Raw genomic sequence first — 72089 nt, 5'->3', positions numbered from 1 at the left:
TCAGTTAAAAACAGAGTAGGGGAGTTAGTAGATGGGGAGATGGAAATTTTGGGTAGACGGCGAGAATATTTTGAGGAACTTTTAAATGTCGATGAAGAAAGGGAGGCAGTAATTTCATGCACTGGCCAGGGAGGTATACCATCTTTTAGGAGTGAAGAAGAGCAGGATGTGAGTGTGGGGGAGGTGCGTGAGGCATTACGTAGAATGAAAGGGGGTAAAGCAGCTGGAACTGATGGGATCATGACAGAAATGTTAAAAGCAGGAGGGGACATAGTGTTGGAGTGGTTGGTATTTTTGTTTAATAAATGTATGAAAGAGAGGGAAGGTACCTAGGGATTGGCAGATAGCATGTATAGTCCCTTTATATAAAGGGAAGGGGGACAAAAGAGATTGTAAAAACTGAGTGTACCAGGAAAAGTGTACGGTAGGGTTATAATTGAAAGAATTAGAGGTAAGAGAGAATGGAGGATTGTGGATAAGCAAGGAAGTTTTAGAGTGGGTAGGGGATGTGTAGATCAAGTGTTTACATTGAACCATATATGTGAACAGTATTTACATAAAGGTAGGGACGTTTTTATTGCATTTATGAATTTAGAAAAGGCATATGATAGTGGATAGGGGAGCAATGTGGCAGATGTTGCAAGTATATGGAATAGGTGGTAAGTTACTAAATGCTGTAAAGAGTTTTTATGAGGATAGTGAGGCTCAGGTTAGGGTGTGTAGAAGAGAGGGAGACTACTTCCCGGTAAAAGTAGGTCTTAGACAGGGATGTGTAATGTCACCATGGTTGTTTAATATATTTATAGATGGGTTGTAAAAGAAGTAAATGCTAGGGTGTTTGGGAGAGGGGTGGGATTAAATTATGGGAAATTAAATGCAAAATGGGAAGTGACACAGTTACTTTTTGCTGATGATACTGTGCTTATGGGAGATTCTAAAGAAAAATTGCGAAGGTTAGTGGAGGAATTTGGGAGTGTGTATAAAGGTAGAAAGTTGAAAGTGAACATAGAAAAGAGTAAGGTGATGAGAGTATCAAATGATTTAGATAAATAAAAACTGGATATCAAATTGGGGAGGAGTATGGAAGAAGGGAATGTTTTCAGATACGTATTTGGGAGTTGACGTGTCAGCGGATGGATTTATGAAGGATGAGGTTAATCATAGAATTGATGAAGGAAAAAAGGTGAGTGGTGCGTTGAAGTACATGTGGAGGCAAAAAATGTTATCTATGGAGGCAAAGAAGGGAATGTATGAAAGTACATGTATAGTAGTACCAACACTCTTATATGGGTGCGAAGCTCGGGTTGTAAATGCTGCAGCGAGGAGGCGGTTGGAGGCAGTGGAGATGTCCTGTCTAAGGGCAGTGTGTGGTGTAAATATTATGCAGAAAATTTGGAGTGTGGAAATTAGGAGAAGGTGTGGAGTAAATAAAAGTATTAGTCAGAGGGCTGAAGAGGGTTTGTTGAGGTGGTTTGGTCATTTAGAGAGAATGGATCAAAGTAGAATGACACGGAGAGCGTATAAATCTGTAGTGAAAGGAAGGCGGGGTAGGGGTCATCCTCGAAAAGGTTGGAGGGAGGGGGTAAAGGAGGTGTTGTGGGCGAGGGGTTTGGACTTCCTGAAAGCGTGCATGAGCGTGTTAGATAGGAGTGAATGGAAACAAATGGTATTTGGGACCTGGCGAGCTGTTGGAGTGTGAGCAGGGTAATATTTAGTGAAGGGATTCAGGGAAACCGGTTATTTTATATAACCGGACTTGAATCCTGGAAATGGGAAGTACAATGCCTGCAATTTAAAGGAGGGGTTTGGGATATTGGCAGTTTGGAAGGATATATTGTTTATTTTTATACGTATATACTTCTAAACTGTTGTATTCTGGCACCTCTGCAAAAGCAGTGATTATGTGTGAGTGAGGTAAAAGTGTTGTATGATGATGAAAGTATTTTCTTTTTGGGGATTTTCTTTCTTTTTTGGGTCACCCTGCCTCGGTGGGAGATGGCCGACTTGTTGAAAAAAAAAAAAAATTCTACTGGAAGCTGCTACTAGGGAATAATGTCTTTGGATATTCTACTTGTAGTTGCTACTAAGGAGCAATGTCAGGAAATATTCAGCTAGCAGCTATGACTAGGAAACAGTGGGGATATTCTACTGGAAGCATGTATTGGGAAATAATGTCTGGCGATATTCTTCTAGAAGCTATTACTGGGTAACAATTCCTTATAATATCCATCTAGATGCTGTTACTAGGGAACAGTGTTTGGCTATATTCTACTTGAAATTGCTATTAGGTTACATGATTTTAAATATTTTTATCTGTAGAGCTGAAGTATGTTACAAAATTTAATTTCAGATTCATTTCCTGCAAAAATTATGCAAGTGCAATTAAGGAAGGGTAGTGGCTACACACTGATGGGTGGGAATGTTAGTCAGAGAGTAATGTGAATTGTGATGTCAGCACACTTCTGGCAAGACAGCTATTGAATGATTGACAGTGATTGTGCTTCTTTCTTTGGGTCATCCTGCCTTGTCAGGAGACATCCATGAAAGCCAAAAAATAAAGTTGAAGATTTTTTTGGATGGATGGAATTTCTTATATATTAGCTGAGATACTGTCTGTAGATTGTAGTTAAGAGCTTTAGTTTTAGATCATTTGAGGTATTCTGAAACTCATACATTAGCTGGGATACTTTCTTTAGATTTTAGCTAAAAACTGAAATTTCAGATCAGTAAGGTGTCTTTTGAATGTATGATCCTTCTGTCTAACCTACTGAAAATCTGTAGAAAATTTTTAAGGAATAATTTCCAAGGCAAAATATTACAGTATAACTCAAAGAAAACTATATCAGTGAATAACAAAAAAAAAAAAAAAAAAAAAACATTTATATGTAGTGAAGTGTCAGATTCTAGATTTTTACTGCTTGACTGTAAGAACATATTCAGAGAGTGAAAATCTGTGTTCAGATTATTTGATATGAAAAGTAAGATATGGAAAAAGCAAGATATTCAAGTGCAAGTGGGTTGTTTAAAAAAAAATACTTATTTTTTTATTTAACCCTTGGGACCTCTCCCACCGAGGCAGGGTAACCCCCCCCCCCCAAAAAAAAAAAAACTTTCACCATCATTCATACATAATCACTGTTTTTGCAGAGGCACACATATAAGACAATTTAGATGTCACTCCAAACAGTAAATATCCCAAATTCCTCCTTTAAAATGCAGGCATTGTACTTCCTACCTCCAGGACTCAAGTCCATCTAACTGGTTTCCCTGAATCCCTTCACAAAATATTACCCTGCTAACACTCCAAGTCCCCAAAAACCATTCATCTCCATTCACTCGTAACACACTCGCATGTGCCTGCTATATGTTCAAGTCCCTTGCACACAAAACCTTTTTCTACTCTATCCTTTCCTAGGATGATCTTTGCAACCTCTCTTTAGAATTTCCCAAAAGCACAGTATTATCAGCAAATAGTAACTTTGTCAACTCCCATTTTGTATTTGATTCCACATAATTTAATCCCACCCCTCTCCCCAACACCCTATCATGTACTTTTTTTACAACCCCATCTATAAATATGTTAAACAACCATGGTGACATCACACATCCCAGTCTAAGGCCTAAATTTACTGGAAAATAATCTCCCTCTCCTACACACCCTAACCTGAGCCTCACTATCCTCATTTAGTAATTTGCTACCTATTCTATACACTTGCAACATCTGCCACATTGCTCCCCTATCCACCCTATCATATTCCTTTTCTAAATCCATAAAAGCAACAGAAACTTCCCAACATTTATCTAAATATTGTTCACTTATCTGTTTCAATGTAAACACTTGGTTTTCACATCCCCTACCTATTTTAAAACCATCTTGTTCATCTACAGTCCTGCTCTCTATCTTACCTCTAATTCTTTTAATAACCCTACCATACACTTTACTTGGTATGCTCAGTAAACTTTTTTTTATTCATTATTTTTTATTAACACCGGCCATTTTCCACCAAGGCAGGGTGACCCAAAAAAGAAGCAGCAGCACTTTCATTATCATTCCATCACTGTTTTGCCAAAAGCTCACCTACACTACAGTTAAAAAATGGCAACATATCAACTCGCCTCCTTCAGAGTGCAGGCACTGTACTTCCCACCTCCAGGACTCAAGTCCAGCTTGCTGGTTTCCCTGAATCCCTTCATTAATGTTACTTTGCTTATACTCCAACAGCATTTCAAGTCATAAAAACCATCTGTCTCCTCTCGTTCCTATCAAACACGCTCAGGCATGCTTGTTGGAAGTCCAGGCCCTTGCACAAAACTTCCTTTATCCCCTCCCTCCAACCTTTTCTAAGCCAACCCTTACCCCACCTTCCTTTCACTACAGATCTGTACACTTTCCAGGTCATTCTATTTGGTTCCATCCTCTCTTAAATGTTTAAACCATTTCAATAACCCTTCCTCAGCCGTCTGGATAATATTTTTAGCAACCCCACACCACCTCCTAATTTCTAAACCATAGACTCTCTGCATTATATTTATACCACAACATTGCCCTCAAACACATCTCCACTACCTCCAGCCTTCTTCTTGTTGCAACATTCACCACCCATGTTTCACACCCATATAAGAATGTTGGCATAACTGTATTCTCATACATTCCCCTCTTTACTTTTATGGATAATGTTCTTTGTCTCCACAGACTCCTCAGTGCACCACACACCTTTTTCCCCCTAATCAGTTCTATGATTTACCTCGTCTTCCATAAACCCATCTGCTGACAAGTTCGCTCTCAGATATCTGAATACATTCACTTCCTCCATACTCTTTCCCTCCAATCTGATATCCAGTTTTTCATTACCTAATTTCTTTGTTATCCTCATCACCTTACTCTTTCCTATGTTCACTTTTAATTTTCTTTTTACATACCCTACCTAACTCATCCACCAACCTATGCAACTTCTCTTCAGAATCTCCCAGAAGCACAGTGTCATCACCAAAAAGCATCTGTGACAACTCCCACTTTGTGTTAGATTCTTTATCTTTTAATCCTACACCTCTTGCCAATACCTGAGCATTCACTTCTCTTACAACTCCATCTATAAATATATTGAACAACTATGGTGACATCACACATTTCTGTCTAAGGCCTACTTTACTGGGAAATAATCTCCCTCTCTCTCCTATATACTCTAACCTGAGCCTCACTTTCCTCATAAAAGTTCTACATTGCTTTCAGTAACCTACCACATATTCCATATATTTGCATCTGCCACATTGTCCTCCAGTCATCTTATTCCCCTATAATTTTTACATTCTCTTTTGTCCCCCTTCCCTTTATATAATGGAATTATACATGCTGTCTGCCAATCCCTATGTACCTTTCCCTCTTTTATGCATTTATTGAACACAAGTATCAACCACTCCTAAACTATATCCCCACCTGCTTTTAACGTTTCTGTTATGATTCCATCAGTTCCGGCTGCTGTACCCCTTTCATTTTACCCAGTGCCTCATGCACCTCCCCCACACTCGCATCTGCCTCCTCATCACTCCTATAAGATGTTATACCTCCATGGCCAGTGCAAGAAATTACCACCTCCATCTCAAAATATTCCAGCCATCTTTCCAATACCTCCAATTCCCCTATTCTGTTTTTAACTGTCAAATCCATGTGTTCTCTAGGCTTTCTTAATTTATTTATCTCCAAATTTTTTTTTTATTTTCTGCAAAATTTGTTGATAGTACCTTACTCTTATCATTTTCTCTCCTTTTGCACTCCCTTGCCACACTCTTCACCTCTCTTTTACTCTCTATATATTCCACCCTTTACCTTATTCCACCAATCACTCCTCTTTCCTCCTGCACCCACCCTCCTATATTATTGTTCCTAAACTCATGTTTCTTATCTTCTGTGAGATGATCTGCTTGCATTTTGTATTCTGTGCTCATTTTAGGTTCTTCATTCTTCCCATATTTTAGCAAATTAAACCAACTCTTAAAAGCATTGTTTAAGCTCTATGCAAATTTGTTCCTAACTTTCACTGTGTTCATTTCATCAAAACTTATCAGAGGGAGTTTACTATTCTGTATTCTCTTATTTGATTAATGTTTCTGTATTGTTTTTCACTCTTATTAACTAAATTTATATTTTCTACATGTTTACATACTGCACTTTTGATGTAGTTGTCACATATATGATGATTTTTCCAATTATTACAGTATTTGTCCTTATTATGTTCAAGTGCATTTTACTAACATCTAGATATATTGGCCTTCATATTACTAAGTAAAGCATTTTTTTTTATATTTAGTGTACGCTTTGTGTGTTAAACTCATCATTGTAAATATCTGAAATTTATATACAGTATTCAAATTCAGTATACATTTTTATTATTAATTTTACTCCTAGTTAAAATCTTCCTAAGATGTTTTGCATAATTATTATCTGGAACATAGACAGTACTCTCTTAACATTTCTTTTAAATTGATGAATATTGTGAATTTTGTTGTTTTTCCATATTTTGGGTACTGTTGTTTGCATTGAGTTTCCATACAGACTGGCGTTAGTGTTGGTGTACAGTAGAGCCCTGCTTTACGGCATTCCACTAATACTTCGATTTCAAATTACTGTATGACCAAAATTGCTATACGGCGAGCAGTCTTTCTAATATGGCGTGCCCTACCCGGTTTGTTTACATTCTCCTTGAGCACATCTCTCAATTATGTCTGGAAATTTTCCCAAATTTCAAGTGTTTTAAAGTTATTGCATATTTTATATGTACTCTGATAATTATACTTATGTTTACCTATACCTAAATATACTTACACACTGTGCTGGCATGCAGGTGCACATTAAAATCACTAAGTCTCTCTCTACTCTTGGGCACATTAAATGTTGTATATTACATTAATATAGACATTTCCATTAATGCATCTATGATATTTTTTTCAAAATTATGCAATAAACATGCTACATAACATATAAACATGATACATACACCCACAGTATAAAAATTGACATAAATATGAGATTCGTTTACCAAGCGGTTTGTAGGAGTGTCAGAAGAATTATGTTTTCTTTAGTCAAACACCAGTTACTTAGCTGTAGAAAAAATATTCCTTTCGTATGCCTTCACTCTATAGCCATTCTTGACCCTTGTGGGTTTAGCACTTCTTTTTATTATGATTCTAATAATGATAATAATAATAATATCATCATTCACTCTAAAAATGGTGTGTTGCAGGAGAATGGGAGTGTTGCTGTTTATTTATTCTGCACTAACTTGTCAGAGCTTCATTCCTTCTGAAAATGATGTTACATGAGAATGGAAGTGTTGGTCTTTATTTATTCTACTGTACCACTGTGGAGACAACTTGTATATAATGTAAGGTGTTTGTATGAATGTGTATGAACCATAACCAGACAATTCGTCTGTTTGTTTACATAGTACTCTGTGTGGGTGGGGTGGCAAGGCGGGCTACCCTACCTCCCACACCTGACTTTATACAAATAAATACTTTTCACCTCTCACCCTACATTAAGACCATTAAGACTACAAATATTTTAAGGTAAGTAATGAGTGTACTGTATATGCATTTTATCGTCTAGGATGCTTTAACCCTTTGACTGTTGCAGGCCCCTTTCTGAAACTGTCATTCTATGTCGCAAAATATTCGAAAAAAAAAATGATTTTTTTTTTATGAAAATGTTAGGAATATTTTTCTGAGTGTTTTAAGCCTAAAAAAAAAATCTTGCCATCAGTACTTACCGAGATATAGAGCCGCAAAGTTTGCAGAAAGTGACGTGCGTACGGCAACAGCAGCGACTGCCGCCCACCCGGTATTCTTTTATTTACTCTAATTCAAAAGTTTCTTGCATTTTTCAATATTTTTCTTTTCCAAGTAACTTATGTGGCCTGTGAGACCAATGTAAGGTGCATTGTTCAAATACACACTCATTGTTTACAACACAATAACAGAACAAACTTTATCACTATTAGTTTGTGTATACACTTTGTTTACACAAACGAACAATACAAAACAATGTTTATTACTATTGTTCCATAATATATATACATATGTACAGTCACTGAACACATTCCTAGAACTGCTGCAGCTTGTGGAACTCTTAGAAACATGGGTATATGCAGAGGGGCACTTGAACATTAAAATGGTATAAAATACCGACAAGTTGTTAGGTAAGACACACATGCAACAGTTAGGTATCTTTATTTCGAAACGTTTCGCCTATACAGTAGGCTTCTTCAGTCGAGTACAGAAAAGTTGATAGCAGAAGAGACTTGAAGACGATGTAATCAGTCCATCACCCTTGAAGTTTTGAAGTGGTCAGTCCTTCAGTCTTCAGAAGAGTATTGTTCCATAGTCTGAAACACTATGGAGTTGAAGTGATAGGATGGAGCCTTATATAGCGCCAGGAGGTGAGACGTAGGTCACTAGTAGAGATAAGAACGTAGACGTTGGGAGGTTAGGTCCCTCTCAAATCCAGCCGTTGTCACTAGTAGAGGTTGTCGAAGTTGATTTCAGGTCTGTACCAAGATACTCTTGTGTTGCAGTGTCTGACAGATTGAACATTAAAATGGTATAAAATACCGACAGGTTGTTAGGTAAGACACATGTGCAACAGTTAGGTATCTTTATTTCGAAATGTTTCACCTATACAGTAGGCTTCTTCAGTCGAGTACAGAAAAGTTGATAGAAGCAGAAGAGACTTGAAGACGATGTAATCAGTCCATCACCCTTGAAGTTTTGAGGTGGTCAGTCCCTCAGTCTTGAGAAGAGTATTGTTCCATAGTCTGAAACACTATGGAGTTGAAGTGATAGGATGGAGCCTTATATAGCACCAGGAGGTGAGACGTAGGTCACTAGTAGAGATAAGAACGAGATAAGAACGTAGACGTTGGGAGGTCAGGTCCCTCTCAAATCCAGCCGTTGTCACTAGTAGAGGTTGTCGAAGTTGATTTCAGGTCTGTAATCGACTGAAGAAGCCTACTGTATAGGCAAAACGTTTCGAAAAAAAGATACCTAACTGTTACACATGTGTCTTACCTAACAGAGGGGCACTTGACACTCCTCACACATAAAACAAGTGTCTCTGCGTGTTTGTGGGCATTTTGTGGTATGTGTACATACATAACACCTCTTCTGAGCATTTTTCTTGGCAGTAGTAGGAGGCAGTTGTATGGGGTAGTGATCACCAGGCCTGAAACGAGATGGCGTGTGTTGGTAATTTCGTGGGCGCTGGTCTATTGCAGGTGTTGCTCCTTGGTACTTTGCGATTATTTGTCTGATTACTGATAAACAAAATTCACCATATTTTGGTGTTTTGTTGGTCTTCAACTTGTATAGTGGAACCTCAAATATGGAACTTTCTTCGATCCAGAAGACTGTTCGAGTGCCTTTACCGAATGAATTTATTCCCATCAGGAATAATGTAAATTAGATTAGTCCATTTCAGAATCTCAAAAATACACTTATAAAAGCACTTACAAAAATACACTTACATAATTGGTCGTGTTGGGAGCAGTTCGATTTTTGAGGTTGCACTGTATATGTTATAAGCATTTAGCATAGAGATATCAACAAGATGGAAAAAAAGTTTTATATACCACTTATAATTCTTGCGTACACAATCTGCAAACCCAATCTGCATGTCACATTTGTCCACTAAGTGCATATTGAGGTTGTAGTCCATGACAGCTGCAGGCTTTAGAATGGGTTCATTGGTCTCTCTGTTGTGCCTGCCACTGTGTGCTATTTCGTTTGGGTGAACTGATGTCAACAATGTGACATCACGTTTGTCATGCCACCAAAATGCCATGATGTCATTGGCAGCAAAGGCTTGCACCTCACCTCTGCGAGTGCCAGCGTCGAACCTTGGCATATGTTTACGATTACTACTACGCACTGTGCCACACACGTCTGTCAAGTTCACTCGCAAGAAATCACTGAGTAAGGGGCTTGTGTACCAGTTATCAGTAAATAACATATGCCCCTTACCAAGATATGGTTCCATCATTGTTCGAACCACATCACCAGAGATACCCAATAACTTCATGGTGTCTCTCAAAGTATTACTGCCAGTGTACACAATGATATCCAAAACTAGACCACTTCTGCAATCACACAGTACAAATAACTTTATACCATAGCATTTCCTCTTGCTTGGTATATATTGCTTGAATGAGAGTCTTCCTTTGAATAAAATCAAGGACTCATCAATAACAAGCTTCCTGAAGGGATAAAAATACATGCAGCACTTTTGTTTCATGTACATACACATTTCTGATCTTATATAACCTGTTGGTTCTGTCAGGCCTGGTTTTGTCTGAAAAGTGTAACATACGTAACAGTATCAGGAAACGATTGACACCTATAATGTCACTAAAACCTGGAGTTGAAATCAGGCGTTATGTTGCCCAGTACGTATGTGGTGACAGTGTGCTTATACACATGTGGCATAAGCATTATTGTGGTAAAAAACAGGTACATCTCTGCCACAGTTGTCTCCTTTCACTGGTGTAGCCGTGATTTTGGTGAGAGAATTGTATTTGCCATGGTGTAATCATAGTATGTGTTTGTTTCCCTGACAATGATGTCCATCAGGGGTTCATCGAAGAATAACTCAAAGCAGTTCAGTTCACTAGCATTGTTCCCAAGTGGACATGATAGCTTTGTTCCACTTTGTGTTTCATCAAAGTCATGGGGACTGGGAACAAATTCGTCACCGTCCTGCCAATCCCAGATGCGGTCTGCTGGTGGGTTCTGGATATTGTACCGTGGTTGTGGTTGTGCAGGTTGTGGGAGTGTGGGGTCGGGTGAGGCTGGTTGTTGTGCAGAGTAAGCAGCGTGGGTAGTAGTGTGGCCCGCTGCTGGTGCCACATGGGCCGTGCCACCATCACTATCACCACCACTCCCTGCTCCCTCACTCACATCATTCATACCCATCGTAACAATATCGTCATCTTCACTATCAGGTCATGGTGTAGGGCCACGGGATGTGCTCCCGGAGTTTCTCCTTCCCGTTGGAACAGCATATGAAACACTACCAGACCGCATGCTACGTCGTACATACTGCCGCTTCACTGGGGAATATTCACCCTCACTGTCACTAGAACTGCTTTCAATGACCTTGAAATCACTATCACTATCACATTCACTGCTAACATCTGGGTGTTGTACATGACCAAATAGTTTCCTCTTTCGTCCTGGTACAGGCAAACGTGAACGTGAACAAGCCGGCCCAGCACCAGAGGTGGAAGGTTGTGGGTCATCTGGGTTTTCATCACTAATTACGTTATCCTGGGCACTTTTTCCGGTCACACTCACTTCAAAACCCTGGAATTCACTGTCACTGACATTTTCATCGCTGTTAGAGCTATCACTTGGGAACAAAAGACATCCAATCCGCCGAGGAGTGAGGAACTTCTTACCGAGAGGCATGGTGAAAATGGACTAAAAAGATGGAGTTCCCACAATGCACCGCTGGGTCCCCGATTTTTTTCACAGGGTGCACACCGACCACTGAGACCCATTCTCTCTCATGTAGGCCTACCAGGCCTTTCCTGCTTGATTTGAAGCTGCTAGAATTTGTGCATATAAAAACGTCAGAAACAGTGGCGAGTAAGACGTATTTATACGGCGTAAACAGTCAAAGGGTTAAATGTCATAGTAGGTAGGGTGGCTAGGCGGGCTACCATACCTCCCACACCAGACTTTCTACAAATAAATACTTTTCACCTCTCACCTTACATTAAGACTACATACATTTTAAGGTAAGTAATGAGTGTACTGTATAAGCATTTTATCAGTCTAGGGCACTTTAAGCGTCGTAGTATATTATGTGTGGGTGGGGTGGCCAGGAGGGCTACCATACCTGACTTCTTACAATAAATACTACTCACCTTTTGCCCTATATTAAGACTACAAATTTAAAAAAAAAAAAAAAATCAACAAGTCAGCCGTCTCCCACCGAGGCAGGGTGACCCAAAAAAGAAAGAAAATCCCCAAAAAGAAAATGCTTTCATCATCATTCAACACTTTCACCACACTCACACATAATCACTGTTTTTGCAGAGGTGCTCAGAATACAACAGTTTAGAAGCATATATGTATAAAGATACACAACATATCCCTCCAAACTGCCAATATCCCAAACTCCTCCTTTAAAGTGCAGGCATTGTACTTCCCATTTCCAGGACTCAAGTCCGACTATATGAAAACAACCGGTTTCCCTGAATCCCTTCACTAAATATTACCCTGCTCACACTCCAACAGATCGTCAGGTCCTAAGTACCATTCGTCTCCATTCACTCCTGTCTAACACGCTCATGCACGCTTGCTGGAAGTCCAAGCCCCTTGCCCACAAAACCTCCTTTACCCCCTCTCTCCAACCCTTTCGAGGATGACCCCTACCTCGCCTTCCTTCCCCTATAGATTTATATGCTTTCCATGTCATTCTACTTTGATCCATTCTCTCTAAATGACCAAACCACCTCAACAACCCCTCTTCTGCCCTCTGACTAATACTTTTATTAACTCCACACCTTTTCCTAATTTCCACACTCCGAATTTTCTGCATAATATTTACACCACACATTGCCCTTAGACAGGACATCTCCACTGCCTCCAACCGTCTCCTCGCTGCTGCATTTACCACCCAAGCTTCACACCCATATAAGAGTGTTGGTACTACTATAGTTTCATACATTCCCTTCTTTGCCTCCATAGATAACGTTTTTTGACTCCACATATACCTCAATGCACCACTCGCCTTTTTTCCCTCATCAATTCTATGATTAACCTCATCCTTCATAAATCCATCCACCGACACGTCAACTCCCAAGTATCTGAAAACATTCACTTCTTATATACTCCTCCTCCCCAATTTGATATCCAATTTTTCTTTATCTAAATCATTTGATACCCTCATCACCTTACTCTTTTCTATGTTCACTTTCAACTTTCTAACTTTACACACATTCCCAAACTCATCCACTAACCTTTGCAATTTTTCTTTAGAATCTCCCATAAGCACAGTTTCATCAGCAAAAAGTAACTGTGTTAATTCCCATTTTGAATTTGATTCCCCATAATTTAATCCCACCCCTCTCCCGAACACCCTAGCATTTACTTCTTTTACAACCCCATCTATAAATATATTAAACAACCATGGTGACATTACACATCCCTGTCTAAGACCTACTTTTACCGGGAAGTAGTCTCCCTCTCTTCTACACACCCTAACCTGAGCCTCACTATCCTCATAAAAACTCTTTACAGCATTTAGTAACTTACCACCTATTCTATATACTTGCAACATCTGCCACATTGCTCCCCTATCCACTCTATCATATGCCTTTTCTAAATCCATAAATGCAATAAAACCTTCCCTACCTTTATCTAAATACTGTTCACATATATACTTCAATGTAAACACTTGATCTACACATCCCCTACCCACTCTGAAACCTCCTTGCTCATCCGCAATCCTACATTCTGTCTTACCTCTAATTCTTTCAATTATAACCTTACCATACACTTTTCCTGGTATACTCAATAAACTTATTCCTCTATAATTTTTACAATCTCTTTTGTCCCCTTTCCCTTTATATAAAGGGACTATACATGCTCTCTGCCAATCCCTAGTTACCTTCCCCTCTTTCATACATTTATTAAACAAAAGTACCAACCACTCCAACACTATATCCCCCCCTGCTTTTAACATTTCTGTCATGATCCCATCAGTTCCAGGTGCTTTACCCCCTTTCATTCTACGTAATGCCTCACGTACCTCCCCCACACTTACATTCTGCTCTTCTTCACTCCTAAAAGATGGTATACCTCCCTGACCAGTGCATGAAATTACCGCCTCCCTTTCTTCCTCAACATTTAAAAGTTCCTCAAAATATTCTCGCCATCTACCTAATACCTCCCTCTCCCCATCTACTAACTCCCCTACTCTGTTTTTAACTGACAAATCCATACTTTCCCTAGGGTTTCTTAACTTGTTTAACTCACTCCAAAATTTTTTCTTATTTTCATTAAAATTTCTTCACAGTGCCTCTCCCACTCTATCATCTGCTCTCCTTTTGCACTCTTTCACCACTCTCTTCACCTTTCTTTTACTCTCCATATACTCTGCTTTTCTTATAACACTTCTGCTTTATAAAAACTTCTCATAAGCTAACTTTTTCTCTTTTATCACACCCTTTACTTCATCATTCCACCAATCACTCCTCTTTCCACCTGCCCCCACCCTCCTATAACCACAGACTTCTGCCCCACATTCTAATATTGCATTTTTAAAACTATTCCAACCCTCTTCAACCCCCCCACTACTCATCTTTGCACTAGCCCACCTTTCTGCCAACAGTCGTTTATATCTCGCCCGAACTTCCTCCTCCCTTAGTTTATACACTTTCACCTCCCTCTTACTTGTTGTTGCCACCTTCCTCTTTTCCCATCTACCTCTTACTCTAAGTGTAGCTACAACTAAATAATGATCCGATATATCAGTTGTCCCTCTATAAACATGTACATCCTGGAGCCTACCCATCAACCTTTTATCCACCAATACATAATCTAACAAACTACTTTCAATACGTGCTACATCATACCTTGTACAGTGGACCCCCGGTTAACAATATTTTTTCACTCCAGAAGTATGTTCAGGTGCCAGTACTGACCGAATTTGTTCCCATAAGAAATATTGTGAAATAGATTAGTCCATTTCAGACCCCCAAACATACATGTACAAATGCACTTACATAAATACACTTACATAATTGGTCGCATTCGGAGGTAATCGTTATGCGGGGGTCCACTGTATATTTATTTATCCTTTTTTTCATAAAATATGTATTATTACCAAATCTCTTTCTACACATAGCTCAATTAAAGGCTCCCCATTTACATTTACCTCTGGTGCCCCAAATTTACCTACTACTCCCTCCATAACATTTTTACCCACTTTAGCATTGAAATCCCCAACCACCATTACTCTCACACTTGATTCAAAGCTTCCCACACATTCACTCAACATTTCCCAAAATCTCTCTCTCTCCTCTACACTTCTTTCTTCTCCAGGTGCATACACGCTTACTATAACCCACTTTTCACATCCAATCTTTATTTTACTCCACATAATCCTTGAATTAATACATTTATAGTCCCTTTTTTCCTGCCATAGCTTATCCTTCAACATTATTGCTACTACTCCTTTAGCTCTAACTCTATTTGAAACCCCTGACCTAATCCCATTTATTCCTCTCCATTGAAACTCTCCCACCCCTTTCAGCTTTGTTTCACTTAAAACCAGGACATCCAGCTTCTTCTCATTCATAACATCCACAATCATCTCTCTCTTATCATTTGCACAACATCCACACACACATTCAGACTTCCCACTTTGACAATTTTCTTATTATTATTCTTTTTAGTAATTATTACAGGAAAAGGGGTTACTAGCCCATTGTTCCCGGCATTTTAGTTGACTTTTACAACACACATGGCTTTCGGAGGAAAGATTCTTATTCCACTTCCCCATGGATATAAAAGGAAAATTAATAAGACCAAGAACTATTAAGATAAAATCAAAGAAAACTCAGATGAGTGTGTATAAATAAACGTGTACATGTATGTGTAGTGTGACCTAAGTGTAAGTAGAAGTAGCAAGACATGCCTGTAATCTTGCATATTTATGAGACAGACAAAAGACACCAGCAATCCTACCATCATGTAAAACAATTACAGGCTTTTATTTTACATTCACTTGGCAGGACGGTAGTACCTCCCTGGGTGGTTGCTGTTTACCAACCTACTTTTACGTTTACTTTTACTGTTACGTTATTTTACGTTTTATTGTTTTTAATGCCTAGTTCTATTCCTAACCTAATATACGTTAGTGTAAACTTGTTATCTGGCATTTATATGCATTTATAAGTGGAAAAATGGTGTTCTGCTTTCCGGCGATGCCTGCTTTGCAGTGGTAGCCTAGAACCTAACCTGCCGTATAAGTGGGGCCTTACTGTATTCTGATTGCTGATTCTTATAATTTTTTTTTTGAGCTTGACAAGAAATAAACTTCAAAGTTCAATGTTAGCGCTTTCACTGTCCAGACCCCTTAAGTTAATATTGCTCCCAGTGTCCACCTTAAAAAAAAAAAAAAAATTTCTTTTGAAACAGAGAATAGACTGAATAAACTTATTTACTAGAAACTTTTTCTGAAGGTAATGACACCAAAAGTACAAAATTTTATGGAAAACTTGTGGAATTATGCAGGCACAAATTTAGCAGTTGCTCCTTTCAGTCAAATTCTTAGCTGTTTTGCTGGTATGCCTTCTGTTCTATCTGTTGAGCATACAAAACTGCTAATTCTGCTATTACAATTACCCTGTAAAATTCACAGAAGGTAGTAAATTGGCCAGTTTCACACAAATTTTAAAAAAATACCAATTTAAAAATAGTGCAAAATAAACACTGTAGAGATTCTTGGCACTAAAACAAATGAACTCTGTTCATTTATCATGTTCCCAGGCCTCTCCTATATTATACTTGTTTTCCATTTTTAATTCATAATTACAGAAAAATAGAAGATTTACTCTATTTCCTGGATGATAAAATATAACCAAGAATGATTGATAATGGTTTATGGCATTCCAGAAATTAAATTAGATCTGTTAAAAATCCATAAAACAGGCTGGAGGTTTAAAGGGGGAGTGACATTCCTGTCTTCAAGAAAATTGGCTAAAATCTAATATTTTCACTTCTTTTGAGCCTGATTTCAAGCTAAGTCTCGTCTTGAAACCAAGTAAAATCATCTGTATTTCAGTAGTATTTCTTCCATTGTATCGAAGGATACCCAGAAGCAGCTAATAAAACCTTAAAAAAAACGTCCTAGAAAACACCTCAAAGTTACTATTTTAAACTAAACTCATGTTGAGAGTTTTGCTTTTCTCATCATGCAACGTGTGGGGCAGAATTTTTTTTTTATACTGTGCACACTCACTGTGTAGTGCTCACAACTCATATGAGTGAGCTGAGGTCATCACAGAACTACATGTGGGACCATGGCCTCAGTGAAGTAGTGCTGTGTGATGGCTGATGAAAGGGTTAAGCATACAGCTTGAGCAGTAGGGTGCTGGAAGAAGGAAGTATTGCTTTGGTTTGTTGGGTAGCATTTCTAGGTCATTGTTATAAGTGAGGAATGAGACAGCCTCGAGTGCTGCCTTGGGGTACATGATACAGAAAATGGGAGGGATGTATGAATTGCATTAAATATGAATACTATACTAAGATAAGATATATTTTAATTGTGAAATAGTATCTAAATGTAAATAGTATAGATAGCAAAAAGTTATCTGGGAATGCCTTGAAACTCTGTTAATAATGGTGTAGAAGTCCAGACATAAGTTGAACAGTAGGTGATGGCTGGTGGGTCTCTAAATAGCCTTGCTTAAATTTTCTCCCTTTAATGGGAATTAACTTAAGAGTTAAATTTATCAGTTGTATTATTGAACTCTTGTGTTAATACTTGAAGTAAGGTTATCTTCTGTTAGACTGCCCTTCAAGGGGGGTGCCTTAATGGTGGTGAAGGACTCTTAATTCAAGGAATTGGAGTTAACCTTCCCTGCCTCTGATCATATCTAACTACCCCCTCCCCCATTCTCCATATGCTGTATGACCTTAATGGGTTTAGCACTTCCCCATGAATATAATAATAATTTGGTACAAGTCTCATTATGAAATTAATATTTCATAATTGTCCAGTTGTCTTCTGAAGTAGTGGACTTGGTCTGCTATTGCAGAAGACAACCGGACACTAAGAATATGGGTATTGTAGCTCTACTGTATAGTAATTTTGTAATACTTTATCGAATTTACAGTAATTTTACTTGCCTTTTTGTGGTGGAAAGATGAGATGTAAACTTCTGTGATTGATAGTGATGACTCAGAATAACTTTCATTATGAGTCAGAAGAGTTGTAGATGGCTGAGAAGGTGTAGATGACCGAGAAGGTGCATATGGCCGAGAAAGTGTAGATTTCTGAGAACCACACATTTTCTCTTGGCACCATCTCTTGCCTTAGATACCATTGTTAATTGCTCTGTACTTATTATATTAATAAGGTCACACAAGATGCTCTAAATCCAGGGAAAATTGGAAACTAAATGATGAGTGTATGATTGAGCGTACACAAACAGGAAATAGGCACAGGTGGCCTACTGCTCAGGGAGCTTAGTAAAAAGACAGGTTTGGACATGGCTGCTCTGGCTCTTACCAGACAAATGTCAGAGTTAGCGGATTTAGCCCAGTACTTCGGAAGACAACTGGACAAAATGTGAAATTACAGACGTTTCTCTATTTTGTCCAATAATTAGCACAGTTGTCCAGCTAATTTTTTGTCCAAAATTGCTGAAATCTATTAATGAGAGGTTCTACTGTAATGAAGATGCTGAAGGTAGAGAGATTATGGTGGGACTCAAGAATTTTCATTGTACTGTACCTGGGTAAGATTTACAGCACAGCTTGTGTATTTATGAATATTCTAGTATGAAACTATTTACTATATCCATCTATAAAGGAAAATACATTAATATGCAGGTTAATAACTGTTCATAGATGTGGAGACCCCTTAGTTATAAGTTTGATCGTGAAGAATCACGTATCATATCAAGTTCATCAGATGTTTGAGGTTTATTGGAAGGAACTCTTATTACTCTTTAACTCGTTACTGCCTAATGTATTGCAGACTGATCAAAAAATAATTGTGGAATTTATTGAGTGGAGAGAACATATGATAATGGTCATAGTTAAGGGTTAAGTGTTATCAAAGTTAAATATGTCCATAAAATATCAGCTAAAGAATGAGATACTATGGACATACAAAGAAGATAGTTGGGAAGAGAGCACTAAGGTGAGCATTAATAATTAGAGATGCTAAACATAAAGTGGAAGGAAAGAGTGAAGAAATGACTGTTACATCAAATAGTACTAACTGTATGTAATCACAATATACCGTGATGGTCATTACGAGGTTATATTGCAGGAATTTTGTCATTTTATGCTTTAATCTTCAATTATTATTTAAAAATATTTGGATTTATAATAGTTTTTGTTATACAGTTGTTCTTCTTGTAGTTATGGGTATATATAGTGAGCTTTGTTGAAGGATAAATTGACAGGATTTTATGGAAGAGTTTTGCTTGAGCCACCATTATGTCTTGTGGGAGAGGACTTGTAGGAATAACCAATACAGGTACTGTAAGTTTTTTGTTTTGGATTATATTATTGAATTTCTCAAGTGTTTACATTTATTCTTTAAATTACTTTTTTAACTTCTATACTATCCAAAAATTATCGCTTAACCTTTCTTGTCAATTTTCTAAATAATCTCTTAGATTCCCACAAGAAAAAAAGCAGAAGAAACCGATCTAGAAGCAGAAGTAGAAGGTCCAGAAATGGAAGTAGGAGCATAAGCTACAGCAGCAGTAGTAGCACTAGCAGCAGTAGCAGTAGCACCAGCAGCAGCAGCAGCAGCAGCACTAGTCTCAGCAGCAGCAGTACGAGTGGAACCTCGGATAGTAGCAGCAGAAAAAAGTATAAAAAGAAAAAATACAAGAAAAGGGAGAAGAAGGAAAAACAAAGCAAAACAGGAAAATTACACAAAGAGAAACTAGAAGAAAAGTCTAAATATCCATCAAACTACTCAAAAGTGTAAGTTTATTATTTTCTTAACAAACTCTTGAATTTATTGAGTTTCCTTTATTCTTAAAGCAAGTTGAGTGTTTTTTTCTAAACTTAGGTCAATTATTTTTTACACGTTAAAAAGTTCAACATTTTTATCGTTTCAGCATTTGAGTATGGAATTGTTCATCTTACCATTGTATGGGCGAGCAGCATCTTAGCCTGAGGCAAATTTATGATGCAAGTACTGTAAAACATATAAAATGCTATCTCTTGGTACAATTTCACCTATGTACCTCTGGTGTTAGCTAACTTCGTCTGCTGAGAATACATTTTTGTTTATTTATATACAATACATTGGATGTGTTTATATAACTATGTAAATCGTAATTTTTTTTTTATTAAGGTGACAAGACACATTATAAATGGAAAAATTGTCTGTCTTGTAAAATGCCCTTTACACTGAAGATGTAAATAAAACATGATTTATACTTAAATTATGTAACTATGTTTGTGAAACTATTAAAGATATTGTTTTAAGAAAAATTAGTATAATTTTGCATCTGATATCATTCTACTGAAACTTCATTTCTCCAAATAATCAAGAAACTATAATGGGTTCTGTGTTGTTGAGGTAAGTTTTGTGCATTGTTTTATGTAATGAATTTGCTACAGATTCTTGGTAGTTGTACAACTATGTTTTTATAATGAAATAACTGGTTTTAATTGTTACAGGGAAGAGGATCCTATACCAGAATTAGAAAGCTTGAATGAAAAGCTATCTGCTTATTATAAGAAAGTAGAAGCTAGTCGAGAGTCGCTCCAAAAGTAAGTATATACAAAATTACGAAACTTTTGATATTTGGATAATATCTAAGTTCCAGCATAGCTGTTAATGTTTAGGTGATATCTAATTGTCGTTTGTGTCTTCAGTTCACACTTCCCCAATACACTGTCATGCTCATAGGTGTTATTTAAATTTGTTTTTATGATGGATAGTATAGTGTACAGATTATATTCCTGAAACCCTGCACTTTAAATGAAATAGTGTTAACTGAACTGAAGAACATACAAGAAAAAATAGGGTTACATTTCAGTCACCTAAAAAATCAATCAGAATATTTTTTATAAATTTTTAATTCATCAAAAAATAAGAAATTCACACCTTAACATGAAACATTATGCCAGTGAAAGTTCTGCTACATATGTCTGTCTTTGGTGATAGTTGAATACTTTGCTTTTAAATTAAGTATGATAGAGTTGGAAATGGAGGGTGTGTAAAGGTAGAAAGTTGAGAGTGAACATAGATAATAGTAAGGTGATGAGGGTATCAAATGATCTAAATAAAGAAAAATTGGATATCACATTGGAGAGAGGGAGTATGGAAGAAGTGAATGTTTTCAGATACGTATTTGGGAGTTGACTTGTTGGCGAACGGGTTTATGAAGGATGAGGTTAACCACAGAAGTGATGAAGGAAAAAAAGGCAAGTGGTGCATTGAGGTATCTGTGGAGACAAAAAATGTTATCTATGGAGGCAAAGAAGGGAATGTATGAAAGTATAGTGGTACCAACACTCTTATATGGGTGTGAAGCTTGGGTTGTAAATGCTGCAGCAAGGAGGTGGTTGGAGGCAGTGGAGATGTCCTGTCTAAGGGCAATGTGTGAATTCTCTGCATAATGCAGAGAATTCAGGGTGTGGAAATTAGGTGGAGGTGTGAAGTTACTAAAAGTAGTAGAGGGCTGAAGAGGGGTTGTTGAGGTGGTTTGGTCATTTAGAGAGAATGGATCAAAGTAGAATGACTTGGAGAGCATATAAATTTGTAGGGGAAGGAAGGAGGGGTAAGGGTCGTTTTCAAAAAGGTTGGAGGGAGGGGGTAAAGGAGATTTTGTGAGCGGTTATTATAGATTTAGCCAGACCTGAGTCCTGGAAATGGAAAGTACAATGCCTGCACTTTAACCCTTAAACGGTCCAAAGAGATTGACGTTCAAATTCGTAGTGCTACAAAAGTAGATCTACTTTTTTTTACATATTTTCAAATATAACAAAAAAAATGTAGATCAAATTTTTTTTTGCACGTTTTCAAATGTAAAACAAAAAAGAAGATCTACATTTTTTTACATTCAGATGTTGAAAAAACGTATATATATGTTTGGACCATTTAAGGGTTAAAGGAGGGGATATGGGATATTGACAGTTTGGAGGGACTTCTAAACGGTCATATCTGAGAGCCTCTGCAAAAACAGTGATTATGTATGAGTGAGGTGAAAGTGTTGAATGATGAGAGTATTTCTTTTTGGGGATTTTCTTTCTTTTTGGGTCACCCTGCCTTGGTGGGAGAAAGCCAAATTGTTGAAAAAAAAAAATGATGGAGTTGGGTGTAAGTATAATGGAGGGAGGTGTGATGGAGCTGGGTATCACCATAGAGCATACTGATGGAAGAAGTAGTGTGATGAAGCTGGGTGTGTATGTAGAACATTGCAATGGACAGAGGTGTGATGAATCTGGGTGTGGATGTAGTAGAGCATAGCCATGGAGGGAGTATGTTTGGCTAAACAGAAATGAGAAAGAGAAGAAATAATCTGATAGGGAGTTTGGTTTTATCCATGTTGTAATCAAATTCATTAATTCTTTATATATGTAGCCATTTGATCCATACAGGTTTAGCTCTTGTTTTTAATTTTTTTTTTTTTCAACAAGTCGGTTGTCTCCCACCGAGGCAGGGTGACCCAAAAAAAGAAAGAAAATCCCCAAAAAGAAAATACTTTCATCATCATTCAACACTTTCACCACACTCACACATTATCACTGCTTTTGCAGAGGTGCTCAGAATACAACAGTTTAGAAGCATATACGTATAGAGATACACAACATATCCCTCCAAACTGCCAATATCCCAAACCCCTCCTTTAAAGTGCAGGCATTGTACTTCCCATTTCCAGGACTCAAGTCCGACTATATGAAAATAACCGGTTTCCCTGAATCCCTTCACTAAATATTACCCTGCTCACACTCCAACAGATCGTCAGGTCCCAAGTATCATTCGTCTCCATTCACTCCTATCTAACACGCTCATGCACACTTGCTGGAAGTCCAAGCCCCTCACCCACAAAACCTCTTTTACCCCCTCTTTCCAACCCTTTCGAGGACGACCCCTACCCCTCTTTCCTTCCCCTATAGATTTATATGCTTTCCATGTCATTCTACTTTGATCCATTCTCTCTAAATGACCAAACCACCTCAACAACCCCTCTTCTGCCCTCTGACTAATGCTTTTATTAACTCCACACCTTCTCCTAATTTCCACACTCCGAATTTTCTGCATAATATTTACACCACACATTGCCCTTAGACAGGACATCTCCACTGCCTCCAACCGTCTCCTCGCTGCTGCATTTACCACCCAAGCTTCACATCCATATAAGAGTGTTGGTACTACTATACTTTCATACATTCCCTTCTTTGCCTCCATAGATAACGTTTTTTGACTCCACATATACCTCAACGCACCACTCACCTTTTTTCCCTCATCAATTCTATGATTAACCTCATCCTTCATAAATCCATCCGCCGACACGTCAACTCCCAAGTATCTGAAAACATTCACTTCTTCCATACTCCTCCTCCCCAATTTGATATCCAATTTTTCTTTATCTAAATCATTTGATACCCTCATCACCTTACTCTTTTCTATGTTCACTTTCAACTTTCTACCTTTACACACATTCTCAAACTCATCCACTAACCTTTGCAATTTTTCTTTAGAATCTCCCATAAGCACAGTATCATCAGCAAAAAGTAACTGTGTCAATTCCCATTTTGAATTTGATTCCCCATAATTTAATCCCACCCCTCTCCCGAACACCCTAGCATTTACTTCTTTTACAACCCCATCTATAAATATATTAAACAACCATGGTGACATTACACATCCCTGTCTAAGACCTACTTTTACCGGGAAGTATTCTCCCTCTCTTCTACACACCCTAACCTGAGCCTCACTATCCTCATAAAAGCTCTTTACAGCATTTAGTAACTTACCACCTATTCCATATACTTGCAACATCTGCCACATTGCTCCTCTATCCACTCTATCATATGCCTTTTCTAAATCCATAAATGCAATAAAAACTTCCCTACCTTTATCTAAATACTGTTCACATATATGCTTCAATGTAAGCACTTGATCTACACATCCCCTACCCACTCTGAAGCCTCCTTGCTCGTCCACAATTCTACATTCTGTCTTACCTCTAATTCTTTCAATTATAACCCTACCGTATACTTTTCCTGGTATACTCAGTAAACTTATTCCTCTATAATTTTTACAATCTCTTTTGTCCCCTTTCCCTTTATATAAAGGGACTATACATGCTCTCTGCCAATCCCTAGGTACCTTCCCTTCTTTCATACATTTATTAAACAAAAGTACCAACCACTCCAACACTATATCCCCCCCTGCTTTTAACATTTCTGTCATGATCCCATCAGTTCCAGGTGCTTTACCCCCTTTCATTCTACGTAATGCCTCACGTACCTCCACCACACTTACATTCTGCTCTTCTTCACTCCTAAAAGATGGTATACCTCCCTGGCCAGTGCATGAAATTACCGCCTCCCTTTCTTCCTTAACATTTAAAAGTTCCTCAAAGTATTCTCGCCATCTACCTAATACCTCCCTCTCCCCATCTACTAACTCCCCTACTCTGTTTTTAACTGACAAATCCATACTTTCCCTAGGCTTTCTTAACTTGTTTAACTCACTCCAAAATTTTTTCTTATTTTCATTAAAATTTCTTGACAGTGCCTCTCCCACTCTATCATCTGCTCTCCTTTTGCACTATCTCACCACTCTCTTCACCTTTCTTTTACTCTCCATATACAGTGGACCCCCGCATAACGATTACCTCCGAATGCGACCAATTATGTAAGTGTATTTATGTAAGTGCGTTTGTACGTGTATGTTTGGGGGTCTGAAATGGACTAATCTACTTCACAATATTTCTTATGGGAACAAATTCGGTCAGTACTGGCACCTGAACATACTTCTGGAGTGAAAAAATATCGTTAACCGGGGGTCCACTGTACTCTGCTCTTCTTATAACACTTCTGCTTTGTAAAAACCTCTCGTAAGCTACCTTTTTCTCTTTTATCACACCCTTTACTTCATCATTCCACCAATCACTCCTCTTTCCTCCTGCCCCCACCCTCCTATAACCACAAACTTCTGCCCCACATTCTAATACTGCATTTTTAAAACTATTCCAACCCTCTTCAACCCCCCCACTACTCATCTTTGCACTAGCCCACCTTTCTGGCAATAGTCGCTTATATCTCGCCCGAACTTCCTCCTCCCTTAGTTTATACACTTTCACCTCCCTCTTACTTGTTGTTGCCACCTTCCTCTTTTCCTATCTACCTCTTACTCTAACTGTAGCTACAACTAAATAATGATCCAGTATATCAGTTGCCCCTCTATAAACATGTACATCCTGGAGCCTACCCATCAACCTTTTATCCACCAATACATAATCTAACAAACTACTTTCATTACGTGCTACATCATACCTTGTATATTTATTTATCCTCTCTTTCATAAAATATGTATTACTTATTACCAAATTTCTTTCTACACATAGCTCAATTAAAGGCTCCCCATTTACATTTACCCCTGGCACCCCAAATTTACCTACTACTCCCTCCATAACATTTTTACCCACTTTAGCATTGAAATCCCCAACCACCATTACTCTCACACTTGATTCAAAACTCCCCACGCTTGATGAGCTGTTGAAGTGTGAGCAGGGTAATGTTTTGTGAAGGGATTCAGGGAAACCAGTTAGGCAGACACGAGTCCTGGAGGTGGGAAGTACAGTGCCTCCACTCTAAAGGAGAGATTTGGGATGTTTGTTGTTTGGAGGGACATCTAAACTTTCATATCTGTTAACCTCTGGCAAGACAATGATAGTGTGAATGATGGTGAAGGTGTTTCTTTACTTTGGGTCACCCTGCCTCTGTGGGAGATGGCAAGCATATTAAAAAAAAAAAAAAGGTGTAGGTATATTGGTCTCATATTTTTGTGGGCATTGTGGGCAGATTTTTTTCAAGTTTACCATGATTGATTCTTTTTGTTAAGCCATAATAGGAATGACAAGAATGGGGAGAGGAAGGACTAGGGTAGTTCAGAAAAAAAAAAGGTTGTGGATAAAAAAGAAAGAAAAAAAGAGGTGACAAAGGAAAATAATCTGACCACTATGATTAGGTTTTAAGCGAGTGCTTTTTGTCAGTGATAAATGCAGTTTCACTCTTTTTTACTTTGGATTTTCACTTATTGAAAGCATTGATTTTTTGCATATTGTCATTTTGCATATGTATGTATGATTGGCTCATATTTTCATGTAAAACACTGGCCAGGAAAGGTTTAATTTTTGCTACAGGAGAAGCCACTATGAGAGATTGCTGAGCTGGGGATAGCTGCTTACTAGGCAAAGTTTTGTTTAACTTATTCTTCGCTGATTAACAAAATTATACAGAGTAGGCTTTCAGTAATCAGGGATTACTGTAATATACTAATGAATCTTGAGTAGGTTCTGTTTGTTGGAAAAAAATAATAATGGAAACAGGTAATCAAATGAAGTTTTAATTTACATTCTTAAATTGACTAAAGAAATTTATATTTGATATAATGATCTTTGTTTTTGGCTTACAGCATTGTAAGTTTAAAAATTGCTTGTTTTTGCAGAGATAAGAAAACTAAAGAAAATTACTCATCAGAGAAAGAAGGGTAAGTGAGATAATGTCCATTTTGGGATTATGTTTATTTTTCAACATAATCTGAAGGAATGGTACATCATTGGACACTTTTTACCTTTATCAAAGTTTGTTCCTGTGTATATATAAATGCATTTTTGAATGAACTATTGTAATAGAATTTTATTTGTAATTTCATTAATGGTCAAAAATATTTACAATAGCAATAATAATACAAACTTTTTAATCTGGGGTAGGACAGCATTCATTACTACATCTGTTTCAGAGCATCAGAGAAACCTGATAGTATTACTCTGATGATGAATGTGATGAAGAGCTATGAGCAAGGGTTTCGTCTATCAAAGACTAAAATCGGGGCAAATTCTACACCTAATGTACAAGAAGTTCATCCAGTATTTAGAGAAAGTGAAGAAGAGTATGAAATTCTTGATCAGGCAGTCAAAAGCAATGTCAGTAAAGACAAATCATCAGTGAAAAAGGGTAAGGATATTGAAAGTCCCAAGATACAAGAGTCCAAGTCAAAATCTAGTAATCACTCGAGATCACGCTCTAAAAGCCGCTCTCGATCACACTCAAGATCACAGTATAGGAAAAATTCTCATTCCCCATTGCATCATAGGCAAGATATTCGCTCTCGTTCCCGTTCCAGATCGCGTTGTCGTAGAGAGAGCCGTTCTCGATCCAGGTCGAGATTACATTTATACCGAAGCCCAAGAAGTAGAGAACGAGAAATTATGCATGGCCGTGGCTATGGCCAGGGTCGTGGCTATGGCCAGGGCCATGGATTTGGCCATGAATATGGCCAGGAAGGCTATACACATGGCCGCTACTATGTCTATAACAGGGGCCGTAGATATAATAAGTGCGAGGTCAGATATCTTAGGGATTTGACGAGGAGGTCACCTACTCATGGCTCCTCTCGCTACCGAGGACACAGGGAGCATGAACGTTCGAGAGACGACCATAATATAGAAAATCCCAAAGATAGACAAAGAGAAAGAGAGAGCCCACATCGCAGAGGCAACAATTACCCAGAACCATTAAACAAACTTGAGCGTGCAATGATAATTGAAGCTGCAAAAACAAAAATTGAAAGTCAGATTAAGTATGGGATAATTGGTGTGGACATTCCTGAGACCCAAAGGGAAATATTGTGTCCCAAAACTCCAAGTCATTTGGAATCCTCAAGAAATAAATCACCTGGTAGATCAAAATCTTATTCCAAAACTCCAAGTAGGTGGGAATCTCCTCCTCCCAGAACTCCAGGTAGGTGTGAGCCCAGAACTCCAGGTAGGTGTGAACCCAAAACCCCAGGTAGATGGGAATCTCGTCCTAAAACTCCAAGTAGATGGGAATCTCGTCCTAAAAGTCGGTGGGAGCCACTTCACAAAACTCCAGGTAGGTGGGAATCATCTCATCCCAAAACACCTAATAGACAGGATTCATCCCACCCAAAAGCCTCAAATAGATGGGAATCGTCCCGTCCAAAAACCCCAAGTAGACAAGAATCGTCTCATGCCAAAACTCCAAGAAGACAGGAATTGTCTCATCCCAAAACCCCAAGTCGACAGGAATTGTCACATCCCAAAACTCCAAATAGGCAGGAGTCATCTGGTAAAGGTTTTACCAACAAGGATGGTGACAAGATATCTTCACCTTCAAGGAAATTCTCTCCAGAGAACTCTTCTAGATTCAACAAGTGGAACAAAGAAGAAAATGGCAAATCTGGGGAGCCCAAAATAGGAAATTCTCTGACAGAAATGGAAAATTTTGTTGAAATTGAAAAACAAAAAATATTGGAAAAGATGAAAGAAAGAAATAAAGAATTCTTAAAACCTGTTCTTAATTAATGCAAAATGTAAGAAAGTTGCTATATATATATCTAAGCTGAAAATACATTGTATAATCTTTTAAATACTGTACTTTCATTATGCATTTACCTGCTTAGCCAAAACAAGTAAACTTTAAAAGGTTAAATAATACTTTATCCTAGGGGTGGCCCCTTTCAGGAAGGTTCCTAGGTGCCGGTGAGGGGCTCTTGATCCAAGGAATTGGACCTGACTTCCCCTCTCTTTGCTTGAACCGGATGCCTCCCATTCCCCAGGTGTTGTGACCCATAAGGATTTAGCACTTCCCCATGAATGTAATAATTTTCTTAGATGTGAATGAATCGCATCACATCCTATGAAAATGAGCATGGTAACTTTGTAACAGTCTGGCTACTGTTACATGTTTTATTATGCTACATATTGTACTAGTTTTAACTTGATTTTTGTGCATTTACTTTTATTCTTATGAAAGCAATTTGAATAAATTGTTTATTAATGATTATCTCACCATAGCAATCATAATAATTGGTACTTATTAAAGATTTGTATTGTCTGAATATTCATTGGAAAGATGATCCTTTTAAAAACAGCATGGATTGTGCTTGCTGTAAATATTTATCTTGAGAATACATTGTCTATACACATGGGATTTACTTCCATAAAAAAAAAATTGTTAGATATGGATATTGTATAATTTTTGTCTTAGTTACTCCTGTATCTCTTCGTATGCTTGTGTTAATAAAGTATAGAACTATGTGTCATCTCATTCAACTTGTATATAAATATTTCATTCCACATTTTCAATATTCAACATCATATTTTATTACTGGTTTTAGTTCATTTCCATTCAGACCTAGTTACCAAATGGCTGTTATATTTCCATATTAAATAGTCTGTATTTATCTATATCACTAAAACTTAACCCACTGTAATTAATTTGTGAATATTTTGATTGTGCTAATTACATCGTATTTAAACCAAATAAATTTTTAAGAATATTAATTTATTTTAATTATATGCATAACTCTTTTTGTAAACAGGATGCCTTTTTTTTTTTTTTTTAATTCTCAAGTTCATTCCTTGGCCTTAAAGGCAGTTTGGTACTTTTCTTTTAAAGATTTCTTATCAGAGTGACACTTCTGTGTCTGGGTAAATAACAGCTCTTCTTCTGACTTTGTCCAGGTTGAAGGTGTACCTCAAGGCTGTGTTATAAGCACTATCTACACCCTGCTCCCCATTAATGACCTTGGCTTTGTTCTGCCTTCCACTGTTTGATTATGTCTCTGTGTTGATGATTTTGCAATAGTTTATGTGGGTCCTGACCGTCCCCTTGTTTGCACTTTCAATTGGGCCACTAATCATGGGTTTAAATTTTGCTGCTAACACACCAGATAACTTTCATGAGATGCTCTATTGTCTCTTGTATTGCTCAACACCTGTATGGCTCCCATATCCCTGAACAGGATACAGTCAGATTTCTTGACCCTCTGCTTGATCACTGAATGCCCTAAAAATCTTGATAACCTCTCTGAAAGCTGCTTGTCATAGCTGCCTAAACCTTCTTAAAATATAGCCCATCTTTCTTGGGGGGGGGGGCTGATAGAATAACCCTTCTTCACATTTTTTCAACCCTAAACTTATCTAAACTCTACTATAGTGACCAAATATATTCTTCAGGCTCCTCCACCACTCTTTCTATACTTGATCCCGTTCATCATCAAGGGGTATGTTTGTCTTGGGGCTTTTCGATCTTTCCCAGAGGTGAATGTCCCGTCTTTACAAGATCAACGTGATTCCCATTGCCTCCATTAATTTATTCACTTTTTCTATGACCTACATGACCTTTTCTCATATAGAATGATAACTGAATATTAGTAGGGCTAATTTGTTTAATCATTGCCCCTATTTATTACACCTCTTTCTTCATACTCGCTCTCTCATATCTTCCTTAAATTTACCTACCCTTTACATTCGCCCTACATCTTACGTTTTCCTTCCTCTGTGGAAAGTTCTGACAATTCTTATTTGCTCTTCCCCACTTCCATGTGCAAAAGCTCACTTGCCTTCTACAAATTTATCTTCACTCGTACCTGAGCACTTTAACCCATAAATGGTCCAAACATTTACATACGTTTTTTCAACATTTGAAAGTATGTAAAAAAAGTAGATCTTTTTTTTTTTGTACATTTGAAAATGTGTAAAAAAACTTTGATCTACTTTTTTTTTTTTTTGTTATATTTGAAAATATGTAAAAAAAAAGTAGATCTACTTTTGGAGCACTACGCATGTGAACGTAGATCTGCTTGGACCGTTTACGGGTTAAATCTCACTTTCTTGCCTTTGCATTGTACACTGATGGTTCTAAATCCTCCATTGGTGTCAGGTATGTAACTGTTTTTTGTTCAATGAGGCAGCATACAGCTTTGGCTTTGTCGCATTTCTAAAAAGCATGATTGGATTTAGAAAAGGCATGCGATAAGAGTAGATGAGGAACAATTGTGTAAATGTGTTGCTAGAGAGGTTCCTTGATGCAAGGAGTTGGATGTGTCCTGCCCTTCCATGGATCATATCTAATTTCCTCATATTTTTACAAGTGCCAATTATATGCTCCCCATCCTTCAACCCTACAGACATAGCATTTCCCCATTAGATATAATAATAATATATATGGAGAGAATATATAGAGAGAGAATGGATCAAAGTAGAATGACTTGGAGAGTGTACAAATCTGTAGGGAAAGGAAGGCGGGGTAGGGGTCGTCCTTGAGAAGGTTGGAGGGTGGGGGTAAAGGAGGTTTTGTGGGCGAGGGGCTTGGGCTTCCAGCAAGCGTGTATGAGCGTGTTAGATAGGAATGAATGGAAATGAATGGTTTTTGGGACCTGATGAGCTGTTGGAGTGTGAGCAGGGTAATATTTAGTGAAGGGATTCAGTGAAACTGGTTATTTTTATATAGCCAGACTTGGATATTGGAAATGGGAAGTACAATGACTGCACTTACCCCTTTCAGGGTCCGTGCCGTAGATCTACGGCGCTACGTTCAGGGTCCAAACCGTAGATCTACGACATGAACTCAGCTCACTCTGATAAGCTGTGAGTGGTAAATTTGGGCCTAGATATGAGAGAATACATCTATGTGGTATGTGTGCACCACATAAAATAAATCCTGCAGTACACAGTGTATAATGAGAAAACAACTGAGACCATGATTTTCGATTAAAACAGCGACTTTGCAGTGTTTTTACGTATGTTTTTTATAGTTGTATTTGCGATTTCTTGGTCTGATTTGATAAATGGAAGATATATTACAGAAATAGAGATGATTTTGATTGGTTTTAGTACTGGAAATGGCTTGAAACTGAGCTCAAAGTAGCGGAAATGTTGAATTTTTGTCGGTGTTCAAGAGTAAACAAATGCCCTCACACATCTAATATACGCCAGCTGATGGATCTAATATACATTCACAAATGTGGTGATGATATTTATACAATTATTACAATATTGCATAACAGTAAATCTTCTATTTTATGGTTTGAATAAAAATTCATTATGTGAATAAAAAATCAAAATGGAATTCATTTGTAAAGCCTGAAAACATAACTAATGAACAGAGGAAATGTTAGTTTAGTGCCAGGAATGTCTGCATTGTTTATTCTGGACCCTATTTTGAAATTGGAATATTTTTAACTTTGTGTTAAATTGGCCAAATTACCAATTTCCAATCACTTTATTTTGTAGTTGCAACAGTTGACTGGGCGATTTCTTGTGCTCAGTCGATAGAATAGAAGTAATACTAGTGAAATAGCTAAGAATCTGGTCGACTGGAATAATGTAATTGGCCTAAAATGGGAGTTAAAGTTGGCAAAATCGCCGATTCATAAATATTGCTGACACATCAAAATTCGCGAGAGCATAATTTCATAAATTTTCCATCAAATTTCGTACTTTTTGTTTTATTACCTTCAGAAAAAGATTCTCTACCATTTCATAAGAAAAAATAACAAATTTTTTTTTGAAAATTCTTGGACCCTGGTGCACACTTTGAAATTTGGCCTCTGGACCCTGAAAGGGTTAACCCTTTCAGGGTCCATCCCGTAGATCTACAGCTTTACGTTCAGGGTCCAAACCGTAGATCTACGCCATGAGCTCAGCTCACTCTGATAAACTGTGAGTGGTACATTTGGGCCTAGATATGAGAGAATACATCTATGTGGTATGTGTGCACCACATAAAACAGATCCTGCAGTACACTGTGTATAATGAGAGAAAAAAAATGAAATCATGATTTTTCGATTAAAACAGCAACTTTGCAGTGTTTTTTCGTATGTTTTTTATAGTTGTATTTGCGATTTCTTGGTCTCATTTGATAGAATGGAAGACATATTACAGAAATAGAGATGATTTTGATTGGTTTTAGCACTGGAAATGGCTTGAAACTGAGCTCAAAGTAGCAGAAATGTTAAATTTTTGCCGATATTCAAGAGTAAACAAACGACCTCACACGTCTAATACACACCAGCTGGTGGGTCTAATATACACCAGCTGGTGGGTCTAATATACATTCACAAATATGGTGATGATATTTATACAATTATTACAGTATTGCATAACAGTAAATCTTCTATTTTTTGGTGTGAATAAAAATTCATTATGTGAATAAAAAATCAAAATGGAATTTATTTGTAAAGCCTCAAAACATAACTAATGAACAGAGGAAATGTTAGTTTAGTGCCAGGAATGCCTACATTGTTCATTCTGGACCCTATTTTGAAATTGGAATATTTTGAACTTTGTGTTAAATTGGCCAAATTAACAATTTCCGATCACTTTATTTTGTAGTTGAAACAGTTGACTTGGCGATTTCTTGTGCTCAATCGATAGAATAGAAGTAATACTAGTGAAATAGCTAAGAATTTGGTTGATTGGAATAATGTAATTGGCCTAAAATGGGAGTCAAAGTCGGCAAAATCGCCGATTCGTAAATATCGCTGACACATCAAAATTCGCGAGAGCATAATTTCGTCAATTTTCCACCAAATTTCGTACTTTTTGTTTTATTACCTTCACAAAAAGATTCTCTACGATTTCATAAGAAAAAATAACAAATTTTTTTTTTTTAAATTCTTGGACATTGGTGCGTGACTCCAGATTTGGGCCTTGGACCCTGAAAGGGTTAAAGTAAGGGTTTGGGATATTGGCAGTTTGGAGGGATATGTTATAGTATATCTTTGTATATGCTTCAACACTGTTGTATCTGGGTGCCTTTGCAAAGACAGTGATCATGTATGAGTGAAGTGAAAGTGTTGAATGATGATTAAAGTATTTTTTTTGGGGGGGGGGGGGATTTTCTGTCTTTTTGGGTCACTATGCCTCGGTGGGAGATGGCCGACTTGTTGAAAAAAAAAATAATAAAAATAGTGAAGAGTTTATGATTAAGTTAAGGCTCAGGTTAGGGTATGTAGAAGAGAGGGGAGGACCATTTTCCAGTAAGAGTAAGCCTTAGACAGGTATGTGTGATATCCCCAGAGTTGTTCAATATATTTATGGATGAGGCTACTGTCATTCTTTTTTGCCTAACAATATTTTATTACATAACTATTTTATTTGTACATTGCAGAAAAGAAATAAATTACTGTATTTGTAAGTTGTCAAGGATGGTGGATGACTTTGGGAAGATGTGTAAAAGAAGAAAACTAAAAGTGAACACGGAGAGCAAAACAAGTCAATTTTTTTTTTTTAACACATCGGCCATCTCCCAAAAAAGAAAGAAACACTTTCACCATCATTCACACAATCACTGTTTTTGCAGAGGTACCCAAATACGACAGTTCAGATGTCACTCCAAACAGCCAGTATCCCAAACTCCTCCTTTAAAGTGCAGGTACTGTACTTTTCACCTCTAGGACTCAAGTCTGGCTAACCCTGTTCACACACAGCTCATCAAGTCCCAGAAACCATTTGTCTCTACTCCTATCTAACATGCTCACATATGCCTACTGTATGTCCAAACCCCTTACACACAAAACCTCTTTTAGCCCCTTCATCCTTTTTTAGGGGGTCCTTACCCCTCCTTCCCTCCACTACAGATTTATACACTCTCCAAGTCATCCTATTTTGCTTCATCCTCTCTAAATGACCAAATCACCTCAACAAGTCCTCCTCAGCCCTCTTGACTAATACTTTTAGTAACTCCACACCTCCTCCTAATTTCCACACTACAAATGCTCTGCATAATTTAAGAACATAAGAACATTGCCCTTAGACATGACATCTCCACTGCCTCCTGCCTTCTTGCTGCAGCATTCACACCCATATAAGTGTTGGTATCACTATACTCTCATACATTTCTTTTCCCTCATTATTTCTGTTTCACCTCATCCCTTATAAACCCATCTGCTGACAAGTCTACTCCCAAATGTCTGAACACACTTCTTCCACACTCCCTTCAATGTGATATCCAGTTTTTCTTAACTCTTTTTGATACCCTCATCACCTTACTTTTATCTATGTTGACTTTCAATTTTCTTCCTTTACACACCCTCCCAAACTCATTCACTAAACTTTGCAGCTTCTCTTTAGAATCTCCCAGAAGCACCATATTATCAGCGAAAAGTAACTGTGTCAACTCCCATTTTGTGTTCAATTCCCCATAATTTAATCCCACCCCTCTCTGCAACACCCTTTCTTTTACAACCCCTTCTATAAATATGTTAAATAACTATGGTGACAGTACACATCCCTGTACAAGGCCTACTTTTAATAGAAAGTAATCTCCTTCTCTCTCCTGCACACCCTAACCTGAGCCCCTCTATCCTCATAAAGAATGACTCAAGAAATCGTAATGACACAATTGCAAACAAACCATACCACAGGTGAGGTTAGAACCCGTGATCAGAGTCTCTCAAAACTCCAGACCGTCGTGTTAGCCACTGGGCCAGCTAGCTTCAATAAGATTCATCCAAATAGGTATATTTCTACACCATAGGAAGGTTAGCATAGGCACCACTGTAACCACAAATGCAAGCAACGGTCTGGAGTTTTGAGAGACTGATCATGGGTTCTAACCCCACAGGTGGTAGGAATTTGTTAAAAAGTAATGAAATAGCATGTTAAAGGACATGGGCCGCTCGCTTGTATAATACTGGTGGGACTCGAGACAGATTCCCTTATTTATTTTTAAGTGACTCGATTATCATGGTGACTTTAGCGGGCTCAGTAGGTGCAAGATAGGAGGAGGTTGGGAAATTCCCATCTAAGTAATCACTCGTTCGGATGTTGGTACCTGGGATTTTACTGGCAAGATTTGCTCCTATGGTTGAGAAGAAGTTTACTGTATCAATAGGCTGTAATGGCATTTTGTTCGGTTTAGTTAGACAATATCCCTAGTGTTTTTCAGTTTGTGGGTGCCCAGAATGTGTGAGTGTTTCCTCAGGTCTTTTTTATATCTCCCCTTGTTTCAGCGAATCTGCTGGAGTAGTACAATTGTTTGGCTTTTTTTATTAGTTTGGTGAGAACTGATGAATAGTTTTTAATAATATGTATATTTGTGTATTAAGCCCTGTCTATATTGTTTTTCATATTGATGTTTCTTGTTAATGGATCTTAGTAAGCTGTTAGTTAGCCATGGGCAACCTAGCCGTTTATTCGTTTTACTTGTAATCTGTTTAGTTTTTGTAGGACAATGTTTGTTATATAGTCTAAGTAACTTATTGAAAAATGTGTCTGTCCAATCATCGATACCATTGGCATTGGAGAATTTTGTAGCCCAGTCAACCGTCTCTAGCTCTGCTGTGAAGTTACTTATTGAAGCCTTGTCATGGAGTCGAAATGAAACTTTGCTGTATTCCAGTGGTGGTTTACTAATGTTTGTTAAGAGGAAGGTGGGGTAGTGGTCAGTAGTGCTATCTGTGATTATCCTTAATTTAACCCGTAAACAGTCCGAATGTATATATACGTTCACTACCCCAGTGCCGCGAATATTTTGAAAAATAAAAAAACAATTTTTTTTTATTGAAAAAAAAAGAGCACATTTTTCTAAGTGTTATAGGATAAAACAAAAATTTAGAGTCAGTACTTACCGAGATATGAGGCCGCAAAGTTGGCACTTGGGGATCACCTGACGGCAACATGGAGCCAAAGGTGTTGCCGATATACGTTTTTTTTTCTATTTTTCATATTTTATATAATTTTTATGTTCTGATAATTACAATTTATAGTAGTTCTTGTGATTTCATAGCCAATCTTTGTTCTGACACTAGTATTAGGTGCTGAAAGGAGGAGGAGGAGGAGGAGGAGGAGGAGAAGGAGGAGGAGGAGAAGGAGAAGGAGGAGGAGAAGGAGAAGGAGGAGGAGGAGGAGAAGGAGAAGAAGGAGGAGGAGGAGAAGAAGGAGGAGAAGAAGAAGGAGGAGGAGGAGGAGAAGGAGAAGAAGAAGGAGAAGAAGGAGGAGGAGAAGAAGGAGAAGGAGGAGGAGAAGGAGAAGGAGAAGAAGAAGAAGAAGGAGAAGGAGAAGAAGAAGAAGAAGAAGAAGAAGGAGGAGAAGAAGAAGGAGAAGGAGGAGGAGGAGGAGGAGAAGGAGGAGGAAGAGAAGAAGGAGAAGAAGAAGAAGAAGGAGAAGAAGAAGGAGAAGAAGGAGGAGGAGAAGGAGAAGAAGGAGAAGGAGGAGAAGAAGAAGAAGAAGGAGGAGGAGGAAGAGAAGAAGAAGAAGAAGAAGAAGAAGGAGGAGAAGAAGAAGGAGGAGAAGAAGAAGGAGGAGAAGGAGGAGGAGGAGAAGAAGGAGGAGGAGAAGAAGAAGGAGGAGAAGCAGAAGGAGGAGGAGGAGAAGAAGAAGGAGGAGAAGAAGAAGAAGGAGAAGGAGAAGAAGTAGGAGGAGGAGGAGGAAGAGAAGAAGAAGGAGAAGGAGAAGAAGAAGGAGAAGAAGAAGAAGAAGAAGGAGAAGGAGAAGAAGGAGAAGAAGGAGAAGGAGGAGGAGGAGGAGGAGGAGGAGGAGGAGAAGGAGGAGAAGGAGGAGAAGAAGGAGGAGAAGAAGAAGGAGAAGGAGGAGGAGGAGAAGAAGAAGGAGAAGAAGAAGGAGAAGGAGAAGAAGAAGAAGGAGAAGAAGGAGAAGGAGGAGGAGGAGAAGAAGAAGGAGGAGAAGAAGAAGAAGGAGAAGAAGAAGAAGAAGAAGGAGAAGGAGAAGAAGTAGGAGGAGGAGGAGGAAGAGAAGGAGAAGAAGAAGAAGAAGAAGAAGAAGGAGAAGAAGGAGAAGAAGAAGAAGGAGAAGAAGGAGGAGAAGAAGAAGGAGAAGAAGAAGGAGAAGAAGAAAGGAGAAGAAAGAAGAAGAAGAAAGAAGAAGAAAGGAGGAGGATGAGGATGAGGATGAGGATGAGGATGAGGATGAAGATGAGGATGAGGATGATGATGATTATTTCCCTTGAAGCATGAAAAACACAGTCCACCCCTTACAGTGACATGATAAGATGAGATAACATCTGATAAGAGCTGACGTTTGATGAGCATACATGAGGGTGGGAGAGGGTGCAGCAGATAAGAAAAGATTAGAGGTGACATTTGATGGGCATCGCCCTCCTTTGTTTTCGCTGGTACACAAACATGTCTGTCTATTTGTCTGTTTGTCAAGCTCCCAGTCTATCTGTCTATCCGTCTAGCTCTGTCTCAGAGAGAGCCACAAGACTGCGTCATCACCTTTATTCACATCTTCAAGCAGAGTATAGTTCTTTGTCTGGATTTTTTGGGTTATCCTAGGTAATTTACACTATGTATACGTGTATTTATGTGTACCTGTGAGACAGAGATAGACAGAAAGAGATAGGCAGATAGAGACAGAAACAGATAGAGACAAAGGTAGACAAAGACAGACAGAGATAGACATAGATACAGACAGACAAACGGAGATAGAGCCAGGCCGCCAGCAGCCGGCCAGCCACACAGCTGGCCACCATGCAGCTGGTCAGCCAGCTAGCCAGCCAATCAGTCAGCCAGTAAGCCAGCCAGCCAGAATTGTTTCTCTTGACTTAGGACATAGATTATAAGATTCTGAATATTGCACATGGGTTATTATCGATGTTTTTTTTATATTTCCTCGACCACTTGTGGCCACATCCACCTCAAAGCCACTAAACTCAGGGTCAAAATCACTTTCCTCTTAAAATGGGAGTGTTAATACTACATGACATCAGTGAATCCTTGATGTTTGCTGCGCTGTTTGCTCTAGCTGGCACTTATTTGAACTGGTGCTCCCACAGGGTACTAAGTGGTCCCAGATTTTTTTAATACTGCCCACACTGGGTGTTAAGACCCATTCTATGCTGACAAGGCATCTCAGGCCAATCGTGCCAAATTTGAAGGCAGGAAAAATAAAACATATGTACGTTTGGGGCACTAGCGGTAAAAACGTATATATACATTTGGACCGTTTACGGGTTAAGGGGGGCTAGGATATTGGTCTATATATGGTTGATTATGGTTGCACTTGTCTCAGTCAGCCTGGTTGGTTTAGTTATTGTTGGTATGAGAAGTGCATTGTTCATATTGTTGATGAAATCAGTTACTGGCTGGTCATCTGGTAGGCCAAGGTTGATGTTGGAGTCTCCAGCTAAGAGTAAGTGGTGCTTGTTCATTTGGTTGTTTGTTATTGGTGTCTTTAGTTTATTGCTAAAATTTGGGATGTTTGTATGAGGCATCCGGTAAATGGCCCCGATTGCTATAGGAATCTTAAGGTTTTTACAGTAAAATTAGCAGTAAAATGTGTAATGTCACCATGGTTGTTTAATATATTTATAGATGGGGTTGTAAAAGAAGTAAATGCTAGGGTGTTCGGGAGAGGGGTGGGATTAAATTATGGGGAATCAAATACAAAATGGGAATTGACAGTTACTTTTTGCTGATGATACTGTGCTTATGGGAGATTCTAAAGAAAAATTGCAAAGGTTAGTGGATGAGTTTGGGAGTGTGTGTAAAGGTAGAAAGTTGAAAGTGAACATAGAAAAGAGTAAGGTGATGAGGGTATCAAATGATTTAGATAAAGAAAAATTGGATATCAGATTGGGGAGGAGGAGTATGGAAGAAGTGAATGTTTTCAGATACTTGGGAGTTGACGTGTCGGCGGATGAATTTATGAAGGATGAGGTTAATCATAGAATTGATGAAGCAAAAAAGGTGAGTCGTGCATTGAGGTATATGTGGAGTCAAAAAACGTTATCTATGGAGGCAAAGAAGGGAATGTATGAAGGTATAGTAGTACCAACACTCTTATATGGGTGTAAAGCTTGGGTTGTGAATGCAGCAGCGAGGAGGTGGTTGGAGACAGTGGAGATGTCCTGTCTAAGGGCAATGTGTGGTGTAAATATTATGCAGAAAATTCGGAGTGTGGAAATTAGGAGAAGGTGTGGAGTTAATAAAAGTATTAGTCAGAGGGCTGAAGAGGGGTTGTTGAGGTGGTTTGGTCATTTAGAGAGAATGGATCAAAGTAGAATGACATGGAGAGCATTTAAATCTGTAGGAGAAGGAAGGCATGGTAGGGGTCGTCCTCGAAAAGGTTGGAAGGAAGGGGTAAGGGAGGTTTTGTGGGCGAGGGGCTTGGACTTCCAGCAGGCGTGCATGAGCGTGTTCAATAGGAGTAAATGGAGACAAATGGTATTTGGGACCTGATGATCTGTTGGAGTGTGAGCAGGGTAATATTTATTGAAGGGATTCAGGGAAACCGGTTATCTTTATATAGCCGGTCTTGAGTCCTGGAAATGGGAAGTACAATGCCTGCACTCTAAAGGAGGTGTTTTGGGATATTAGCAGTTTGGAGGGATATGTTGTGTATCTTTATACTTATATGCTTCTAAACTGTTGTGTTCTGAGCACCTCTGCAAAAACAGTGATTATGTGTGAGTGAGGTGAAAGTGTTGAATGATGATGAAAGTATTTTCTTTTTGGGGATTTTCTTTCTTTTTGGGTCACCCTGCCTCGGTGGGAGATGGCCAACTTGTTGAAAAAAAAAAAAATTATCTCCATATTCATCACTATAGCAAGTGGTGTTATAACAAGATATTTCATTAGAGTAATAGATTGCAATACTACCCCAAACTTGGTGTGGTCTGCAGTTGTGGATTGCTGTGTATCCTGGTAGTGAGTAGATAGCTATTGTATCCTTAAACAGGTTTCAGTGAGAACAATACATGTGAAGGTTGTCTTTAGGGATTGAAGGAGTGCCAGGAGGTCATCATAGTGTTTGCTTAAGAATCTGATGTTGTAGTTAAGAACTGTTATACTTTTAGCAGTATTTAGGACAGTGTTGGCTTGTGGTGCTGTGTAATAGAGGCATTTACTTTCCAATAAATTTTTATTGGATGTTTGATTATATAGGGTTAGATCAGGGTCGACGTGATCATTCATCATTTAGGTTAAATAATAATTCTTTATATCATGTATAGTGTAGTGAATTCTAGTACTGATATCTGTAGTAGGGGATGTTTGGACAAGTACAGTGGACCCCCAGTTTACGATCAGCTCCCAATGCGACCAATTATGTAAGTGTATTTATGTAAGTGCATTTGTATGTGTATGTTTGGGGGTCTGAAATGGACTAATCTAATTCACAATATTCCTTATGGGAACAAATTTGGTCAGTACTGGCACCTGAACATACTTCTGGAATGAAATAATATTGTAAACCGGGGGTCCACTGTATTTAGCTAATGCACATTGTTCAAATAGAGTATAATAACCAATGAACATAATGAATTTAGTATTGACTATGTATTAAGCTAGAATGAAATAGTGTAACTAAATACAAACTAATAAGATAAAATTACAAATTAAAGTAGCACCAGACTATCACTTGTAATTGCACTAAGGAATAGTTGCAAACAGGTTTATATAAAAGTATAATACAGGTTTACACAAAGTAAAATAAAGGGCAATGACTTGGTTGTAAGTAATATGATAGTAAGATGGTACACAATAGATATTAAAAAGAGTAAATTGGAATATTTGCAACAGGTTATAAAAAAATTATTATAGAATTAGATAGGGCAATGATATAGCAAATTACAAATACATGTATATAATAAAGTAGAAGAAATAATTAAGAAAGAGATTTGTTGATATTAAAAATATAAGACTGAGGCAGAGTTGTAGTTGAATATAAAAGCTTGAATATTTGGCAACAGTAGGTTAAAAAAAATATAAAATAAAATTGGGCAATAAAGTATAAAATAAAACAGGGCATTAATAAAAATTTTAAAATAAAATTGGGCAATAAAACTTGAATATTTGGCAACAATAAGTTAAAATAAAGTTGGGCAATAAAGTATACAATAAAACAGGGCAATGCTATGGTAAGTTACAAATAGAATAAAATAAGGCCATGATGTGGTAAGTGGTAATAATAAAGATTTTGTAGCTATTAAATACAATGAAAACTATGAGGGAGAATGGTAATTGAATACAAGTGAAATTCAATAGTAGTATGGGGGTATTAGAATTTTAGGGAACAAATTTTTGTTAGTACGTATGTAACTGTTACAGGGTAATTCATAACACTATTCATGGACAGTGGGTATAAACTGCACTTTATTCTGATTCTGTTAACCCACCCTCACACAGGAATGTTTTTAGTTCATATTCTGTAGAGATAAAGTATCTCTTCACAGTGGGCTGTTTCCTAACTGCGATTTTACCGTCCCTCACAAAGCACTGATGTATATTTTGGGTATTGCGTAATTTTCTTAGTCGATAAGGGAGGTTTGGGGTGCACAAGTCAGAATACAGTAGGGGTATGAAATACATATATTCAGAGGGCACAGGAAAGGTTGTTTTTTGTAGTTGGGCATTTAGATGGGGTTGTAAAAGAAGTAAATGCTAAGGTGTTGGGGAGAGGGGTGGGATTAAATTATGGGGAATCAAATACAAAATGGGAATTGACACAGTTACTCTTTGCTGATGACACTGTGCTTTTGGAAGGTTCTAAAGAAAAGTTGCAAAGGTTAGTGGACAAGTTTGGGAGGGTGAGTAAAGGTAGAAAGTTGAAAGAGAACATAGATAAGAGTAAGGTGATGAGGGTATCAAATAATTTAGATAAAGAAAAATTGGATATCACATTGGAGGGAGGGAGTATGGAAGAATTTAATGTTTTCAGATATTTGGGAGTTGACTTGTCAGAGGATGGGTTTATGAAGGATGAGGTAAACCACAGAATTGATGAAAGAAAAAGAGCGAGTGGTGCATTAAGGTATCTGTGGAGACAAAGAACGTTATCCATGGAGGCAAAGAAGGGAATGTACGGGACTATAGTGGTACCAACACACTTACGTGGATGTGAAGCATGGGTTGTAAATGGTGCAGTACAATGACTTGGAGAGCGTATAAATCTGTAGGGGAAGGAAGGCGGGGTAGGGGTCATCCTTGAAAAGGTTGGAGGGAGGGGGTAGAGGAGGTTTTGTGGGCGAGGGGCTTGGACTTTCAGCAAGCATGCATTAGCATGTTAGAAGTGAATAGAGACAAAAGGATTTTGGGACCTGGTGAGCTGTTGGAGTGTGAGCAGGGTAATATTTTGTGAAGGGATTCAGCAAAACTAGTAGCTGGACTTGAGTCCTGGACATGGGTAGTTTGGGATATTGGCAGTTTTGAAGGACATCTAAACTGTCATATCTGAGCTCCTCTGCAAAGACAGTAATTATGTACGAGTGATAGTGAAAGTATTGATTAATGATGAAAGTTTTTTTCTTTTCTTTTTGGGTCACCCTCCCTCGGTGGGAAACAGCAAATGTGTTAAAAAATAAAAATTATTATTATTATTATGAGAGGCTACAGGAACTAAAGCTGACAACATTAGAGAACAGAAGGATCAGGGATGGCATGATTACAATTGTATCGAGGAATTGATGGGGTGGTCAGGGTGAGTCTGTTTGATAGGCAAATCACAAGAACATGAGGTCACAACTGGAAATTAAAAACACAGCAATGTTAAGAAATGTCTCTAGCCTATTACAGGAGACCCTCCACATTTGTGAGGGTTAGGGGATCAAGAACCTCGCGAACATTGAAAATTCACGAATGTTTGGTGCGCAAATATGATGGAGGGAAATATAATAATACTGTACTGTAGCGTTCGTGAATGTTTCCATGCACAAATATTTTGTAGCGAAATATGATAATAGCATTTACTTAGTCTAACAATACTGCTTCCTTAATCTATTGAACCCTGAACAATCATAAAACACATGAAAACATGACATAAAATACATGAAATCCAAGCAGCTGGGCATTTGCAAGTGTTCAAAGCTCGCGAAATTGGAACTCACGAATGTGGAGGGCCTCCTGTAGTGTGATTTGGAAATGGAACAACCTAGACAAGAAAGTGGGATCTATACATAGTTTTAAGAATATGTATGATAAGGCTCATGCAACCAGGGGTGTGAATGAAGTAGCAGCCAGCAAAGGGTTGAGGCCAAGATCTGAGATTCAATCCTTGCAACCAAAATTAGGTGAGTACTCTTCCCCAATAAGGTCTGAAAGAGTGGTCACATTTTGATGTTGAATTTGTTTCTAGGAGAACCAAGGAATTTACCTTTATTCTTTTAAGGAGTATTATATGTTATTTATTTTGCTGTTAATGTTCCTAGTAGTTGTTGAATCTCTGAATTCACATGCTTTGCTTGTGTATGTTTATTAAACTAGCTGTGATTATTTGTCATGTTTTCACTGCTTTTTTTTTTTTGGGGGGGGGGGGGGGGTTGCACATGAACCCTTAATAGTAAATAAAAATTCCTTCAATGTTATCAGATTTTTCATGCCCAAATTTCTTCTTTTTAAATATTTTCATGAATTTTCCATGCTAATTTTTTTTTTAAATGAATATCAGTATTTAAGTGAAAATTAGGGAGATATGGCTTCTAGAACAAAAATGTAAAAAAAAAAAAAAAAAAATAGTGGCAGAATTTAGTTATTCTGATTTAGTGTGAATACATTGGAACGTAGCCCAGACTAAGTTGGAGTTTCAACTGTATTGTGTAATAATGATTGAGGGTGTTGGTTGTCAACCAAAATTCTTTTTACTATAATATTTTCTTTTGATTATAATAATTATTATAATATGCATTTGGTAAGTCAGTGTTGTAAAAGATACCCAATGTTTATAGATAGTATGAATGAAATGTTTATGGTCACATCTTCATTTCATGTCATTCAATGAGGTAAATGTGAATGTATGGCTTTATTTCAGATTTCTCTAGTTTGAGAAGCTTTGTAATTAACAATATTAGATATTTTATGAAGATCAATAACTAATATACTGAATATTAATTATACTGTGTTTCCATGTGTAGATCGTATAATTTTTTTTTTCCATAAACCCAAACTGACCCCAAAGGGTTTAACACTACCCCATGTACACATAATCCACAGGAAACATAGCAGGAGCATTAGATACTATTGTAATTTTTGGTCATACAAGAACTGATTTTTTCCCCCAAAAATATAAGGTAAAAAAATGATTGACTTATATAAAAAATATTACCAAGAAAAATGTGTAAAATGCCTTTAAAGCTATATCATGATCTTCATGGGAAGCACTAAATTCGTCAGTCATACAGCTCCAAATAAATGGAAAAGGTTGGGATAAACTGGTTTGATGAAACAAAAAGGAAGGTGCCATCATTTGCAATCTGCATTTTTTATTAGATTAGATAGGAGAACAGATGGCAGATCATTTAAAGCAAAGAGAAAAAGCATGGTGCTAAGGACACATCTCTGAGGGACACCTTCAGTTTGGACAAGGTCCTGGGAAAGCAAATTATTTAGCCGAACACAGAGATGTCTCAGATAAGTTGGTAAGGAAAAATGGCAGATTGCCTCGAAGGCCTAAGGAGTGAGCTTGGGCCAAGATGTTATACCTCCAAGTAGTGTCATATGGCTTTTCAAGATAAAAGAAAGACTGCTGTAACAGAGTGGTCACTAGCAAAGGCAGCTGCCCTGCCTTCAGCTAGTTTGCCATTGTTTACAAGAAAGGGCGGACGGCTCCATGCCTATAGTAAGTAAGTTTATTCAGGTTTCCATTTCCATATACGATACATTTTGTATTATTCCATTGTTTTTAGTACTTGTAACTGTTAAATAAGCCACCATGGGCCCAAAGAAAGCTTCTAGTGCCAACCCTGTGGTAAAAAGGGGTGAGAAATACTATTGTACCACAGTCAGCTGCTGCTGTACCACCATCAGCTGCTGCTGCACAACCGTCAGCTGTACCACAGTCAGCTGCTGCTGCACCACCATCAGCTGCTGCTGCACCACCATCAGCTGCTGCTCTACCACCGTCAGCTGCTGCTGTACCGCATTCAGCTGCTGCTGCACCACCGTCAGCTGTACTACTCGAAGATGTGGAAAGTGTGTTGTTAATGTGGCTTAATTAACGAGAAACAGTTACCGAGAAACAATTAACCCCAGAAGGTTAGCCACCCAGGATAACCCAAGAAAGTCAGTATGTCATCAGGGACTGTAATTTACTTCCATTGGGGTCCTTAATCTTGTCCCCCAGGATGCAACCCACACCAGTCGACTAACACCCAGGTGAACAGGAAAAAATGCCTGGAATTAGTGAATTTAAGGCCAGCAAAGGTTGGTTTGAGAGATTTAAGAATCGTAGTGACATACACAGTGTAATAAGGCATGGTGAAGCTGAAAAATTCCAACCCCAACAAGTATTCAATTGTGACAAAACGGGCCTGTTCTGGAAGAAAATGCCGAACAGGACCTACATTACTCAGGAGGAAAAGGCACTCCCAGGACACAAGCCTATGAAAGACAGGCTAACTGTCATGTTTTGTTGTAATGCTAGTGGGGATTGCAAAGTGAAGCCTTTACTCATGTATCACTCTGAAAATCCCAGTGTGTTCAAGAAAACAGTGTCTCGCCACTCATCAATACTTTTCAATAAAGGTAAGTGTCATTTTAGCATTTATTTATGTAGTTATTGTACATGTCTCATTGTTTTCTTTGTAGGGAAATGTATATTTCATGAAAAAAAAATTTTTTTTTTTAATACTTTTGGCTGTCTGGAACTGATTAATTGGATTTCCATTATTTCTTATGGGGAAAATTAATTCAGGTAACAATAAATTTGGCTAAGGACAAGCTCTCTGGAATGGATTAATATCGTTGGTTGAGGGTCCACTATGTATGTATGTATATATATATATATATATATATATATATATATATATATATATGTATTTATATATATATATTTATGTATATATTTATAGGTAGTAGGTTGGTAGACAGGAACCACCCAGGGAAGTACTACCGTCCTGCCAGATGACTGTGAAACAAAAACCTGTAACTGTTTTGCATGATGGTAGGATTGCTGGTTTTCTTTTTCTGTCTCATAAACACGCTAGATAACAGGGATATCTTGCTACTCCTACTTACACTTTGGTCACACTTCACAGACACGCACATGCATATATATATATACATACATCTAGGTTTTTCTCCTTATTCTAAATAGCTCTTGTTCTTTTTTATTTCTTCTATTGTCCATGGGGAAGTGGAAAAGAATCTTTCCTCCGTAAGCCATGCGTGTCGTATGAGGCGACTAAAATGCCGGGAGCAATGGGCTAGTAACCCCTTCTCCTGTATACATTTACTAAAAAAGAGAAGAAGAAAAACTTTATAAAACTGGGTTGTTTAAATGTGCGTGGATGTAGTGCGGATGACAAGAAACAGATGATTGCTGATGTTATGAATGAAAAGAAGTTGGATGTCCTGGCTCTAAGCGAAACAAAGCTGAAGGGGGTAGGAGAGTTTCAGTGGGGGGAAATAAATGGGATTAAATCTGGAGTATCTGAGAGAGTTAGAGCAAAGGAAGGGGTAGCAGTAATGTTAAATGATCAGTTATGGAAGGAGAAAAGAGAATATGAATGTGTAAATTCGAGAATTATGTGGATTAAAGTAAAGGTTGGATGCGAGAAGTGGGTCATAATAAGCGTGTATGCACCTGGAGAAGAGAGGAATGCAGAGGAGAGAGAGAGATTTTGGGAGATGTTAAGTGAATGTATAGGAGCCTTTGAACCAAGTGAGAGAGTAATTGTGGTAGGGGACCTGAATGCTAAAGTAGGAGAAACTTTTAGAGAGGGTGTGGTAGGTAAGTTTGGGGTGCCAGGTGTAAATGATAATGGGAGCCCTTTGATTGAACTTTGTATAGAAAGGGGTTTAGTTATAGGTAATACATATTTTAAGAAAAAGAGGATAAATAAGTATACACGATATGATGTAGGGCGAAATGACAGTAGTTTGTTGGATTATGTATTGGTAGATAAAAGACTGTTGAGTAGACTTCAGGATGTACATGTTTATCGAGGGGCCACAGATATATCAGATCACTTTCTAGTTGTAGCTACACTGAGAGTAAAAGGTAGATGGGATACAAGGAGAATAGAAGCATCAGGGAAGAGAGAGGTGAAGGTTTATAAACTAAAAGAGGAGGCAGTTAGGGTAAGATATAAACAGCTATTGGAGGATAGATGGGCTAATGAGAGCATAGGCAATGGGGTCGAAGAGGAATGGGGTAGGTTTAAAAATGTAGTGTTAGAGTGTTCAGCAGAAGTTTGTGGTTACAGGAAAGTGGGTGCAGGAGGGAAGAGGAGCGATTGGTGGAATGATGATGTAAAGAGAGTAGTAAGGGAGAAAAAGTTAGCATATGAGAAGTTTTTACAAAGTAGAAGTGATGCAAGGAGGGAAGAGTATATGGAGAAAAAGAGAGAGGTTAAGAGAGTGGTGAAGCAATGTAAAAAGAGAGCAAATGAGAGAGTGGGTGAGCTGTTATCAACAAATTTTGTTGAAAATAAGAAAAAGTTTTGGAGTGAGATTAACAAGTTAAGAAAGCCTAGAGAACAAATGGATTTGTCAGTTAAAAATAGGAGAGGAGAGTTATTAAATGGAGAGTTAGAGGTATTGGGAAGATGGAGGGAATATTTTGAGGAATTGTTAAATGTTGATGAAGATAGGGAAGCTGTGATTTCGTGTATAGGGCAAGGAGGAATAACATCTTGTAGGAGTGAGGAAGAGCCAGTTGTGAGTGTGGGGGAAGTTCGTGAGGCAGTAGGTAAAATGAAAGGGGGTAAGGCAGCCGGGATTGATGGGATAAAGATAGAAATGTTAAAAGCAGGTGGGGATATAGTTTTGGAGTGGTTGGTGCAATTATTTAATAAATGTATGGAAGAGGGTAAGGTACCTAGGGATTGGCAGAGAGCATGCATAGTTCCTTTGTATAAAGGCAAAGGGGATAAAAGAGAGTGCAAAAATTATAGGGGGATAAGTCTGTTGAGTGTACCTGGTAAAGTGTATGGTAGAGTTATAATTGAAAGAATTAAGAGTAAGACGGAGAATAGGATAGCAGATGAACAAGGAGGCTTTAGGAAAGGTAGGGGGTGTGTGGACCAGGTGTTTACAGTGAAACATATAAGTGAACAGTATTTAGATAAGGCTAAAGAGGTCTTTGTGGCATTTATGGATTTGGAAAAGGCGTATGACAGGGTGGATAGGGGGGCAATGTGGCAGATGTTGCAAGTGTATGGTGTAGGAGGTAGGTTACTGAAAGCAGTGAAGAGTTTTTACGAGGATAGTGAGGCTCAAGTTAGAGTATGTAGAAAAGAGGGAAATTTTTTCCCAGTAAAAGTAGGCCTTAGACAAGGATGTGTGATGTCACCGTGGTTGTTTAATATATTTATAGATGGGGTTGTAAGAGAAGTAAATGCGAGGGTCTTGGCAAGAGGCGTGGAGTTAAAAGATAAAGAATCACACACAAAGTGGGAGTTGTCACAGCTGCTCTTTGCTGATGACACTGTGCTCTTGGGAGATTCTGAAGAGAAGCTGCAGAGATTGGTGGATGAATTTGGTAGGGTGTGCAAAAGAAGAAAATTAAAGGTGAATACAGGAAAGAGTAAGGTTATGAGGATAACAAAAAGATTAGGTGATGAAAGATTGAATATCAGATTGGAGGGAGAGAGTATGGAGGAGGTGAACGTATTCAGATATTTGGGAGTGGACGTGTCAGCGGATGGGTCTATGAAAGATGAGGTGAATCATAGAATTGATGAGGGAAAAAGAGTGAGTGGTGCACTTAGGAGTCTGTGGAGACAGAGAACTTTGTCCTTGGAGGCAAAGAGGGGAATGTATGAGAGTATAGTTTTACCAACGCTCTTATATGGGTGTGAAGCATGGGTGATGAATGTTGCAGCGAGGAGAAGGCTGGAGGCAGTGGAGATGTCATGTCTGAGGGCAATGTGTGGTGTGAATATAATGCAGAGAATTCGTAGTTTGGAAGTTAGGAGGAGGTGCGGGATTACCAAAACTGTTGTCCAGAGGGCTGAGGAAGGGTTGTTGAGGTGGTTCGGACATGTAGAGAGAATGGAGCGAAACAGAATAACTTCAAGAGTGTATCAGTCTGTAGTGGAAGGAAGGCGGGGTAGGGGTCGGCCTAGGAAGGGTTGGAGGGAAGGGGTAAAGGAGGTTTTGTGTGCGAGGGGCTTGGACTTCCAGCAGGCATGCGTGAGCGTGTTTGATAGGAGTGAATGGAGACAAATGGTTTTTAATACTTGACGTGCTGTTGGAGTGTGAGCAAAGTAACATTTATGAAGGGATTCAGGGAAACCGGCAGGCCGGACTTGAGTCCTGGAGATGGGAAGTACAGTGCCTGCACTCTGAAGGAGGGGTGTTAATGTTGCAGTTTAAAAACTGTAGTGTAAAGCACCCTTCTGGCAAGACAGTGATGGAGTGAATGATGGTGAAAGTTTTTCTTTTTCGGGCCACCCTGCCTTGGTGGGAATCGGCCAGTGTGATAATAATAAAAAAAAAAAAAAAAAATATATATATATATACATATATATATATATATATATATATATATATATATATATATATATATATATATATATATATATATATATAAATAAAAAATACAGTGGAGCCTCTACTTACGAGTTTAATCCGTTCCATGACCTTGATCGCAATGGGATTTGCTTGTTTGCAGAGTCAATTTTCTTCATTTAAATTAATTGAAATGGAATTAATTCGTTCCAGTGGAATTCCAGGCACGAGAAAACACTTTAATAAATTCCCTAATATCAACTCTACAGCTTATTTATCTGTCACAATTCATGTAATATGACATAATAAACAATATTAATAACATAGAAACATGATATATACACTAGAATGAATAAAATACATGTCATTAGGTATGTGGCTAGTGGTGGTGACAGCAGCCATTGTTGTTGGGGTTTATAGGGCCACCACAGCGGCCATTCCTGCTCCTGACTACATGTGTAGAGAACCTAGGATAACTCAGAAAAGTCAGAGTGACTTATAAGAGCTACACTCTTAATGCTTCACTTAATTGCTACACTTTTAATGCAACACTTTGCCACTGCTGCTTCATGTTGTCTGCCACTGCTACCTCATGATGTCTGCCACTGCTGCTTCATGTTGTCTTCCACTGCTACCTCATGTGTGCCACTGCTGCTTCATGTTGTCTGCCACTGCATCGTTATACGATACCATCGTTGGTCAAGGGTCCACTCTATATATATATATATATATATATATATATATGGGGGTGAGGAAGAGGAAGAGGAAGACTTGAGTCCTGGAGATGGGAAGTACAGTGCCTGCACTCTGAAGGAGGGGTGTTAATGTTGCAGTTTAAAAACTGTAGTGTAAAGCACCCTTCTGGCAAGACAGTGATGGAGTGAATGATGGTGAAAGTTTTTCTTTTTCGGGCCACCCTGCCTTGGTGGGAATCGGCCGGTGTGATAATAAAAAAAAAATAAAAAATAAATATATATATATATATATATATATAATTATATTTTTTTTTTTTCAACAAGTCGGCCGTCTCCCACCGAGGCAGGGTGACCCAAAAAAAGAAAGAGCCTCACTATCCTCATAAAAACTCTTTACAGCATTTAATAACTTACCACCTATTCCATATACTTGCAACATCTGCCACATTGCTTCCCTATCCACTCTATCATATGCCTTTTCTAAATCCATAAATGCAATAAAAACTTCCCTACCTTTATCTAAATACTGTTCACATATATGCTTCAATGTAAACACTTGATCTACACATCCCCTACCCACTCTGAAACCTCCTTGCTCATCCGCAATCCTACATTCTGTCTTACCTCTAATTCTTTCAATTATAACCCTACCGTACACTTTTCCTGGTATACTCAGTAAACATATTCCTCTATAATTTTTACAATCTCTTTTGTCCCCTTTCCCTTTATATAAAGGGACTATACATGCTCTCTGCCAATCCCTAGGTACCTTCCTCTCTTTCATACATTTATTAAACAAAAGTACCAACCACTCCAACACTATATCCTCCCCTGCTTTTAACATTTCTGTCATGATCCCATCAGTTCCAGCTGCTTTACCCCCTTTCATTCTACGTAATGCCTCACGTACCTCTCCCACACTTACATTCTGTTCTTCTTCACTCCTAAAAGATGGTATACCTCCCTGACCAGTGCATGAAATTACTGCCTTTGTTTCTTCCTTAACATTTAAAAGTTCCTCAAAATATTCTCGCCATCTACCTAATACCTCCCTCTCCCCATCTACTAACTCCCCTACTCTGTTTTTAATTGACAAATCCATACTTTCCCTAGGCTTTCTTAACTTGTTTAACTCACTCCAAAATTTTTTCTTATTTTCATTAAAATTTCTTGACAGTGCCTTGCCCACTCTATCATCTGCTCTCCTTTTGCACTCTCTTTATCTTTCTTTTACTCTCCATGTATTCTGCTCTTCTTATAACACTTCTGCTTTGTAAAAACCTCTCGTAAGCTACCTTTTTCTCTTTTATCACACCCTTTACTTCATCATTCCACCAATCACTCCTCTTTCCTCCTGCCCCCACCCTCCTATAACCACAAACTTCTGCCCCACATTCTAATACTGCATTTTTAAAACTATTCCAACCCTCTTCACCCCCCCCCCCCCGCTACTCATCTTTGCACTAGCCCACCTTTCTCCCAATAGTCGCTTATATCTCACCCGAACTTCCTCCTCCCTTAGTTTATACACTTTCACCTCCCTCTTACTTGTTGCCACCTTCCTCTTTTCCCATCTACCTCTTACTCTAACTGTAGCTACAACTAAATAATGATCCGATATATCAGTTGCCCCTCTATAAACATGTACATCCTGGAGCCTACCCATCAACCTTTTATCCACCAATACATAATCTAATAAACTACTTTCATTATGTGCTACATCATACCTTGTATATTTATTTATCCTCTTTTTCATAAAATATGTATTACTTATTACCAAATCTCTTTCTACACATAGCTCAATTAAAGGCTCCCCATTTACATTTACCCCTGGCACCCCAAATTTACCTACTACTCCCTCCATAACATTTTTACCCACTTTAGCATTGAAATCCCCAACTACCATTACTCTCACACTTGATTCAAAACTCCCCACGCATTCACTCAACATTTCCCAAAATCTCTCTCTCTCCTATACACTTCTCTCTTCTCCAGGTGCATACACGCTTATTATAACCCACTTTTCACATCCAATCTTTATTTTACTCCACATAATCCTTGAATTAATACATTTATAGTCCCTCTTTTCCTGCCATAGCTTATCCTTCAACATTATTGCTACTCCTTCTTTAGCTCTAACTCTGTTTGAAACCCCTGACCTAATCCCATTTATTCCTCTCCACTGAAACTCTCCCACCCCCTTCAGCTTTGTTTCACTTAAAGCCAGGACATCCAGCTTCTTCTCATTCATAACATCCACAATCATCTCTTTCTTATCATCTGCACAACATCCACGCACATTCAGACTTCCCACTTTGACAATTTTCTTCTTCTTATTCTTTTCAGCAATCTTTACAGGAAAAGGGGTTACTAGCCCATTGTTCCTGGCATTTTAGTTGACTTTTACAACACGCATGGTTTACGGAGGAAAGATTCTTATTCCACTTCCCCATGGATATAAAAGGAAAAGTAATAAGACCAAGAACTATTAAGATAAAATCAAAGAAAACTCAGATGAGTGTGTATAAATAAATGTGTACATGTATGTGTAGTGTGACTATTTATATATATATATATATATATATATATATATATATATATATATATATATATATATATATATATATATATATATATATATATATATATATATATATGCAATAAGATCACAGTAAACAGATGATTTCAGAATGTGCAAAACAACCACTCTGAAAGAATAGAGAAATTCCAAGCGCTTTCGTGACTACTCACATTATCAAGGAACATAGTTCCTTGATAATGTGAGTAGTCACGAAAGCGCTTGGAATTTCTCTATTCTTTCAGAGTGGTTGTTTTGCATATATATATATGTATATATATATATATATATATATACAGTGGACCCCCGCATAACGATTACCTCCGAATGTGACCAATTATGTAAGTGTATTTATGTAAGTGCGTTTGTATGTGTATGTTTGGGGGTCTGAAATGGACTAATCTACTTCACAATATTTCTTATGGGAACAAATTCGGTCAGTACTGGCACCTGAACATACTTCTGGAGTGAAAAAATATCGTTAACCGGGGGTCCACTGTATATATATATATCTGCGCTACTTGCGGTGCTGAGGTCCTCTTGGGCGCGGAGGGAGATTTCTGGCCCTTTCATTCCTCTTAGGAACTACCCCTCCTTGGTCCCCCCTTTTTTTATTCTTTTTTTTTATTTTTATTTTCTTTTCTTCTTTCTTTTTTTTTTTCTTAAAAACAAAAAGAAAGAAGTAACCTAACCATGGCAGCCCTAGTCCATGAACCTGCTACCCCCGGGCCCCTTCTTGATACTGCACCTCGTTCTGACCCCGCCTCGTCTTTGGACCACTCTTCGGACACTCCTGATGCCTCTGTACCTCTTGCCGGTGCTGTTTCCTCACCCGCTTCAGGTACTGAGGCCTCGACTGACTCCTTCGATTTATCTGACCTTCACTCTCCTCTGACTATGCTTCCGGCCTCTCCCTCTACGGTGCGGCAATTTTCGAATCGCCGGCCCGCTCCACGTCGGACCAACTCTGGTCCCACGCCTAAACGCCAACGACAATTATCTGCTGATGATACTTCTCCACCTTCTCGTTCTTCTCAGAAAAGATCGACACGTCCTTCACTACCTTTCCACGCTCAGTTTCAGACTGCACAATGGACTAAATTCTTCACTTTACGACCGACTTCCTCTACTGCCTATCTTTCTGACCACAGTATTGGCAAGGCACTCCTACGCCATGTTGGTAAAGATATTTCTTTTCATGCTCTTAAGAGCGGTACGCGCATCGTCACCGTACAGAATGCTACCCAGGCTCATGTGCTTTCTCGTCTTTCCCATATCGATACTGTTCGTGTAACTATTGAAAAGCATCATTCCCTCAATTCTTGTAGTGGTACCGTAATTCTGCCCCATACCATAGTTCAACAAAATTTCCAGACATGTGGCACTGACATTCTTGAACAGCTGGAACTCCAAGATCTCCCAATCCTCAAGGTAGACACTTACGTTCTTCCTGCCCGCGGGCGGAGACGATACCCTAGCAATGTGGCTCGTTTAACTTTTGACAGCCGTGAACTCCCATCCTCAATTTATGTAGCAGGACATCGGTTACAAGTTCGAAAGGTGATCCCTACACCGCAACAGTGTAGAAATTGCTGGCGATTTGGCCATCCAGCGAAATATTGCAGATCTTTCGCCGAATGCCCAGTCTGTGGTGCCGATGACCATTCTAATACGTCTTGCAATCGACCTCCCTCTTGCCTTAATTGTCATGAGGCTCACCCTTCATACTCTCGCCATTGTCAAGTCTACTTAAACGAGCGGGAAATCCGTTACCTCAAAGAGGCAGGAGGTCTCCCTTATGCCATGGCAGTTTCTCATCTCCGCCTCCAAGGGAGACTACCTCGTGTTTCTTATTCCCATGTTTCAAAACGTACCCCCACTTCTGGTATCCCATCTTCTGCACCCACCTCTGTGGTTACCTCTCCCATAGTCACTCCTGTAGCTAATTCTTTTACTGTCCTCGGCTCAGACATCCCTACTTCAACGTCTCAGTCTGATCTCGCTTCTTCGTGTTCTTTCTCACAAGCCTCAGTAGTGATGAGATCTCGTATGACATCTCCTACCAATCGTCCCTCTACTTCTCAAAAGTCAAAAAAAGGTCCGTTAACACCTCCTACCCATCTTCCACCTCCTCATTTTCCCTTCCCTGTCTCTGTACCTGGTTCTCCCCCTCTCACTGGCTCTGTTACAAGTGTAGAGGTTCACCCTCCTCCTCGTACTGTACCTTCCTCCCCTGTTCCCTCCCAAGTTTCTTCCTCTTCTGCCACCTCCCAGGTTTCTGCCTCTTCTGTCCCCTTCCACGCTTCTCCAGTTCCCTCCACCCTTTCGCGTCCCCCTACCTTGGTACAGTCCATTACAGTTCCAATCTTTACTCATCCTTCCCCTACCATTTCCAATATTGTCTCCCATACGACGTCTCTGAATTCTGAAACACTTGAAGCAATCTCTGAATATATTGCAGAGACCAAACCATCAATGGACACTGATCCACCCTCCGCTCCTTCTCTCTCCTCTACTCCATCTGCGCAACTCCTTTCTTCACAGCGCACCATTCCTTCGCTGCTTGAACATTTTCCACTGCCTCCGCATGTGGACTTTTCTAACCCCTCTAGTCCGTAGGAACCCTTACCTGCGGATTTCAGGTATCTTTATCATTGAGAATCATGGCCTATTTACAGTGGAATATACGCGGCCTCAGGGGTAATCGGGGTGAGCTTCAGATGTTACTCTTCCAGTTTTCACCTGTTGGTGTTTGCTTACAGGAACCAAAATTACACTCTGCTGTTATCTCTCCCATCTCAGGCTATAATTTATTGTATTCTTCAGATCCTTTTTGCTGATGGGACCTTTAATGAAAGTGCCCTTCTTCTACGCACTGATATTCCGTACCATCAGCTATTTGTTCGCATTACACAGCAGCCCGTATCCACTTGCATAGGTGGTATACGCTCTGTTCTTTATATCTCTCTCCTTCTCGGGCATTATCTATTCCGGATATTGCCTTTCTTGTTTTGTCATTACCACCACCGATTCTGTTACTTGGTGATTTTAATGCCCACCATTTCCTCTGGGGGGGGGGGTCTCACTGTGATTCACGTGGCATTCAGTTAGAGGCTTTTCTTGCCACCCACCCCCTCCATGTTTTAAATACAGGTACTCACACCCATTTTGATCCTTGGACTCACACTCTCTCTTGCATCGATCTCTCAGTCTGCTCTTCCTCCGCTGCATTAGACTTCACTTTGTCTGTTCTTCCGGACTTACATGACAATGATCATTTCCCAATCATTCTTACTTCCCCTTCATATTCACCACCTCTTCGCATCCCATGCTGGCAATTTGATCAGGCAAATTGGAACCTTTACTCACACCTAACTGTTTTTAGAGAGGTTCCTTCTTCGTCCTCCATCGATGAGCTTTTACACCTCTTCTCGTCCTCCGTTTTAACCGCAGCTTCTCATTCTATACCCCAAACTTCGGGCAGGCATTCTCAGAAATGCATGCCTTGGTGGTCTCCTGCTTGTGCTCGTGCAGTACGTTTGAAACGCGCTGCATGGGGCAGGTACCGGTACAATAGAACCACAGAGAGACTTCTTGATTTTAAGCAGAAGCGTGCGATCGCTCGCCGTGTCGTCCGTGATGCTAAACACACTTGCTGGCGAGATTGTCTCCACCATCACCTCTGCTTCCTCTATGAGTGCAGTCTGGAAAGAAGTACGAAAACTGAGTGGTAAATATTCTTCTGACCCGGCTCCTGTTCTGCGGGTTGCCGGTGTTGATATAGCAAACCCACTAGATGTTGCCAATGAAATTGGCAATCATCTGGTCCATATTTCTCAGGGACTCCATCTATGCCCCTCATTTCTTTCCTCAAAGTCTGCCAGAGAGTTAGCACCCTTGGACTTTTCTTCTCTCAGAGAAGAACAGTATAATGTGCCTTTTACACTTCAAGAACTGGAGGCAACACTCTCAGCTTGCCGATCATCGGCAGCTGGGCCCGACGACATTCATATTCGTATGCTACAACATTTACATCAGTCAGCCCTTGCAGTCCTATTACGCCTTTACAATCTTATTTGGTCACAAGGAGTTCTTCCACAGCTGTGGAAATCCGCCATTGTTCTCCCTTTCCGCAAACCAGGCACTACGGGACATGAAACCTCCCACTATCGTCCCATTGCTCTTACCAGTGCAGTTTGCAAAGTGATGGAACGCCTAGTAAATAGACGTTTAGTGTGGTATTTAGAGACACACAACAGTCTCTCCACTCGTCAATATGGCTTTCGTAAGGGACGTTCTACCATAGACCCCTTACTACGCTTGGATACGTATGTTCATAATGCCTTTGCGAATAACCACTCAGTTATTGCCATATTTTTTGATCTTGAGAAGGCATATGACACAACTTGGAGGTATAATATTTTAGCCCAAGCCCACTCCTTAGGCCTTCGAGGCAATCTACCATCCTTCCTTAAGAACTTTTTAACTGACAGGCATTTCCGTGTTCGGGTTAATAATGTGCTCTCCCCAGACTTTATCCAAGCTGAAGGTGTCCCCCAGGGATGTGTTCTGAGCACAACACGTTTTCTTCTTGCTATTAATGATTTGGCCTCTAGTCTTCCATCAAATATTTGGTCATCACTCTATGCTGATGACTTCGCTATTGCCTGTGCAGGCGCTGGCTGTCACCTTATTACAGTTTCTCTCCAGCATGCAGTCGACCGTGTTTCCAATTGGGCCACCACACATGGGTTTAAATTTTCCAGCACTAAAACCCACCAAATTACTTTCACTAGACGCTCTGTCATCTCCGATCATCCTTTGTACCTCTATGGCTCCCGTATCCCTGAACGTGATACAGTCAAGTTTCTGGGCCTCCTCTTTGATCGTAGGTTATCCTGGAAACCTCACATTACCTCTCTGAAGGCAACTTGTCACAGCCGGCTGAACCTTCTTAAAACCCTTGCTCATCTTTCATGGGGAGCTGATCGTCGAACCCTCCTTTGCCTACATTCCACCCTTATTTTATCGAAACTTGATTATGGTGACCAGATCTATTCAGCGGCATCTCCTGCTACTCTCTCTAGCCTTAACCCCATTCATCACCAAGGATTACGTTTATGCCTTGGTGCTTTTCGCTCTTCCCTTGTCGAGAGCCTCTATGCAGAAGCGAACGTTCCATCCTTATCCGATCGCCATCATGCCCATTGCCTTCGCTACTATGTACGCTCTCACGATCTCCGCAATCCTTCCATTTATAGAATGGTCACTGATATTAGTAGACATTCTTTATTTGTTCGCCGCCCCTGTTTACTCTGTCCCTTCTCTCTTCGCCTTCATTCGCTCTTGTCTTCTCTTCAATTACCACCTTTCTATGTACATGTAGCATCTCACTTTTCCCTACCCCCATGGGAAGTTCCAGCTGTTCGAGTCTGTTCTTTCTCTCTCCCTTGTTCGAAAGCCCAACTGTCTACGGTCGCTTCCCGCTCTCTTTTTCTTGACCACTTTCACTCTCATTGTCATGCCATTGCTGTGTACACAGATGGCTCTAAGTCTTCTGACGGCGTAGGATTCGCAGCAGTGTTTCTGGACAGAGTCGTACAAGGGCATTTACTATCTTCGGCTAGTATTTTTACTGCTGAATTGTATGCCATCCTTACAGCACTTATCCTTATTGCATCTATGCCTGTGTCATCATGTGTGGTTGTCTCAGACTCCCTTAGTGCTTTACAGGCTATACAGAAAATTGATACACCTCACCCCTTAGTCCTCCGTATCCAACTTTGGCTACGCCGCATCTTTACCAAGCATAAAGATATTGTTTTTCGTTGGGTCCCTGGTCATGTTGACGTACAGGGCAATGAACAGGCAGACACTGCTGCACGGTCAGCAGTACATGACCTACCAGTTTCATGTAGAGGTATTCCATTTACGGACTATTTTGCTGCAATATCTTCCCAACTTCACACCCGTTGGCAACAACGTTGGTCTGCTATGCTCGGCAACAAACTTCAATCTATTAAACCGAGTATAGGTTACTGGCCGTCTTCTTATCACCAGTGTCGAGGTTGGGAGACTACTCTCTCCCATCTTCGCATTGGCCATACTCGTCTTACTCATGGATATCTCATGGAGAGGCGCCCTGCTCCTCTCTGTGAAAATTGCCAAGTTCCATTATCAGTCAGCCACATTCTGTTGGACTGCCCACTTTATCAACGAGCACGCAGAATTTACCTCCGTCGTCATCTTCGCTCTGCTGCTCTCTCTTTACCTTCCCTTCTCGCTGATGGACCCACCTTTCATCCAGACTCTCTCATTGACTTTTTGACAACAACTGACTTACTTCACAAATTCTGATACCTTCAGCCCTTTCTACTTCAATCTCTTGCTAACCTCTACCCCTGTACTATCCCCTTCCCTGCTGTTTTTTGTAACCTACTGATCATCCCTCCTCCCTTCTGCCATCCAATACCCTCGCTTCCTTCCCTACCCTGCAGCGCTGTATAGCCCTTGTGGCTTAGCGCTTCTTTTTGATTATAATAATAATAATAATAATAATATGTGCATTGAGTTTTTGCATAGCGTGAAAAGGACACGAGGAACATCAAAGAGTGATCTGTGTCTTGTGTTATGGTCATGTGTTCTGTTGAGGTTGGTAAGGAGATGTTTGAGGGAAGGGTTTATGTCAGAGTTAAGTGTTCTATGTATGTAGTAGGTGCAGTAATAAGTATGGATGTTTTGTATTGTGAGTAGGTTTAGAGTTTTGAATATTTTTGGAGTGTGCTGTCTGTAGTGGGAATTTGTTATTCTGACTGCAGCCTTTTGTTGGGTGATTAGTGGTCTGAGATGGTTTATTGTTGTTGAGCCCCATGCACAAATTCCATAGGTGAGATAGGGGTAAATAAGTGAGTGATATAGGGCCAGGAGGGCTGACTGTGGAACATAGTACCCTATCTTCGATAGTATGCCTATGGTCTTGGAATTTTTTTTGGAATTTTGTTGTATATGTGTTTGAAATTTGAGTCTATTATCAAGGTGGATTCCTAGGAATTTTCCCTCTGTGAGTTTTGTGATAGGTGATCCATTTATCATTATGTTAAGAGAGACATCTGCAGCTCTGTTATCAAACTGAATGTAGTAGGTTTTGTCAATGTTAGAGTAAGTTTGTTGGTCCTCATCCAAGTTGATATTTTCTGTAATTCGGTATTTACAGTATTGGCTAGCATGACTGGGCTTGGGTGAGAGTAGACGTATGTAGTGTCATCTGCAAATAGTGTGGGTTTGAGTAGTTGCGATGCATTTGGTAGGTCATTTATGTATATGAGAAAGAGAAGAGGGCCTAGGACACTTCCCTGTGGGACACCAACTGTAATTGGCTGTGCGGAAGAGTTTGCCCCATTTGTGTACACATATTGGCTTCTGTTGCTGAGGTATGACTTTAGGTAGTTGAGGGAGTGCCCTCTTAAACCATAGAGCGACAATTTTATGTGGAGCAAGTCGTGGTTAACTGTATCGAAAGCTTTATGTAAGTCAGTGAAGATCCCCAGTGGGACTTCTTTTTTCTCTATTGCTGTATAAATATGTTCTAGCATGTGGATAATAGCATCATTAGTATTTTTATTAGGCCTGAACTCAAATTGACAGGGGTTGAGTATGTTGTGGGAGATGAGGTAGGAATAGATGCGCTTATGTATTAATTTTTGAAAGATTTTAGAGAGAGGGTGTAAGTTGGATATTGGCCTATAGTTATTCAAGCCTGTGTGGTCTCCTCCTTTATGGATCGGGGTGACCCTTGCTATTTTGAAAACTGTAGGAAAGGTAGAGGATTCAATGGATTTGTTAAAGAGTGTTGCAATGATTGGTGATAGCACCTGTGACACTTTTTTGTATATAATGGGTGGTAAGGTATTTAAATCTCCTGTCTTATTTTTTAGTTTGTTGATAATAAGGGAGACTTCAGTTGGGTTAGTCGGAGCTAGGAACAGTGTGTTCGGGTAGTTGCCAGTGAGGTAGTCATTGGGTGGGGTATCTGAGCTTGGAATTTTATTGGCAAGGTTTTTTCCTATAGCGGAGAAGAAATCATTGAGTCTGTTTATAACAGTAAATCTTCTATTTTTTGTGAGAATAAAAATTCAAACCAGAAAGCAAAAGAATGTAAGAGGGGTGTTGGGACATGACTGATGAACAGAGGAAATGTTATTTTAGTGCCAGGAATGTCTTTCTTGTTTATTCTGGACCCTATTTGGAAATTGGCATCTTTTGAAATTTGTGTGAAATTGGCAAAATTGCTAAATTCTGACCACTTTACTGGATAGTTGAAATCGGTAAATGGGTTGTTTCTTGTACTCATTTGATAGAAAAAATGGAGTTCTAGCGAAATAGTTATGATTTTTGTCGACTAGTACACTGGAATTGGCCGACAATAGGGCTCAAAATGGGCAAAATTGCCAGTGCATAAACATCGTCGAGACCGCTAACTTCACGAAAGCATAATTCTGTAAGTTTTCCATCAAATTTCATACTTTTGATGTCATTATGATCGGGAAAAGATTCTCTATCTTTTCATAAGAATTTTTTTTTTTTTTTTTTTTTTTTTTTTTGAAAATTTGGCAACCCTGAGAACAAGTCTCAGAGAGGGCCTGGCGACCCTGAAAGGGTTAATGTTGTTTATTATGTCATATTAGTTGATTTGTGATAGATAAATAAGCCATAGAGTTGATATTAGTGTCATATTTTCCAACAATAAACTAGCCGCCCCTCCCTCTGCCCGGTCTGCTATACACCAACAAGAGTTTTCAGTAAAGGTAAGTGTGATGTTAAATGTTCATTTATACATTTTATTAGTGCTTCACATTTATTTGGCATTCTTTTCTGCAGGTAAATCTATATTTAAGCTAGGGAAGTGACCTAGAGTCCTTATGGAGGGGGATTTCCCTTCCAAACAATAAGCTCTCTTCCCTCTCTCCTCCTCCCTGTCTTCCATTCATCAACAACAGCCATGGTGGTTAACACTTACACTCACTCACCCATTTGACCATAAACAGAAATATCAATCTCAATCTCAAAATAATGAATCTTAACTAGTCATAAGTTGGCCTGTGATACTCCAATACTGAAACTATATATAGTGCCAAAACAAAAGCATTCACATTGCTAAACTCACAAACTAGTATTTAGTCACTTAGCCATAATACCAACTTACCTCATAATTTTGTAATATTTTAAACTTAAGATTTAATTTAAGTCTGCCCGAAATGCCTAGCCATGCTAGGTGTTCTAGTGGTACACTCTGTAATTATTATTTTACTACATGTAAACCACACAATAACCAAATTCTGTAAACTCAGCATTGTAATCCTTATAGAGAATAAACTTTGAATTGAATTGAATAAAGGTAACTGTCATGTTGAATGTTCATTCTTTTGTGCATGTAAATCTATCTTGTAGGTAAAAAAAAATTTTTTTTTTGTTGATATACTTCTGGGTGTCTAGAACAAATTACAGTGGACCCCTCGACCAACGATAGTAATCCGTTCCTGAGAGCTCATCGTTAATCGAAATTATCGTTAGTCGAGTTAATTTTCCCCATAAGAAATAATGGAAATCAAATTAATCCGTGTAAGACACCCAAAAGTATTGAAAAAAAAAAATTTTACCACATGAAATATTAATTTTAATACACACAAACTGAAGAAGACATGTACAATTACATGACACTTACTGCTGTTCTTAATTACTCACATCACCACTAGTTGCAGTGGCATTTTTCTAATTAGTCCTCATAACTCTCCCATTTCTTTCATGCATGACTGCTTTGAGAGATGCTATCTGGTTTTTCGTTTACCACCAATAACGCCCACTGACTTCATCACTTAAAAAGACTGTGCTTCAAAAACTGATAGTTGAATAACTTTGCAAGAATGAGCTTCTTGATTGCTGCTCTTGGCCACAAGAGAAGTATGGTTGATTAAGCCAGGTACAACTGGCTGTACTGAGACACCTGACTTTACATTAGCAGATCCTTTCTTCACATCTAGCATCACACTTCTTTTGCTGGTATATACACTAGAAGTTTAAATATGGTGATTTATTTGCAGGTGCAATCACTAAAAACAGATAATACAAATGTTCGATTGTGTTTGATAGATCACAGTACGGCTGGCTTGTAACACTGGCCACAAGTGATGCGCCCAGACGGAACCAATCGTAAGTAATTGTTTTCACTAGAAGCTTTCTTGGAGTCCATGGTGACTTATTTTGCAGTTACAAGCACTAAAAACACTGGGATAATGTGAAATGTACCGAATGTATGCGTAGATGTGACCACACTGACTGGCTTGTAAACACTGGCGCTGAGGCCACACGTGGGATATGTCCTGGATGAATCACATACGGCGAGTTTTTTATCGTGAGGCGAGGCAAAATTTGTGTTCAAATGCTTCGTATGGCGGATTTAACGTAACGGAATGTGTTCGTAAGGTGGGGGTCCACTGTATTTCTTAGGGGGAAAATGGATTCACAAATCATCAATTTCGATAATAGTCACACTCTGGAGCAGATTAATTACGAAAAACGAGGGTCCACTGTACAAGGAATTATAGTAGTTGGGTGTACATGCCAAAAGCCCCTTGTATGCAGAGCATTATGGGCAGGCTTAAAATTAACAAGCAATGAAAGGTTCAGTGGTAAAAATTACCATAAACAATTTACAGTATGAAGTACATGTACAATGAAGTATTTGAAACAATGAAATTTAAACATTTTGATACTGAAGGATTATAGCTGTACAAATTTGTTGCATTGTATTGTATAACAAACAAGATGATCAATTTACTGTATGTTGTCTTGAAGTTTTAAGATTTAAGTAATTGGGAGATTTATTGGTAATGTTAAATATAGTGTGTTGATTATTTAGTCCTGTGTGAGTAAGTGGTTTTGTTAGAAGAGTCTTAAATTGATTTTCAGGCTTGGTTACTTTAGTATGTTCCTGGTAATGAATTCCGGATTTTCTCTATAAGGGTTACAATGTGGGGTTTACAGGTTTTGGGTATTGTGTGGTTTGCATGTTATAAAATACTAATTACAGAGGGGGCCACTAGGACACCTAACATGGCTAGGCATTTTGAGCAGACTTTGATTAATTTTTAACATTAAATCCTTACAGATTATGGTATTAAGGCTAAGTGACTATATCATAATTTGTGAGTTTAGCAATGTGAATGCTTTTGTTTTGGCACAATACAAGGTGTCTATATTGGAGTATCATAGGCAAACTTATGACTAGTTAGGATTTACTATTTTAAGATTAAGATTAGTATTTCTGGGTTTATAGTCAGTGGGTGAGTGAGTGTAATTGTGAACCACCAGGTGGTTATCATGTAGTTAGTTGTCTGGGTGTATCAGGGAGATGAGATGTTTTCTAACTGTAGTTTTGAAAGTGATTAATATGTCTGCAGTTCTAGAGTTTTCAGGTAGGGTGTTCCAGATTTTAGGTCCTTTAAAATACATTGAATTTTTGTAAGGGTTTAGTCGAACACGGGGAATGTCATAGAGATGTTTGTGTTTGGTGTTATGCCTGTGGATCCTGTCACAACTATCAAGAAAGCATTTTAGGTCAAGGTTAATATTGGAATTTAAGGTCCTGTAGATATAGATTGCACAGTAGTAAGTGTGGATGTTCTGAACAGGAAGTAAGTTTAGATCTATGAAGAGTGGGGGGGTGTGTTGCCAGGGATGGGATTTAGTGATTATTCTTACTGCGGCTTTTTGTTGGGTTATTATTGGTTTTAGGTGTGTTGCTGCAGTTGAACCCCAAGTACAGATAGCATAGGTGAGGTATGGATATATAAGTGAATGGTATAGTGTGAGAAGGGCAGTTTGCGGCACGTAGTATCGTATTTTTTTTTTTTTTTCAATTCAAAGTTTATTCTCTATAATGATTACAATGTTGAATTTACAGAATTTGGTTGTTGTGTGGTTTACATGTAGTTAAATAATGATTACAGAGTGTACCACTAGAACGCCTAGCATGGCTAGGCATTTCGGGCAGACTTAGTTTAATTCTTTATTTTAAAATATTACAGATTATGAGGTAAGTTGGTATTATGGCTAAGTGACTAAATACTAGTTTGTGAGTTTAGCAATGTGAATGCTTTTGTTTTGGCACAGTACATAGTTTCAGTATTGGAGTATCATAGGATTCATTATTTTAAGATTGAGATTAATATTTCTGTTTATGGTCAAATGGGTGAGTGAGTGTAAGTGTGAACCACCAGGTAGTATTCGTGTAGTTAGTTGATGGGGTTTATCAGGGAGATAAGATGTTTTCTAATGGTAGTTTTGAAGGTGATGAATGTGTCTGCAGTTCTAGAGTTCTCAGGTAGGGTGTTCCAGATTTTAGGGCCTTTGACATACATTGAATTTTTGTAAAGGTTTAGTCGGACATGGGGAATGTCGTAGAGATGTTTGTGTCTGGTGTTATGCCTGTGGGTTCTGTCACAACTATCAAAAAAGTGTTTTAGGTCAAGGTTGATATTGGAGTTTAAGGTCCTGTAGATGTAGATTGCACAGTAGTAAGTGTGGATGTACTGAACAGGGAGTAAGTTTAGATCTATGAAGAGTGGGGGGGTGTGTTGCCAGGGATGGAATTTAGTGATTATTCTTACTGCAGCTTTTTGTTGGGTTATTATTGGCTTTAGGTGTGTTGCTGCAGTTGATCCCCAAGCACAAATAGCATAGGTGAGGTATGGATAAATAAGTGAGTGGTATCTTGGAGAGGATCCTCACCGTTTTGGATACTTTTTTTGTTATGTGTTGGATATGGGTGCTGAAATTTAGGTTGTTGTCGAGGTATAGGCCAAGGAATTTGCCCTCATTATGTCTGGCAATTAGTGTTGTCGATCTTAATCTTTTGGGGCCCTTTATGTGCATAGAGTTTTTACACACTGTGATATAGACGCAGGGTACATCAAAAAGAGATCTGTGTCTTGTGTTATGGTAGTGTGTCCTGTTAAAGTTGGTGAGAAGTCTGAGTGGAGGGTTTATGTTTGTGTGTATTGTTCTATGTATGTAGTAGGCACATGAATAAGTGTGGATGTTCTTTATGGTGAGAAAATTTAGACTTTTGAATAGAGGTGGAGTATGCTGTCGCGAGTGGGAATTTATCATTCTGGCTGCAACCTCTTGCTGGGTTAATAGAGGCCTTAGGTGAGTTGATGCTGATGATCCCCGTGCACAAATTCAATATGTGAGATAAGGGTAGATGAGTGAATGATACAGTGCAAGGAGAGCTGATTACCTGGTTTACCTGGAGAGAGTTCCGGGGGTCAACGCCCCCATGGCCCGGTCTGTGACCAGGCCTCCTGGTGGATCAGAGCCTGATCAACCAGGCTGTTACTGCTGGCTGCACGCAAACCAACGTACGAGCCACAGCCCGGCTGGTCAGGAACCGACTTTAGGTGCTTGTCCAGTGCCAACTTGAAGACTGCCAGGGGTCTGTTGGTAATCCCCCTTATGTATGCTGGGAGGCAGTTGAACAATCTTGGGCCCCTGACACTTATTGTATGGTCTCTTAACGTGCTAGTGACACCCCTGTTTTTCATTGGGGGGATGTTACATCGTCTGCCAAGTCTTTTGCTTTCGTAGTGAGTGATTTTCGTGTGCAAGTTTGGTACTAGTCCCTCTAGGATTTTCCAGGTGTATATAATCATGTATCTCTCCCGCCTGCGTTCCAGGGAATACAGGTTTAGGAAACTCAAGCGCTCCCAGTAATTGAGGTGTTTTATCTCCATTATGCACGCCGTGAAGGTTCTCTGTACATTTTCTAGGTCAGCAATTTCACCTGCCTTGAAAGGTGCTGTTAGTGTGCAGCAATATTCCAGCCTAGATAGAACAAGTGACCTGAAGAGTGTCATCATGGGCTTGGCCTCCCTACTTTTGAAGGTTCTCATTATCCATCCTGTCATTTTTCTAGCAGATGCGATTGATACAATGTTATGGTCCTTGAAGGTGAGATCCTCCGACATGATCACTCCCAGGTCTTTGACGTTGGTGTTTCGCTCTATTTTGTGGCCAGAATTTGTTTTGTACTTTGATGAAGATTTAATTTCCTCTTGTTTATCATATCTGAGTAATTGAAATTTCTCATCGTTGAACTTCATATTGTTTTCTGCAGCCCACTGAAAGATTTGGTTGATGTCCGCCTGGAGCCTTGCAGTGTCTGCAATGGAAGACATTGTCATGCAGATTCGGGTGTCATCTGCAAAGGAAGACACGGTGCTGTGGCTGACATCCTTGTCTATGTCAGATATGAGGATGAGGAACAAGATGGGAGCAAGTACTGTGCCTTGTGGAACAGAGCTTTTCACCGTAGCTGCCTCAGATTTTACTCTGTTGACTACTACTCTCTGTGTTCTGTTAGTGAGGAAATTATATATATAGATCCATCGACCGACTTTTCCTGTTATTCCTTTAGCATGCATTTTGTGCACTATTACGCCATGGTCACACTTGTCGAAGGCTTTTGCAAAGTCTGTATATATTACATCTGCATTCTTTTTGTGTTCTAGTGCATCTAGGACCTTGTCGTAGTGATCCAATAGTTGAGACAGACAGGAGCGACCTGTTCTAAACCCATGTTGCCCTGGGTTGTGTAACTGATGGGTTTCTAGATGGGTGGTGATCTTGCTTCTTAGGACCCTTTCAAAGATTTTTATGATGTGGGGTTAGTGCTATCGGTCTGTAGTTCTTTGCTGTTGCTTTACTGCCCCCTTTGTGGAGTGGGGCTATGTCTGTTGTTTTTAGTAACTGTGGGATGACCCCTGTGTCCATGCTCCCTCTCCATAGGATGGTAAAGGCTCGTGATAGGGGCTTCTTGCAGTTCTTGATGAACACGGAGTTCCATGAGTCTGGCCCTGGGGCAGAGTGCATGGGCATGTCATTTATCACCTGTTCGATAAATGACATGCCCATGCACTCTGCCCCAGGGCCAGACTCATGGAACATAGCACTCTGCCCCAGGGCCAGACTCGTGGAACATAGTACCATATCTTTGATAGTATGCCTGCTGTGTTAGAGATTTTCTTGGAAATTTGATGTGTGTGTGTCTGGAATTTGAGGCTACTGTCTAGGTGGATTCCTAGGAATTTTCCCTCTGAGTCTTGTGATGGGTGATCCATTTATATGGCAATAAAAACCTGTATACAGTGGAACCTCTACTTATGAGTGCATCCATGTGCGAGTTTTTCCAGATACGAGCAGTCGCTCAGTCGATTTTTTGCTTCTAGATGCAAGCGAAATTTCCAGGTGCGAGCGGGCCTCAGGGGAAGTTCCTTGACACTGGTAAGGGGCTCTTGCTCTTGATCTAGGGAATTGGATCTCATTTGTTTGTTGGACTATCTTATTGAAATTTGGGCAATGTATGATGGAAAGATGCTTCTTAACGTACACCAAAATTGAAAGAAGTTGGGCCATAAATAATGGAGTTCACTTCTCAGCCATTAGCCGCCCCTTAGAGGTACAATTTTTTAGGATTTTTATGGTTGTATTCTTGTTTTTTTGGACTCATTTGATAGAATGGAAGATATATTACAGAAATAGACATGATTTTGATTGGTTTCACAATGAAAAGTACCTTGAAATTGAGCTCAAAGTAGCAGAAATGTTCGATTTTTGCCAGTGTTCAAGAATAAACAATAGCTGTCCAAGTGGCTATTCCAATATGCAGTCATGAATGGGTTGACATTATTTATACAATTATTACAATAATGCAGTAGTCTACATAACAGTAAATCTTTTATTTTTTGTGTGAATAAAAATTCCAAATGGTAAGCAAGAGTATTATTATAAGAATATGTACATACTAATAAATAATAATAATAATAATACTGTATGCTTAATATAATAATTATATACGTAATAATATATGTAATATATAAATTACAGTAGACCGTCGTTTAACACGGGTTTGTGTTGCACGTTTTGGTTATAGCATGATTGAAGAATTGCGGCATATTTTTGTTTAACACTTCGTAAAATTAGTTTAACACGGTTGCGGGAGGGGAAAAAATTTTGAGCGCGCAGTCTGGCTGATTTAACTGACTTGCTGAATGACTTACTGACTTGACTGACTTACTGACTTGACTGACTGACTTGATTTACTGGACTTACTGACTTGACTGATTGACTGAATGACTTACTAACTTGACTGACTGAATGACTTGCTTGACTTTCTGACCTGACTGACTGAGTGACTAACTTACTGAATTGACTTCCTGACTTGACTGATTTATGCACACTCCAGTACAACCATCGACTTCAGTACCAGAACCTCTACCATCCACCTCAGCCCAGTAGGGCCACAGCATAAATCTCCACTTTCTTCACAATCATCGACAAACACCAACACCCACAATTTAACAGGACACACGACCATAACACAAGACACAGATCTCTTTTTGATGTACCCTGTGTCCATATCACACTGTGTAAAAACTCTGTGCACATAAAGGGCCCCAAAATTTGGAATTCATTAACAGGAAATACTAAAGTAACCCGCTCTGAACATCAATTTAAAACTCTTCTCAAAAACCACTTACTCACCCTAAACTAAATACTCAATACTCAATATTTAACTTTACCAAAAAATCTCCCAATTACCTAAATCTTAAAACTTCAAAACAAGACCCCTAAGGTCATAAATTGATTAATACTACATTGTAGTAAAAATACCTATGCAAAACAATACTGCCTTACACCCAATTGTAGCATTCTCATACTGTAAACTACTTTCAGCAACTCGCAGTGCTATATTCCCATAATATAATTTTAATATTTATTATTGAAACTATTGTCATTTGAGCACAATTAATGTCTCCTATAAATAAAAACAGATGTACAGCTTAAACAAACTATGATCAATTTATTTAGTATTAAGTAGTCTGTAAGCCATTAAGTCTGCCCATAATGCCTAGGCATGATAGTGGCTCTCTTTGCACTGCAACTCATTATTGTAATTTCATATTCTCAATGTAATCTTGCAAAGAAATAAAGTTTGTTTGAATATTCTATTCATGCTATATGGCTTTAATAAGTTTGGTAGAGAAGAATTAAAGTTTTGAGTATTAACCTTAGGTGGAAACAGTGGAATGTGTCAGGATTTATATTGGAATTGATTGTTCTGTAAATGTAGTTTGCACAGCAGTACAAATGGATGTTTTGTATAATAAGTAGGTTTAGGTCTTTGAAAAGTGGGGGGAGGGGGATGGGGATGTTGTCTAACTGTGGATTATGTGATCATTTGTACTATAGCTTTTTATTGGGTTATTACTGGCTTCGGGTGATTTGTCATTGTGGAGCCCCAGGCACAAATTGCATAGGTCAGGTAGGGAGTAGATTAGTGAATATTATAGTGTAAGTAGTATTGGGTGTGGTACATAGTAACATATCTTTGAAAGGATGCCAACTGTTTTAGATATTTTTTTTGCTATGTGTTGGTATGGATGTTGATTATAATTATAATCATGTGGGGAGTGCTAAACCCATAGGATTATACAGCTCATGTGGGGAGGATGGAAGGTATTCAGACTTAATTCAGGGAATCAGAGCACAAATCCAATGCCCTAGATCAAAAGCCCCTCATCAGCATCAAGGAACCTCCCTTGAGGGGTTATATGGGTATTGAATTTCAGGCTGCTGTAGAGGTGTAGACCCAGGAATTTTCCCTCACTATGTTTAGCACTAAGGATGTTGTAAAGTAAAAGGACACAAGTGCAACTAATGTGACATTTTATTGTGGCAACGTTTCGCTCTCCAGAAGCTTTGTCAATTATTATTATTATAATCAAAAAGAAGCGCTAAGCCACAAGGGCTATACAGCACTGCAGGGCAGGAAGGAAGCGAGGGCATCAGGTGGCAAAAGGGAGGTGGATGAGTAATAGGTTACGAATAACAGCGGAGCAGTGGATGGTGAAAGGGTAAAGGGCAGCAAGAGACTGAGCTAGAAAGGGCTGAGGGGAGTGTGTAAGGTATCATCAGAATTTGTGGAGTAAATCACCTCTTCAAGGGGGGCTCCTTGGCGTGGTGAAGAGGCTCTTGGTCTGAGGAATTAGCCCTGTCGGTCTTCTTCCTCAGACCGAACCTAATTACCCCCCATTCTCCCCTCCCCTATCCCATCCTCCCCATCCTCCCCTTTTTCCATTCCTCCTCCTCCTCCTCACCCCTCCCTTTTGCCCTTCCTCTTTTTAGCCTTCGTGATTTCTCCCACAGGCGCGCTAGTTCCTAGGTAGGGGAAAGGACACCGGGGTCGATCCCATTCCGTTGAGGTTTCTTGGCGGTGGCGTAGTTTGCCGTGGAATCTGGATTGCCTAGGGATGTCCCGATCCCTCTCCGGTATCCCGGAGTAGCTTTGGGTGTCTTTTGGGCGACGGGTGTATCTCTGGAAGCCACCTTTCGGATTCCGGGGGTGGTGGCTGAAGGAGGTATGCTTTGTGGCGGATATCCGGCCGCCCTCTCTTTTGTCCACCGAGGTAGCTCGGCAGATGTGAGGTTGCTATCCCGGATTGCTGGTTTACTGGCATGAAGGGTAGGGTATGGCACGGGTTCCATGCTGCATCTGCGCTACTAGCGGTGTCGAGTCCTCTTGGGCGCGGAGGGAGATTTCCGGCCCTTT

At 39.1% G+C, this 72089-nt stretch overlaps 1 protein-coding gene across 1 annotated transcript; it reads left to right on the top strand.

The window, feature by feature from the left end:
* The first annotated feature begins 14217 nt into the window (after positions 1–14217).
* Positions 14218–29284, top strand: LOC138851038 (serine/arginine repetitive matrix protein 5-like). The gene is made up of 4 exons (XM_070088450.1): positions 14218–19728; positions 20434–20526; positions 26441–26482; positions 26735–29284. Exon 4 carries the CDS (start codon positions 26766–26768, stop codon positions 28317–28319), a length of 1554 nt encoding a protein of 517 aa, XP_069944551.1. The 5' UTR covers positions 14218–19728; positions 20434–20526; positions 26441–26482; positions 26735–26765; the 3' UTR covers positions 28320–29284.
* Positions 29285–72089: the final 42805 nt, after the last annotated feature.

This window comes from Cherax quadricarinatus, chromosome 24 (genome assembly GCF_038502225.1).
Source record: "Cherax quadricarinatus isolate ZL_2023a chromosome 24, ASM3850222v1, whole genome shotgun sequence".
NCBI lineage: Eukaryota > Metazoa > Arthropoda > Malacostraca > Decapoda > Parastacidae > Cherax > Cherax quadricarinatus.
The sequence above is the reverse complement of the archived record's forward strand: the minus strand, read 5'-3'. Positions and strand labels throughout refer to the sequence as shown.

Coding starts and splice junctions, on each gene's coding strand:
- LOC138851038 (XM_070088450.1), top strand. CDS start 26,766: ATGATGAATGTGATGAAGAGCTATGAGCAAGGGTTTCGTCTATCAAAG.